Source organism: Dipodomys spectabilis, unplaced genomic scaffold (assembly GCF_019054845.1).
Source record: "Dipodomys spectabilis isolate Male_0828 unplaced genomic scaffold, ASM1905484v1 ptg000262l, whole genome shotgun sequence".
Taxonomy (NCBI): Eukaryota; Metazoa; Chordata; class Mammalia; order Rodentia; family Heteromyidae; genus Dipodomys; species Dipodomys spectabilis.
Window position 1 is genome coordinate 4526722 of NW_024870939.1, and position 71566 is coordinate 4598287.

General features: G+C 39.2%; 2 protein-coding genes and 1 long non-coding RNA gene across 5 annotated transcripts; 2 read left to right on the forward strand and 1 right to left on the reverse strand.

Annotated features, from left to right (window-relative positions):
• Window positions 1–14315: 14315 nt before the first annotated feature.
• Mrpl19 (mitochondrial ribosomal protein L19) lies at window positions 14316–20170 on the forward strand. The gene is made up of 6 exons (XM_042699737.1): window positions 14316–14427; window positions 14536–14653; window positions 15479–15597; window positions 15785–15919; window positions 18689–18870; window positions 19623–20170. The coding sequence occupies exons 1-6, from the start codon at window positions 14325–14327 to the stop codon at window positions 19842–19844; spliced, it is 879 nt and encodes a 292-aa protein (XP_042555671.1). The 5' UTR covers window positions 14316–14324; the 3' UTR covers window positions 19845–20170.
• Window positions 20171–21744: 1574 nt separating this feature from the next.
• Window positions 21745–58823, reverse strand: Gcfc2 (GC-rich sequence DNA-binding factor 2). Of its 3 annotated transcripts, XM_042699734.1 has the most exons (17): window positions 58504–58820; window positions 56825–56950; window positions 53444–53668; window positions 51759–51856; window positions 47486–47595; window positions 47010–47196; window positions 44389–44512; window positions 43413–43494; window positions 42750–42862; window positions 41695–41894; window positions 39987–40137; window positions 37603–37724; window positions 35338–35414; window positions 33949–34015; window positions 32507–32653; window positions 24087–24211; window positions 21745–22094 (listed from the first exon to the last, which is right to left on the reverse strand). In XM_042699734.1, exons 1-17 carry the CDS (start codon window positions 58778–58780, stop codon window positions 21977–21979), a joined length of 2349 nt encoding a protein of 782 aa, XP_042555668.1. In that variant the 5' UTR covers window positions 58781–58820; the 3' UTR covers window positions 21745–21976. The 3 variants fall into 3 exon arrangements, with proteins under 3 accessions (XP_042555668.1, XP_042555669.1, XP_042555670.1); XM_042699735.1 differs by lacking the exon at window positions 24087–24211 and having other exon boundaries at window positions 22001–22094; window positions 58504–58822; XM_042699736.1 differs by lacking the exons at window positions 21745–22094; window positions 24087–24211; window positions 32507–32653; window positions 33949–34015 and having other exon boundaries at window positions 37603–37683; window positions 58504–58823.
• Window positions 22043–31074, forward strand: LOC122125168. The gene is made up of 3 exons (XR_006150731.1): window positions 22043–22127; window positions 26528–26532; window positions 31064–31074. It is a non-coding gene; the product is annotated as an uncharacterized LOC122125168 (long non-coding RNA).
• Window positions 58824–71566: the final 12743 nt, after the last annotated feature.

Sequence of the window (71566 nt, forward strand, 5' to 3'; positions counted from 1 at the left end):
TTGGTCTTACTTTCTCTCACTGTAGTATATGAATACCAATACAGCTTTTTAGTCATTTTGTGAAGAAAATTGTGTAAAGAAACGAGGAACTGGCATAGTCCTGAGTTCATGTGTGGAAAAGTGAATGGATTTTTCAGAAAATGTAGATGGAAGGATAGAAAGCAGATTCCCTGAGCTCACCCTCAATCTGTGCCTCATCAGTTATTCATAGTAGCTGCAGGGAGATCTCAGCAATACCTTGGCACACCAGCAAGATCAGCTGCAGGGCAGGAAGTACTTTCAATGTAAGCATTCAGAAGGGAGGGAAGGTTGAAGCTCCCCTAATGCTCAGAACATATTACCCTGTTTTGAGATTATAAACCTCGCAGCAGCCTTTTGAGTCAGCTTCTACCCCATTCACCTGCTTAGGGCTCCCCAGCTTAAAAAACGAAAGAAAGAAAGAAAAAGGAAACCCAAATGCTGCGTTCTAAGTCTTTTTCCATTATGCTCCAAAATCAGAATGGATCAACTTGTATTCCAGGGTTCCATGGGCCCTGAGATCACAGGGTGATATGTGTAAGGTTCAGCTGAAAGGAGGTGGCCACTTGGTTCAGGCAGAAAAGAGTTCATTGGGGAAATAGCATACTGTCAGCCTTCACAGGGGATGCAGGGGGTGCAAGGGATGCAGGGGAAGGGAAAGAGCAAGGAAGGGGGAAAGGAGCAAGGAGCAGAACTAATGATGGAGAATGACTATATAGGCAGAGGGCAGGAAGGGTGTATGGCCACAGCCATAACCCCCCCCCCCACCTTCCTCCCTTCACACACACTGTATGCCAGTTACCTGGGTGGGAATGGGGACTTCTAGAAGAGGGGCCATGCATCCCCGTAAAGGAGAACAAAGGAAGGGACCATTTTTCTCGAGGGACCTAACAATATGCACACACAAAGCCTAGGAGCTTGGCCTGTCAGTCCTAAGATCTCTAAATCAGTAGTTTGTTTAAGCAATTAGAGCCAATTCTTCGGGCTTGTGGATGGGATACTGTGGTCCTGGGTAAAAACAATGCGGTTCTGCCCTGGACAAGCTTACAGCACTTAGGAGAAAGAGAATTAGAAAATAATCACCATATTGTGACACGGTTCTCCAAAGCCATGTGTGGGATGCTGTGGGAATGTGCATGAGGGAGGGCTTAGAGTCAGGGTGCAGTAGAGGCCCCACACATAAAAGTTCACAGCTGATCGGACACGTGGGAGTGTAGCAGAAGAGAGAAGGGGCATTGCAGACAGGAAAATCTAAAGACTATCACAGCCTTGCAAGCCTGTATGGGAAGAGTGAGATGAGACAGGTGTGAAAGGAGAGATGAGCAGGGGAGGAGACCCAGAATCCTGGTCTCCAGAGCCTGACAGTAAGGTGTTAGGTTTTTGTTTTTGTTTTTTCTTTTCTCCCCTTTCTTCAAGTAGCCAGGAAAATGACAGAAGGGAATACCCAAGCAACTTCCCTCTGATTTCCATTATCCTGCAGCAGAGTGTTTTCTCCTTTCTGTCTGTGCTTATTGGTAGCTAAGGCTTTAATGTTCTAAAGAAAATCAATAAGGTGCTGACCTTGCCTTCAGTGAGTGCTCAGGGAAAAGGACTAGATAGCAAATCCTAACACAATTGAAATCCTTAAATGACTTAACATAAATATATACACCATGTCCTTTGAAAGCAGAGTGACTTAGTGAGATTGAATGATGGGAGCTGGTTTTTGGAAGAAAGGCTGAATAAATTGGATTCATGAAATCACGCACGTTGAGTGAAGAGTTCGGAAGCAAAAAAAGTCAACATAGCTTTTTAATTTTTTTTTTATTTTTACATATTCCCATCGACAGTCAAATTCAGCATGTGTATGCTTGGCACACATAGGAGGGGCAGAGAAGTGAAATATACTACTATAAGAGTCTATTGCGTTGCTTGGTTAGTTGTGCCCTATGTCTTCTTGTTTTACATATAAGTTCTTGGATCTGCCTTTGTCATTTTCTCTTTTCTACTTTGTGTTTACCTTTAGTGCTGGGGATCAAACCCAGGGCCCGTACAAGTTAAATTAAAACTCTACCATTGAGCATCACACTATATCCTTCTATTGTCATTGTCTTAACTGTCCTAGCCTTCAGCATTCCCATTCATAGTACCCTGAACACACTGGATTCCAGGATTTCTAAGATCTCAGCAACGGCTCCCAGTAGTACAGCCAATAGGACCTAACTTATGCTTTAAGAAACAATTCCACATATTTCTGTAAGCAGATCTCTATCTGTGTGCTTGATAACTGTAGTTCTCTGAGATGTACAAGACATTATGTCGAAAAATGAACTTTACAACTTTGGCGCGGGGAAGGGGGTGTGGAAGGAGGGGTGGAGATGGGAAGGGATGGAAAGGGAAAACAAAGGAGCAGACAACAATGCATACCCATTACCTTGCTCATGTAATTATAACCCCTCTGTATGGTATTTTCACAATTAAAAAAAAGAAAATTGTAGTTCTCTTCTCCCAGATATCTTCATGACCTGTGCCCTCACTTCATTCAGTTATCTGCTTACATTTCTCATACTATTCTCTTACCTCTCACTGGATTACTGCTGCCCAACACCATTGTACATACCTTATCTGTGTCCTCCACAACAGCTCAAGTTCAAAGAGTACAGTTGTCCGTGTGTAGTGCAAATACCAGTTTGTGAAACATAGGAGGCCCTCAATAATTATCAAATGAGCTGTCATTAACCTTAGGTTGACTTTATGAATTAAAAACAATGTGAGATTCAAGCCTTTCTACCAAATGTATGTGGTGTGTGTGTGTGTGTGTGTGTGTGTGTGTGTGTGAAGGAAATTATGAAGTAAGGTTGCTATAATGTTTGAGGACATTTTACTGAGACAGTTACGAGCACATTCAACATTTTATTGGAAAACTTATTAAGAAGATAAGAAATTCGGGGCTGGGAAGGTGGCTCAGTGGTAGAGCGCTTGCCTTGCATGCATGAGGCCCTGGGTGCGATTCCTCAGCACCATATAAGCAAAAAGAAAAAAGCCGGAAGTGGCGCTGTGGCTCAAGTGGTAGAACGCTAGCCTTGAGCTGAAGAGCTGAGGGACAGCGCCCAGGCCCAGAGTTCAGGCTCCACGACCGGGGGGAAAAAAAAAAACAAGAAGATAAGAAATTTAACTGTTTCCATATATATGTAATTGGTAACCAGTCAGCTCACATTTTCTCCTTATTTATTCCAAGGAAAGGGAAGAACTAAATGGTGGTGATTGCAGACTTAGACAATGAAACAGGCTTATTTCTACCTCTTTCTGGCTTTGTCCTTTTCATAATTCTGCATGTTATGTAAAACCTAGAGTAATACAAGCAATTATTGTCCACAGAAAGTGTTTCGTGGAATGGACCAATCATCTCATGGCAGGCATTGTCAGTTTATTTCAGCATTTTATCTGAATGTAAATGTAGTACAGTTTGAAATTATATAGGATTCTATTGATTATGTAATATTTAAATGTTCTACTCATTCACCAACGAACTGGATGGAACCATTGACATGGGCCTTTTATATTTGTATGAAAGCCATGATTTTACTTTTCAAACAATTATCACTTTACATTGGTATCATTCTAGAAAAATGTCAAAAACGTATTGTTACAGATTGCAATGTACCCCTTTAGCAGAGGAAACTCACTTTAATTTTCCTGATGAAGTTAATTTTTCATCCTCTCATTTATTGGAAGAAAAAGACTCTACAAAACAAACTCTTCAATTAGGCAGAGATCAGCAAGGTATTATTAATGTTGCTGGAAATTTATTCTTGCTTCCCAAAATTCAGGTATTTATGATTAACATGTTCCTGATCGACAGTCACAGAGTAGTCTCTTGTTGATCCTAATGTTTGGCAGAACATTGCAGCTCATAGCTGTGGTTGGGCATTAGAACAAGAATGAAGAGACATTGAATTTGTTGGTAAAGCAGAGACAGAAGATAACGTTTTCCTTATTTCTTTATTTTTAGGAAATATGTGTACATATTTAAAAGCTGAAGAAGTTTAAAAGAATATACAGTTAAAAAATACGATACCTTCCTGGGAAAAGCAAGAATGCATGTCATGAATGAAATCAGCTGGCCTTTGACTGAAACCTCTAACACTGCAAAAATAAATCTCCCCCCTTTACCCTGATTTTTCTGAGACATCTTGTCAGTGATGGAAACCTGACAAACATAACAAAACTTTATTTCTTAAAAAGTTAACTGTATGAGGGAATGGACATATTAACTAGCTCTAGTAATCATTTCACAATGTAGACATACATCAAATCACCACGTTCACTGTATACTTTGAACGTACATTTTTTCCCAGTCACCTCAGTGAGGCTGGAAACAAAGAATTTACTATGATTCAGGCATTTGCTAAAGAACTTTACTAATGCATTATCTCAATTTTACTTGGAAAATTCATTGGGTGCCAGATCTGATTTTGGAGGTAGAGGATGTGATAATGAGCAAAGCAGACAAAAATCCTGATGTCACAGTAACCTGACACAAGAGTTTTCCTGGAACACTTCATTCTCTTGGCTGAGCACCAGGGAATGATATCCATGCCGTCTTAACCACGAATGCAAAATAGGAAAGGAAATAATTAAAGCTTCATTTCAGTAATCAGCTCACAAAATGGTTGAGCTCTATGCTCTTGATTTTGTAATGTGAAATTGTTTGGCGGAATAATTAAAACTCTGAACGCATGCTTCCCACTAAATAAACATCTGAAGGAATATGGAGGAAAATGGTGATATAGGGTTTTTTTTTTTTTTTTTTTTTTTTTTTTTTTTTTTTTTTTTTTTTTTTTCCTGATCAAGCTGCTGCTTTTTATTTTTCACACAGCTGTATTTATTTTTTTTTTTTTTTTTTTTTTTTTTTTTTTTTTTTTTTTTTTTTTTTTAGCTTATCAGCTTATTTTATTTTTTTTTTTTTTTTTTTTTTTTTTTTTTTTTTATTGTAAAGCTACTATACAGAGGGTCACAGTTACATGAGTGAGGTTATGAGTACACTTCCTCTTGAACATTGTTACCCCCTCCATTGTTTTCCCCCTACCATCCCCTCCCTCCCTCCCTTCCCCGAGGTTCTTTTTTTTTTTTTTTTTTTTTGATTGTGATTAAATGATTACATAATTTCAAAGTCACAAGTTCATTCTAACTTCCCTGGAGCAAATTGTCTACCACAGTCTGTAATATATAACAGTGTTCACATGTTATATACCATATTTGTGATCAGCAGCATGAGGATATTTAGTAGTGGTTCAACCAGATGAGCGGGAGTTCTTTGTTTCTTAAGTCCTGTTAGTTTTGTCGTATCACTAACCTTTTGGATTTAGCATCCACTTATGAGGGAGACCATGTACCGTTTGTCTCTTCGTTCTTGGCTTACCTCGCTCAACATGATTCCTTCTAGCTCCATCCATTTCCCTGCAAATGCCATTATTTTGTCATTTCTAATGGCTGCATAATATTCCATTGTGTATAGATACCACAATTTTTGGATCCATTCATCTGTGGTGGGGCACCTAGGTTGTTTCCATATCCTAGCTATTGCGAACAGTGCTGCAATAAACATGGAGGTGCACGTGTCCTTGTATATTGGTTCCTGTTGTTCAGGGTAGATGCCTAGAAGTGGTATGACTGGGTCGTAAGGGAGGTCAATCTTTAGCTTTCTAAGGACCCTCCAGACTGCTTTCCAAAGTGGTTGTATAAGTGTACATTCCCACCAGCAGTGTAATAGGGTTCCTCTTTCTCCACATCCCCTCCAGCATTTGTCGTTGGCTGATTTGTGGATGTGGGACATTCTGACTGGGGTAAGGTGGTATCTCAGGGTTGTCTTTATTTGCATTTCCTTCACCACCAGGGATGATGAACATTTCCTCATGTGTTTCTTTGCCATTTTTATTTCTTCATTTGAGAAGTCCCTCTTTAGTTCCCTTGCCCATTTAGTAATTGGTTTGTTAGGTTTGGGAGGGATTAGTTTCTTGAGTTCCCTGTATATACAGGATGTTAACCCCTTGTCTGATATATTGCTGGTAAATATTTTTTCCCAATTAGTTGGTTGTCTTTCTAGCTTAGTTGCGATAGATTTAGCTGTGCAGAAGCTTTTTATTTTAAGGTAGTCCCATTTGTCGAGTCTCTCTCCAACTTGTTGTGACCCTGGGACTCTGTTCAGGAAGTTCCTTCCTGTGCCTATTAGTTCAAGTGTCTCTCCTACTCTGTCCTGCAGTAGTTTCAGAGATTCAGGTTTAATGTTAAGGTCTTTAATCCATTTTGAGTTGATGTTGGTGCATGGTGATAGGCTGGGGTCCACTTTTAGTTTTCTGCATGTGGCTGCCCAGTTTTCCCAGCACCAGCGGTTGAAGAGGCTGTGTTTCTTCCATTGTATGTCTTTGGCTCCTTTGTCGAATATCAGCTGGCTGTAGGCCTGTGGATTTATATCTGGATCTTCTATTCTGTTCCATTGGTCTTCGGGTCTGTTTTTGTGCCAGTACCATGCTGTCTTTGTGATTATAGCTCTGTAGTAGAGTTTGAAGTTCGGCATGGATAGCCCTCCCATATTGTCTTTATCCCCTAGAATTGTTTTGGCTATTCTAGGTCTTTTGTTGTTCCATATAAATTTTTGGACTGTTTTCTGTATTTCAGTGATGTACGTCATTGGGATTTTAATAGGAATTGCATTGAATTTGTATATTAATTTTGGAAGTATCACCATCTTTACTATATTAAGTCGGCCTATCCAGGAGCATGGGAGGTTTTTCCATTTCCTAGTGTCTTCTGCAATTTCTTTCTTTAACTTTTTATAGTTCTCATTAAATAGTTCTTTTACATCTTTGGTTAGGTTAATTCCTAAATATTTTATTTTTTGGGAGGTTATTGTGAATGGGGTTGCTCCCTTTATTTCCCTCTCTTCCTGTGCGTTATCAGTGTATAGGAAGGCAACTGATTTTTGTGGGTTTATTTTGTATCCTGCTATTTTGCCGAAGTGACTTATGATTTCTAAAAGTTTGGGGATGGAGTTTTTGGGATCGTGGAGGTATAGTATCATGTCGTCTGCAAAAAGGGATAGTTTCACTTCTTCTTTCCCTATGCGGATCCCTTTAATGTCTTTTTCTTGCCTTATTGCCCTGGCTAAGGGTTCTAGGACTATGTTGAAGAGGAGTGGAGACAGTGGACATCCTTGCCTTGTTCCTGTTTTTAGGAGGATTGGTTGTAGCTTTTCCCCATTAAGTATAATATTGGCTATTGGTCTGTCATAAATGGCTTTTTTTGTTTTTAGAAATGTTCCTTCTATTCCTATTTTCTCCAGAGCTTTTAGCATGAATGAATGTTGAATTTTATCAAAGGCCTTTTCTGCATCTGTGGCGATAATCATGTGATTCTTGACCTTGGCTCTGTTGATATGCTGGATTACATTTATTGACTTACGTATGTTAAACCATCCCTGTGTCTCTGGGATGAAGCCTACCTGATCATAGTGTATTATTTTTTTTATGTGTTTCTGGATTCTGTTAGCTAGAATCTTGTTAAGGATCTTTGCATCTGTGTTCATCAAGGAGATTGGCCTGTAATTCTCCTTTTTGGTTGGGTCTTTGCCTGGTTTGGGGATGAGTGTGATATTGGCTTCGTAGAATGAGTTTGGGATAGCTCCCTCCTTCTCTGTTTCTCTGAAGAGCTTGAGGAGTATGGGTATTAGTTCTTCTTTAAAGGTCTTATAGAATTCTGCTGTGAATCCATCTGGTCCTGGGCTTTTTTTTGTTGGAAGACTTTTGATAGCTTCCTGTATCTCATTATAGGATATTGGCTTATTTAATTGGTTAACTTCTTCTTTGCTCAGTTTGGGTAACTTGTATTTCTCTAAAAATGCATCCATTTCCGCCAGATTTTCTTCCTTTAGAGAGTATAGCTTTTGAAAGTAGTCTGTTAGAATTGTTTGGATATCTTGGGTACGTGTTGTGATGTTTCCCGTGGCATCCCTAATCCTATTAATATGGGTTTCCTCTCTTCTTTTTTTAATTAATCTTGCCAACGGGCCATCAATTTTGTTTATTTTTTCAAAGAACCAGCTTTTTGTTTGGTTTATTTTGGTTATGGTTTTCTGATTTTCTAATTGGTTAATCTCTGCTCTCAATTTGGTTATCTGGCTTCGTCTAGTAGCTTTAGGTCCCATTTTTTCTTGTTTTTCTAGCTGTTTTAGTTGCAACATGAGATTATTTACTTGGTCTGTCTCCATTCTCTTGATGTGGGCACTGAGGGCAATAAATTTGCCCCTCAGGACTGCTTTTGCTGTGTCCCACAAGTTTCTTTGTGAGGTGTTTTCATTTTCATTGAGTTCTAGGAAATGCTTTATTTCTTCTCTGATCTCTTCTGTTACCCAGGCCTTGTTAAGGAGTGTGCTGTTCAATTTCCATGTATTAGAGAAATTTCTGCGGTATGCTTTGTTATTGAGAGCTAGCTTGATTCCACTGTGGTCAGATAGGATACAGGGGATTATGTCGATCCCTTTGTATTTGCTTAAGTTCCTTGAATGAACTATGATATGGTCTATTTTGGAGAAAGTTCCATGAGCTGCTGAGAAGAATGTGTACTGTGTTGTTTTAGGGTGAAATACTCGGTAGATGTCAGTTAATTCCGCTTGAAGTATGGCCTCACTTAATTCGGTAGCTTCTTTGCCAATCCTCTGGTTGGTAGACCTGTCCTTTGGTGAGAGTGGCGTGTTAAAGTCTCCTAGTATTATCGTATTGGGGTCTATTTTATTCTGTAAGTTTGAGAGCATTTGTTTAACATATCTGGGTGCACCGATATTTGGGGCATATAAGTTGATGATGGTTATATCCTCCTCTTGGATTGTTCCCTTTATTAATATGTAATGTCCGTCCTTGTCTTTCTGTACTGATTTTAATGAAAAGTTTATTTTGTCAGATATCAGGATAGCTACACCTGCTTTCTTATTGGGGGAATTTGATTGGTAGATCCTTTTCCACCCCTTCACTCTGAGTTTGTTTGTATGTTTGGCTGAGAGGTGGGTCTCCTGAAGGCAACAGATGGATGGGTCTTGTTTTCTGATCCAGTCCTCAGTTCGTTTTCTTTTAATTGGCGAATTCAGCCCATTTATATTAAGAGAAAGTATAGAGAGATGCATTGTTGTCCCTGCCATTCCGTTTTCCTAAGTTTTTCTTCTTTCCTTTCCTCCTGTGCTTGCTCAGTTAGACTTTGAGTAATGCCTGTTTGGGGCAGGTCCCAGTTCCTGGTTGCTTTCTTCAGGTTGTGTCCCCCCTCTTAGAATTCTTTGTAATGCTGGCTTAATGTTTATGTATTCATTTAGTTTTTCTTTGCTATTAAAAGTTTTCAGTTCTCCATCGAATGTGAATGCTAGCTTTGCCGGGTATATCAGTCTGGGTTGGCAGTTATTGGCTCTCAGGGCTCGTATGGTGCTTTCCCAGGCTTTTCTTGCATTCATTGTTTGTGTGGAGAGATCTGCAGTGATTCTAATTTTTTTCCCGTTGTAGTATAGCTCCTTCTTCATTTTTGCTGCATGCAGGATTGTTTCCTTATTATTCAGATCCATCATTGTTACTATTATGTGCCTAGAAGTGTTTCTCCTGGGATCTTGCTTGTTGGGTGTTCGATAAGCTTTTGTGATGTAGTTAAGATGGTCGTTTTTGAGGTGGGGAAAATTTTCATTGACTATCTTGTTAAATAGGTGTTGCATTCCCTTGCTCTGGAATTCCTCACCTTCGTCCACTCCGATTATGCGAAGGTTAAATTTTTTAGCATTATCTGCTTGCTCTTGAATTTCCCTTTGGTTTAATTTGAGTGATTTTTCCATATCTGTCACTTTTTGGTCCAGTTGGTGTATTCTGTCTTCTGTATCTGACACTCTACCTTCCATTTCATTCACTCTGTTGACCGTGGCTTCTATTGTGGTTTGCATGGTGGAAATGGATCCCTTTATGGATTCAATGTTGGTTCTCAGAGTACTGATCTCACCTCTCAATGAGGTGATATCAGTATGCATTACCTCTAATTTGGCGTTTATCTCACTTCTTACTGAGGTTTGTGCAGCTTCTATTTTTGCATCCAATTTTTGTTTGATATCCTGTATATCTTTTGATAGTTCATCCTTGTGCTCTTTCAATTTCTGATCCATTTCTCGCTTTATTTCTTGAGTCATTGCCTCCAGCAACCCTTGGATGTAGTTTTTGTCTTCCATTCCTGCTTTGCTCCCACTGGGGCTCTCCCCTGCGTGGCTGCTGGCTTTTGAGGTGAGCTTGCTGTCCTGGGTAGTGGTAAACCTTGTGATTTTTCTCTGTGATTTTCGCATGGGGGTTCAGGAGACTGCTCTTCAATCTTGTTTTGGTGTGTCTGTCTTTGCTTGGTTGCTGATTCTCTATTGGTAGAGAGAGTCTGTGTCTGATCTGGATTCTGTTGGGAGCCTATTTCCAGCTGCTATTCACTTAGGATTCTCAGCTCTCTGCTGTAGCAATTCCCGCCTTTGGAAGGGTTGAGCAGCCTAGACTGCTTGTGTTTGCTCCTGCGGGTGCTCTTGGGAAGATCAGATGCTCTGGATGCACTCTCCCAAATACTGGAGTCTGCTATGGGCTCCTGATGTGTTTTTGTTTGTTTTGGGCTGGTTGTGGGCTTGAACTCTAGGTTTGGGTGCTGTCCCTCAGCTCTTCAGCTCAGGGCTGGCACCCTACCATTTGAGCCACAGCCCCACTTCTGACCCTTTTTGCTTTGTTCAGGCGCCGGTCCCCTGGCCTGGTTCCGGCCCCAGCCTGGAGCGCGCTCGTTAGGCCTGTGCTAATGTGTATACCACCTTGGTTATGCAGCCTGGAGGACACAGTTCAAATTTCTTCTACTGTTGGTAGTCTTGACCCAGGGGCACTGTTCCTGGCTTGAGCATTTAAGCTCCCTTCCCGGGGCGCTCTTGCTCTGGCCTGGCCAGCAGAGTGTGCTCCACCGGCTGGTGGGGCTCTCGAACAGTTCCCAGTTTTAGTGGGTCCTGTGGTCCGGGTGTTGGGGTAGGGAGTCTAGGTCAGGGTCTGGGGATTCCCTCCAGCTCTGGTCTCCCTTGATGGATTCCCTGTCCCCTGATGGGTACTCACCCTGTAGGTCGTCAGTTGTTGTTGCAGTCCGTCAGTTGTTGTTGCAGTCCGAGTTCAGTTGGGGTGGTTGCGGGCTGGGTTGGGCGGCCCCCCGCCGGGTCGTTGCGATCGCGACAGGTCCCTTTGTGGCGCTGCTGGTGCCGGGCGGCTTTGGCGGGATGGAGCCTCTCCGCTCCGGTGGAGAGTGATGGGTGGGGTGGGATCCTCCTGGAGACTCCCGGCTGGTAGGTTTCTCTGTTCCTGGCGATCCGCTGTTCTGCAATCCGGTACCTGGTGATCTGCAAGCAGCCCCCTGTGTCCGTGATATAGGGTTTTTCAGGTGCATCCTGTTAGTTTTGTAAACCCGTCCCTTTGTCCTTTTAAGGGTGGGGCCCTGGTTTGGAAATGTTCAGAAAATTCTGTCCTCCTGTGAAGGTCTGATATTTCTCAGCCTTATCTAGAGGGTCCATTCTATCAAGAGCAAAGGCAGAGTTGTTTTGAGTATAATTAATATTCATCACTACCAATGGCAATTGTCCGCCCTTTTTCTCTTCCTTCAGAGTTTGGCATGTCTTTCTGACTGAGCAAAATAGCTAATGTTTTGCTAATTTTTAACTCCAGTTGCCTGATTCTTTGTTATTTACTGTATGGAAATTTATTTATTGTTCTAATCAGTAAAGCTGGAATTAAAACTACAAGCTCTGACTCCTTTTAGTATATGAGCTCTACCCTCAAAACTGTCCTCTTTTTCAGGCTGATGTAAAAGCTTGCTTATATTCAGGATGGAGGGTGAGAGGATGTGGAACAGGATGCAGAGGGTTTTTTTTTTTTAATAATTTTGTTTTTATCCATGGTCAACAGAAAACACAGAAGGAGGGGCTATGTACTTCAAGCCGTCTTTGAGGGTTGCTGTGTGAATTGGAGGCAACTGGAGGTGGGATGGTCAATAAGAAATGCAATGATACTGGAAGAAAGGAAGATAACCTACAGTAGAACTATGGATTGAAGATGAGGAAGTACAAGGGTTCTTGAGGTCTTTGGTGGTCTAAGGCATAATTACAAATTTTTTACCCAGGAAAAGAGCAGAATCTACAACAGCAGTGAGATTTTTGGAAGAGCAGAAAGAATCTAGAATAGTAGTGAGATTGTTTTTGTTTTTATTTTTTATTTTTTTTGGCAAGAGTAGATTTTGAAATCATTCCTTGAAATAGTTAATACTTGGGAGGAGGCCCGAATATGATACCTTGTAAGGCTTCCCTCTGCCCTCCAGCGACCTGTCAATACCTTCAGTACAGACTTTTTACTTTTGGTCGGTGGTGGGGCTTGAACTCTTGGCTTGGGCACTGTCCCTGAGCTCTTCAGCTCAAGGCAAGCTCTCTACCACGTGAGCCACAGCGCCATTTCCGGCTTCCTTGGTGGTTAAAGTCTCACGGACTTTAAGCTTACAGCTGTGAACCGCTATTCTCACATGTCAGCCTCTTGAGTACTTAGGATTACAGGCGGGAGCCACCAGCGCCTGGCCAGGTTATTTTTTAAAGGTAGCTTTGGGACATTAATTCTATTGGAACCACAAATAATCACACTATTTCAAGTGCTAAATCCTTCCAATAGCTTACAATTCCTGAGTATGAAGTCCAGTGTGTGTGTGTGTGTGTATGTGTGTGTGTGTGTGTGTGCAAATGGAACCCGTGGCCCCAGTAAGACTACAGTTTGCCCTTTTCAGTTGAGTATCTCCCAGCTACCCAGCCCACACTCAATTTCAGGTCCTCTTTGGGGTATTCCTAAATTCGGGGATACTGCAAGCTGTTGGTCAGCAACTATTTTGTTCTTTCTGATCATTCAAGGAAGAGTTAGTGGGGGCAGGTAGTAGGACAGAACGTAAGCAAAAGACGTCTCCTATTCTCTTGTGGAACTTGTTAGGTTTTTAAAAAGAGGTAGCCGAGTAAAAACTGCACCAGCACGCACGTGGTATTCAGGTAAGGGGTAGGTTTATTCAGTAGACCTGCTGGGACCAGGCAAGGTTGGCACTCCACGTGGCTAGGAAAGGCCTGGAAAGGAGAGAGAGCTGAGAAAGAGAGGAAAGAGCTAGAAAAGAGCAGAAAGAGGGGTAAGAACAGTAGCACTCATGTGGTATTCAGGTAAGGGGTAGGTTTATTCAGTAGACCTGCTGGGACCAGGCAAGGTTGGCACTCCACGTGGCTGAGAAAGGCCTGGCAATGAGAGAGAGCTGGGAAAGAGAGGAAAGAGCTAGAAAAGAGCAGAGAGAGGGGTAAGAACAGTAGCACTCACGTGGTATTCAGGTAAGGGGTAGGTTTATTCAGTAGACCTGCTGGGACCAGGCAAGGTTGGCACTCCACGTGGCTGGGAAAGGCCTGGGAAGGAGAGAGCTGGGAAAGAGAGGAAAGAGCTAGAAAAGAGCTGAGAGAGGGGTAAGAACAGTAGCACTCACGTGGTATTCAGGTAAGGGGTAGGTTTATTCAGTAGACCTGCTGGGACCAGGCAAGGTTGGCACTCCACGTGGCTGGGAAAGAGAGAGGAAAGAGCTAGAGCAGAGAGAGAGCTAGAAAAGAAGAGCAAGAGCAAGAGCTAGAAAAGAACAGAGTGAGAAAAAGAGAGAGTCTGGGCCTGGGCTAGGCCTTATCTAGGGTATGGGCGGAGAAAGGTGTGGCCACATCAAATTCAGATGTGACCTCAGCGGATGCAGATGTGACCTCTTCCAGGTGTCCCAGTTGCCTAGGTAACGCAGGTACTGGGTGGAGACTTTGCTGCGAGGAGGGTGGAGTCTGCTTGCCATCCAGGAGCGAACCTTACAGAACTTATAGTACAATACAAGATTTAAATACTAACCTAGTAATTGCACAAAAAAAGAAAACCTGAAGTTGAGATCAGAGTGGCTAATAGAAGACACTAGCAAGGAATGAGAGCCTCTATTGGGCTTTTGATGTGAGAAACTGAAGATAAGAGCTAGTGCAAAGAGAAGGGGCATCGTTTCCTGGCTGGGAGAAAACCTTTTTGCAGGGTTGTAGCTTAGTTCATTATGGTGAAATAGGGAAGTAATGAAGCAGGCACCCAGATAACTAATTAAAGTAGCACTAAACTTGGAGATTTGCCCCTTTTGTCCGCTACCGGCCACCATCTGAATGCGACGGCTAACAACGTCGCCACACTGACTTCTGGGAGTTGTAGTCCCAACCTGACCCTGCAGACATGGCGGCCTGCATGGCAGGTGGCTGCAGGCGCCCAATGGGGCTGACCCAAAGCTTCAGAGCAGCGAGGGCGCTACTCCGCGCGCCAGCTTCCGTCGTCTGTCGTAAGTGGAGCTGGGCTGGTCGGCCCGGGTGCGGTCAGGGTCAGAGGCGGCGGGGTTTCGCGGGTCTCAGGGCGGGCCACGGTGTCTGACCTCCCTCCACGTTTGCAGGGCTGCGCGCGGAGCCGGGCCGGCTGCAGAGCTCGGGGCCTTTAGAGCCCGGCGCCTTCCGGCCGCCGCAGAAACCCGTCATCGTGGACAAGCGGCAGCCCCCAGGCGAGGAGAGGAGGTGAGGGCTGAGCGGCGCGGGGACGTCGGGGAATCGGGGTAGGGGTTGGCGGGATCCGGGAGCTTTGCGCGGGATGCGCATGCGCCATAGGCCTGACTCGGAGTGGTGGGAATAGAGTGGTTAAGTTTTCCCTCCCCCTAGCCTTAAGTTTGGGGTAGAAATCAACTAGTCAAAACTCACCGTGATTCAGGCGGGAATTCCTGGCAATTTAGTAAAGCCGAACTAATTTGCTCACCCAAACTGTGCATAGAAACCTGGTTCACTCCTAAGTGGATTTAAAGGCGAAGATGTGTAGAAAGTGCCCCCCTCTGTCGAGCTGGGTGAAAAGCCATCCAGGCGACTACACTTAAATCCTGACTTGACCGACTCATACCTTCAGCCTCTTCATCTGTAAAATGAGAAGACACTGGTAATCATCTAGTTGCTGAAGGAACTAAGCTATGCTTCTGGGTTGGCTTTCTGTCATTGTGACTGACTTCCTAACATAATCAACTTAAAGGAGGAAAGGTTTGTTCCACTACCTCCAAGTGGCTGGCCACCAAGCCCTTAGCTTATATGGCATTTGGGGGAGGAAGATACTTAAGATTCATACCATATTAACGCCGTAGGTGTTTTAAAAGCTTTTGACAAAATGCTGAAGAATTGTTAGCTATCTTCAGGGGCTTTCACAATAACTTTAGAACTGAAGTTTCAGAGATAACAGTGACTTTTTACTAAAGAGAACAAAGAATAGATAAACACCATATTCCCCCATGTAAAGTGACATTTTTTCCCCCATAGTAGCTTGAGTTTTTCATTTTTTAAAAAAATTCCTATTTTTCACAGGTTCTTGAGTCCTGAATTCATTCCTCCAAGGGGAAGAACAAGTCCTCTGAAATATTACCTGGAAAGAAAAGACATGTTAGAAAGGAGAAAAGTACTTCACATCCCAGAGTTCTATGTTGGTCAGTACCAGTTGGATGCTTTTATTAGTTGGAGGGTTAGTTTTCTTTTTATAAACATCATTCCTTACATATCTGAGTTTTGTCTGTAGGAGGAACTTTTTGCTAATATTAGACTATTCGGAAGGTAAGTGGTCTGGACATGTTATCATTTTTCTTCATTCCATAAACGCTGGCTTCTCCTTTGTAGGAAGCATACTGCGTGTCACCACAGCAGACCCTTATGCCAATGGGAAAACCAGCCAGTTCCTGGGGATCTGCATCCAGAGGTCAGGGGCAGGACTTGGCGCTACTTTTATCCTTAGGAATACTATTGAAGGACAAGGTAAGTGGCATTACATTATTTCATTTGTCTAGGAAATGTTATCTCAGGACTTTTTTTTGTTTCTTCATTCCTTGGATAAACCATTGAAGCTTGATTGAGGGGGTATCTATCTAGGGAAGATAACATGAAGCCTCTGGCCTTTGATTGAATTAACAACTATGGCTATTGCTTAAGTGCCTTCTCTTGAAGGTTTCTTTTATTCTGTTTCTTACTAATGACCACAGTCATTCGAAGTAGTCTTCCCCAACCATGGCAGCACAGAAGTCTGCATAGCATTGCAGGGATAATCCTTGAAGGAGCAGATAACCCTGGGAACATTAGACAGGTATGATATCCTTGTGAGTTACTTGCCCCTAAAATGGAATCATAGCCTACTTAAACTAGAAATCAGGTGCTGTTTTCATTTCCTTTCACACATTCAGCCAATACATGTTCTAGATTTAGACTCCCGAAAGAAAGATTCTAATTTTATATTTTTCCTCCCTCCCCATTGTCTCTTCCCTGACATCATTTTCGCCCCCCTTCCCCACACTGGTACATCTCCATTTTCTCTTCCTGCTCTCTTATCCCATAGCTGCTGCTGTCACCAAGTGCCCAAGTTGTCATTTGTAAAGAACATTTATTTCTCACAGATCTGGAGGCTGAAGAGTACACGATCAGGACACTGGCAGAATCTGTGTCTGGTGGGGCCCATCCCTGCCTCCTGAGTGGCATCTAGTTGCCATGTCCTCAGAGGAGACAAGTACTAAGTCCTCAGCTCCTATAGAGGATGAAGGCAAAAGATCTAAGCTGGTTCCTTCCAGCCCTTTCATAAGATACCATTCTACTCATGAGGGCAGACAACTCCTGAGTTCCTTGCTTACCCAGAGGTCTCACTTCTCAGTAGAACCAGGCTTTTCACCATGTGTCATGGAGGGGACACATCCATGCTCCCCTTGCTTGGTGTATTTCTGTGTTTCTACCAAGTGATCCTTTCCCTGGTTTTCTCAGCATGTCTCGTTTTTCATACCCCACAGCCTTCATATTTGCTCTTCCCTTTCTCTTCCCTCCTGTTTTTCTTTTTTTTTTTGATCTACCTTTTTTTTTTAATTGGGAATGTTTTCCTCTTCTTTTCCTTTTCTTCTTTCCTTTCCTTGACAGTCTTGTGGGCTCAACTGATATTCCCGTATCAGCCTTTACAGTAGCTAAGACTACAAATATGTGTCACTATACTGGCTTGTTCTGTCTGGGGCTTCTTGGCCCTTTATGTGCCATTTCAGATATCTTATCAGTGAGACTTTCCCTGATGGTCTTTTTTAAGGTTGCTGTTATCTCCTAGGTAAACTTGATGGGAGGAGAATGATCTTGTTTTGCTTTGCTGTAGGCATAGTTCCTAGGTCAGTGTCTGAAATAGAATAAGTATACTGAATGGTAAATATTGGCTTTCATTTTGGTACCAAACACTAAAAGCTAATGTGGAGTATATATCATAGCATTTATATTTCTTTTGGAATAAACTTTAAATATACCTTTGCTCTTGAGTTTCACAACATATATAAAATGATGACTTACAGCATCTCATTATAGTTGCTGGTCTGTTTCACATAAAGGATTCTAGTGCTAATAAAAACTGTCATCAGTTAGAATTCAAATGTTTACTTCTTTTTGTTGGCCAGTATTGGGTCTTGAACTCAGATTCTGGGCACTGCTCCTTAGCTTTTTTTTTTATTTTTTATTGAAGGCTGGTGGTCTAACACTTGAGCCACAGCTCCTCTGGTGGTTAACTGGAGATAAAAGTTTCATGAACTTACCTACCCAGTCTTTTAACGATCCTCAGATCTCAGCTTCCTATATAGCTGACAGGCATGAACCACCAGCACAGCTTTTTATTAATTTTACATAATTAGTTTTGTTACTTTAATAGGGATGATTATTTTGAATCTGTCCATTGGGAAATCAAAAAGGACAACACATGGAGAAGACATCACATGCTCAGTCTTTCTCTAAACTTACACAAGAATTAAAGCACTCTCGGACAACATATTTGTAGAGGGCAAGTCTTCTTAAGACTTAAGTCATTGTCATTTAGGGTTCCTTACTTTTTGTTCTTTTTATCTTTTTGTAATTTAAATTTTATTGTAAAGGTGATAAACAGTGGGGGTATAGTTATAAGTATCTTCTTTTTGGGCAGTGTTACCCTCTCCCATTTTCTCCCAGTTTTTCCCCTCCAGACTTCCCTCCCCCCTAAATAGTATGTAGTTCATTTTTAACATAGTATCCAGTGAGTATCACTGCTGAATTGGTTCACCCTTTGTCCCCCATTTTTGTTTTCCCTTCCACTCCCCAAATCAGATACTTATATACAAAAGTTACAGAAATCAAAAGGTGACAAAAGGGAATAAACCGTACAATAAGAAAACACTTGTTTCCATTTCTTGGAATTCATTTCAGCATCACTTTATATGGTCCTATGCACATAGCTATTGAGCCCTTGTGATCCTCTCCTAGGCAATGTAGGCATCTTTGATGGCAAACTCCTGTATTTACATACCTTCAAAGTATCCTTTGCTTAATACCATTTTTCCAAGTCTTTCCATTTCCATTCTTTGATGGAAGCATTAATCTCAATCTTTAATTTAGACAGATTTAGGTTTTTTTCAGTAAGTTTCATCTTAAAAATTGTAAATTTCTTGTTTTCTTCTTGTAGTATCTTTATGTTAGTTGCTTTATGTATTTGAGGCATTTTCAAGGTGACTTGGATTGTAAGACTGTGGTTTTTTTTTTTTTTAGGTGTTGAGATTTGCTTTGAACTGTATAATCCTCGAATCCATGAGATCCAAGTAGTCAAATTAGAGAAACGGCTGGATGATAACTTGATGTACTTACGTGATGCCCTTCCTGAGTATAGCACTTTTGATATGAATATGAAACCAGTAATATCAGAGTCGAACCAGGAAGTTCCTATTAATGAGGTATAAGTTGTATATTTTGAGTTAGAAATATAAGTATAAAATACTAAAGAATCATCTCAGGGGTGTAGCCCTCTTGTCTCACATGCATGAAATCCTGTGTTCCATCTTAATGAAAGCTTCAGAAATTTATTTTATTATGAAAATACTGTATAGAGGGGTTACAATTACATGGGCAAGATAATTAGTACATTTCTTATCAAGCATTGTTGCCTCCTCCTTTGTTTCCCCTTCCCATCCCTTCCCATCCTTTCCCATCCCTTTCCATCTCCCTCCCACCCCCCAAAGTTGTAAAGTTAGTTTTTCGACATAAAGACTTGTACATCTCATTGTTGCAAGGGTCCACCTGTATCCCTATTTAAATTATTTGTTTTTGCCCTTCCCCTCCACAAATTATACCAACCTCAAATAAAGTGAAAGCAAGGGTTAGACCGTGGGGGAGGGACATACAAAGCAACAAAGAAATCCTCTTATAAAAAGTGGCTCAGTGGTAGAGTGCTTGCCTTACATGCATGAGGCCCTGGGTTCAATTCCTCAGCACCACAGAAGCAGAAAAAGCTGGAAGTGGCACAGTGGCTCAAGTGGTAGAGCACTAGACTTGAGCTTAAGAGCTCCTCAGCACCCAGGCACAGAGTTCGGGCCCCATGACCGGCCAAAAAAAAAAGATGGAAAAAAGAATTCCATTTCTTAAAAAAAATAATTTTTTAAAAATATTTGTATCAGGCTAATACTTAGTTGTTTACTATCTTCCTTAGCTGAAAGTAAAAATGAAACCTAAACCCTGGTCTAAGCGCTGGGAACGTCCACAATTCAATATTAAAGGAATCAGATTTGATCTTGCTTTAACTGAAGAACAAATGAAGGAAGCTCAGAAGTGGAGTAAGCCTTGGCTGGAGTTTGATATGATGAGGGAATATGATACTTCAAAGCTTGAAGCTGCAATATGGGATGAAATCCAAGCCTCAAAAACATCCTGACTTTGAGAACACAATTGGTAGCAGTAGAAGATGTGTTGGCTCTCAGAGGACTTATTGGAAAACTTATGAGAACACAATTATTCAGTAAACTAAGTCATTATTTTCTTAGTATTTTTTAAATAAATGAAATTTGTTCATGTTTATTATGCCACGAAAGAGAATCATATCATCCCAGAATTGTGTGATCATTCTTTCATTGTAGGCAAAGCCACAGTTGGACCAATGCATCATTACCAGAAGGCTCTTCCTGAGCATGGAATCTGAACAAGGGGACTGAGGGAACTGTGTCTATAAACTGTGAAATAAATCACAAATATGGAATATTATATGACTTGATCTGTAATGAACATTGAAACGTCTACCATCATGTTTCAAAATAGAGCCTTTAATAGTATCTAAATATATGGTGCATGCCTGTAATCCCAGGACTCCGGAGGCCATAGAAAAAAATCCTAGGTTAAGAATAGAACATTTACTAATTAAAAATTCAAGTCAGAAGATAGTATTTTAATAGTAAAAGAGTTTACAAGTTTCAGGCTGGGAAGGTGGCTCAGTGGTAGAGCACTTGCCTTGCATGCCTGAGGCCCTGGGTTCGATTCCTCAGCACCACATAAGCAAAAAAGAAAAAAGCCAGAAGTGGTGCTGTGGCTCAAGTGGTAGAGTGCTAGCCTTGGGCTGAAGAGCTGAGGGACAGTGCCCAGGCCCAGAGTTCAGGCCCCACGACCAGACCAAAAAAAAAAAAACGTTTACAAGTTTCATATACAACAGAGTATCTGCCATTTATTCTGCCTGGCATCTCTGCCATTAAAAAAAAAAAAAAAAACTACAAAACTGAACACATACATTTTTGCAAATAATGAAAACATCAAAAAAGATAAACTCAGAATGAAGACAGCAGTTGTAGCTGGGTTTGTAGTTGTGTAGGGGTGCAACATGCTTTCTAGCAAACAGCAATGGTTTGAATTTCTTACATGTGATTTTATAATTTGTGTGACTAATAGAAAGTTTTAAAAAATCCTTAAATGAACTACAGGTCTTCAATGCAGTAGAGATAACATAACAAGACAAGTTTCATGTAACTAGAAAAGTAGGCCACACATTCAGATCCTATAATGTTAGTTTTTTTTTCCAGTTACCTTTTGGAAGCCAATTTGTAAAGTATCCATTTGGGGTTTCCGTTGAATAATTTTATAAAAACTCAATTTAAATTTTTTTCTTAATTTTTATATCTTACCTCAGACTTATAAAAATACTTTATCAGAAACCAAGTGACATGTTTTCAGTGTTTAAAATACTGGTTCCCTCTTTAACACACACACACACAGAAGTAATAACTCCCTAATAGTAATGACTTAGGGCACCAGAAAACATCTTACGTAGTATGAAAAGTGGCAATTCTTTAACACACACACACACACACACACACACACACACACACAGAGAGAGAGAGAGAGAGAGAGAGAGAAAAGTAATAACTCCCTAATAGTAATGACTTAGGGCACCAGAAAACATCTTACGTAGTATGAAAAGTGGCAATTAAGGAAAATTGCCAAGTAGAGAAAAACAGTATTTTGAAAATATAAAGGTGTCATAAGTCTGTAAGAAAAAAGTAACAGTCATTTCAAGAAGAATTACAAATGGACACAACACATGCTCATTCTCAACAGCCCCAACAAATACCTAAGATTCTTTTTAATCATCTGCAATAAGTAATTTTTTTAAAAAAATTACCTGTTAAAATTGTTGAGGCTTGTGATTATATAACAAATTTGTAGAAAGATTCCTGAAGAACAGTTGGACTATCACTTGTAAAATGTTTTAAAATGACTTAAGTCATTTAACACTTTACAAATAATTCTAATTAACATTTCTATATTTGCAAATAACTACAATAAAAAGCACAACTTAAGAGAGTTTTATGCTTAGCTAAGCCAAAATAGAGCTACATGCCACATTTCTCCAATTTCCCTCTTAAACTGGGAAAGAAGAATCAGAGAGGACACTCTTCAGGACATGGGAAGGTAGTGTGGAGAATGGGAGGGAGTTCTACCCTTTTACAAATCCTATGGAGTACAGATGTGCCAGCTTTGTTGGCAAAGGATGTAACTTCAGTACTTTCTTAGAAAGTTTAATCAAACTTCTTTAATTAGAGGTGTAAGATGGTCTAGGTGATACTCTTCTATGATAGATTCTGCTTGATTCACAGCTTTTATTTTCACCAGAGTGAGAATTACGTCTTTCACTTCATTCCTGGAAAACAAACAAAACTTTTTAAAAATGAAAGTAATCAGGGCTGGGGTGTAAGCTCAGTGGCAGAGTGTATGTTTAGCATCCCAAACCCTACAAAAATGGTATGGGAAATAAGGCACAGTAATCAACTCTGAATAATTCTTAATAATCTAGCAGAAGTTTTACCTTAAACTGATAATCTAAAATAGCATAAAATGAAGAGATACTTCCTTCACATACAGTAATGGAATGTGTAGTGATACTTTAGTTAATAGGCAACTGCTGAAGTGTTTCTATCGCCTAGTGACATGCCGGTCATATGATATACAGCACTTAGTCATGTGTTTGTGGTGTGCTGGTATAAAGAAACCTGCTGGAGGTAATAAATAATAAAATAATGAAAAGCACAGTAATACAGTTATGTATAGTAGTACTAATATTTGATAAATGACTAGGTTACTGGCTCATGTATTTACTACACTATACTTCTACTCATTATTTTAGAGTGTGCTTGGTCATTTACAAAAGAGTAAAGCTGCCAACTGCAGCCTCATATGTCTTGTGGGTGCTGCATCTCTTGAATGCCTCCTTTTCCCTTATATTTGATTTATTCTTGTATGCTTTATTTAACAAGTCCCTAGGAACAACAGAGTACAACACACACACACACATGCCTAGGAGTACAGTAGGTTATACTATCTAGATTTGTGTGTAATTACATCATTTGTCCAATAACAGAACTGCCTAGTGATACATTTCTTAGAATGTATTCTAGTCATTAAGTAATGTGACTATAATCACAAAGTTCAAACACAGACTATTAATAAGTGCATTCTGGTGAATGCCTGTGAAAAGCAGGAAAACAAAGAAGTTTCAGTAGTGCTGAGTTGCTATAAGGTTGTTGGCTAGGCCAAAATGGGAGGCCTAGCCATTATGGGAAAATGACTGGAGTATTTATACTCGGTATAAAGAAATACTACAAATCTCAGCCACTTTCTTTTTTTTTTTGTCGGTCGTGGGGCTTGAACTCTGGGCCTGGGCGCTGTCCCTCAGCTCTTCAGCTCAAGGCGAGCACTCTACCACTTGAGCTACAGCACCACTTCCGGTTTTCTGGTGGTTTTTATTGGAGATAGGAGTCTCACGGTCTTTCCTGCCCGGGCTGGCTTTGAACCGCGATCCTCAGATCTCAGCCTCCTGAGTAGCTAGGATTATAGGCATGAGCCACCAGCGCCCGGCTTCAGCCACTTTCATTTTAGTTTTTGGACAGGTGGTTTATCAGAGCAGCAACAGGGACATTCAGAGCAGAGACTGGCTACCACTGGGTAAAACACCAGGCTGTAGAACCACATCAATAACTGTTGAGTCTTTACAAATGAAATTAAATGAAATTGAAAAACAAAACAAAAACACATTTTAACATATTTTGTCTTTTAATAGTGCTTGCAATCAAACCCAGTGCCTTGGGCATGCTAGACAAACACTAGGCCACATTTTAAAATGTCTAACAAAGCCGGGTGCTGGAGGCTCACACCTATAATCCTAGCTACTCAGGAGGCTGAGATCTGAGGATCATGGTTCAAAGCCAGCCTGGGCAGGAAAGTCTGTGAGACTCTTATCTCCAATAAAAACCACTCAAAAAACCAGAAGTGGTGCTGTGGCTCAAGTGGTAGTGTACTAGCCTTGAGCTGAAGAGCTGAGGGACAGCACCCAGACCCAGAGTTCAAGCCCCACGACTGACAAAATAAAATTTAAAAAAAGTCTAACAAGAGATTTTCAATTTAAAGTTTAAACTCCACAAATTTTCCTGTGCTGTGTAAGTGCTAAGTGCTTAGTTTGGAAGAGAGTTAACAGAATAAATATGCCCAGGGTATTATTATAAAATAGATATTCCAAGTGTAACAGCATTACAAAATCTCGACAGATTTTTGGCTATAGTAAAAGTACAAATCTTTCTAAAACCTGCAAAAAAGAAATTCTTGTACTGTGCTTATGAAAGTAAAAATAAAATATTACCTGAATTCACTGTTAGATAACTTGTGTGCAGATAGCGATAAAAACTGGCTGAAATTTTCTAGTTGGGGAATAGGTGTCCCCGTAGCAGAATGCTCCAACCACTGTTCTGGTATGCAGGCTGCTACCTGTTAATCCAAACAATGACATTCTTGACCCTTGTTACCTGTCATCTCACAGTGACTGTGCAAGATGAGTATTCATCTCCCCATTTTATATTTAGGCTTTAGTATAATTTTTGAAAAATATTCCTTTGTCAAAGGTAACAATATTTTCCTAAGCAAAAACATGGTTCTTAACACAACTGGCAAAAAAAATATGTGTGTACTACTCTGCATTTCTCTGATTCACAGTACTGCTCATCTTTCCCACATATCGCAGACTATGTTTATATATCCTGTTGTGGTCACTGTATATTTCTGAGATTTGTAAAGAGCTTTAAAAAAAATTAAGGTGGATCTTAATTCTCATGTATTGCAGCTTCTTTCCTAGTTTTGCAAATCATATCCTTTATAAAAGTGTTTTATTATAGAAAATTTCAGACTGGCAACAGGAGAAACAGTAGTATAGTGAGCCTACTCAACACTCCAGTTAACAACCATTAGTATCCACAGCTTTTTGGCTTATGTGTTTGATCCACTAAGGTTTTAAATTTCTATCAAATCGATCGCTTTCTTTACACCATTTCATTTACTCCTTACTCCCAGATGATCATTTATCTTTTTAGTGTATTTTATAATTTCATTTTTTACATTTTTACACCTAAAATGTAATTATTGCTTGACTAATTGCTATGCTTGGGATAGAAATCAGTGCCTCTGCATGCTAGGCACATGCTCTACCACTAAAATATATCCAGCCATCAACAACCATGTGCTAGTATGTGGGCTAGCACACATATGTGCTAGTACTGAGGCTTGAACTCAAGGCCTCAGTGCTGTCCCTTAGCTTTTTCACTCAAAGCTGGTGCTCTACCATTTGAACCACTGTGCTACTATTGTCTTTTTTTTTTTTTATTTATTTATTTATTTTTTTATTGTAAAGCTACTATACAGAGGGTCACAGTTACATGAGTGAGGTTATGAGTACACTTCCTCTTGAACATTGTTACCCCCTCCATTGTTTTCCCCCTACCATCCCCTCCCTCCCTCCCTTCCCCGAGGTTCTTTTTTTTTTTTTTTTTTTTGATTGTGATTAAATGATTACATAATTTCAAAGTCACAAGTTCATTCTAACTTCCCTGGAGCAAATTGTCTACCACAGTCTGTAATATATAACAGTGTTCACATGTTATATACCATATTTGTGATCAGCAGCATGAGGATATTTAGTAGTGGTTCAACCAGATGAGCGGGAGTTCTTTGTTTCTTAAGTCCTGTTAGTTTTGTCGTATCACTAACCTTTTGGATTTAGCATCCACTTATGAGGGAGACCATGTACCGTTTGTCTCTTCGTTCTTGGCTTACCTCGCTCAACATGATTCCTTCTAGCTCCATCCATTTCCCTGCAAATGCCATTATTTTGTCATTTCTAATGGCTGCATAATATTCCATTGTGTATAGATACCACAATTTTTGGATCCATTCATCTGTGGTGGGGCACCTAGGTTGTTTCCATATCCTAGCTATTGCGAACAGTGCTGCAATAAACATGGAGGTGCACGTGTCCTTGTATATTGGTTCCTGTTGTTCAGGGTAGATGCCTAGAAGTGGTATGACTGGGTCGTAAGGGAGGTCAATCTTTAGCTTTCTAAGGACCCTCCAGACTGCTTTCCAAAGTGGTTGTATAAGTGTACATTCCCACCAGCAGTGTAATAGGGTTCCTCTTTCTCCACATCCCCTCCAGCATTTGTCGTTGGCTGATTTGTGGATGTGGGACATTCTGACTGGGGTAAGGTGGTATCTCAGGGTTGTCTTTATTTGCATTTCCTTCACCACCAGGGATGATGAACATTTCCTCATGTGTTTCTTTGCCATTTTTATTTCTTCATTTGAGAAGTCCCTCTTTAGTTCCCTTGCCCATTTAGTAATTGGTTTGTTAGGTTTGGGAGGGATTAGTTTCTTGAGTTCCCTGTATATACAGGATGTTAACCCCTTGTCTGATATATTGCTGGTAAATATTTTTTCCCAATTAGTTGGTTGTCTTTCTAGCTTAGTTGCGATAGATTTAGCTGTGCAGAAGCTTTTTATTTTAAGGTAGTCCCATTTGTCGAGTCTCTCTCCAACTTGTTGTGACCCTGGGACTCTGTTCAGGAAGTTCCTTCCTGTGCCTATTAGTTCAAGTGTCTCTCCTACTCTGTCCTGCAGTAGTTTCAGAGATTCAGGTTTAATGTTAAGGTCTTTAATCCATTTTGAGTTGATGTTGGTGCATGGTGATAGGCTGGGGTCCACTTTTAGTTTTCTGCATGTGGCTGCCCAGTTTTCCCAGCACCAGCGGTTGAAGAGGCTGTGTTTCTTCCATTGTATGTCTTTGGCTCCTTTGTCGAATATCAGCTGGCTGTAGGCCTGTGGATTTATATCTGGATCTTCTATTCTGTTCCATTGGTCTTCGGGTCTGTTTTTGTGCCAGTACCATGCTGTCTTTGTGATTATAGCTCTGTAGTAGAGTTTGAAGTTCGGCATGGATAGCCCTCCCATATTGTCTTTATCCCCTAGAATTGTTTTGGCTATTCTAGGTCTTTTGTTGTTCCATATAAATTTTTGGACTGTTTTCTGTATTTCAGTGATGTACGTCATTGGGATTTTAATAGGAATTGCATTGAATTTGTATATTAATTTTGGAAGTATCACCATCTTTACTATATTAAGTCGGCCTATCCAGGAGCATGGGAGGTCTTTCCATTTCCTAGTGTCTTCTGCAATTTCTTTCTTTAACTTTTTATAGTTCTCATTAAATAGTTCTTTTACATCTTTGGTTAGGTTAATTCCTAAATATTTTATTTTTTGGGAGGTTATTGTGAATGGGGTTGCTCCCTTTATTTCCCTCTCTTCCTGTGCGTTATCAGTGTATAGGAAGGCAACTGATTTTTGTGGGTTTATTTTGTATCCTGCTATTTTGCCGAAGTGACTTATGATTTCTAAAAGTTTGGGGATGGAGTTTTTGGGATCGTGGAGGTATAGTATCATGTCGTCTGCAAAAAGGGATAGTTTCACTTCTTCTTTCCCTATGCGGATCCCTTTAATGTCTTTTTCTTGCCTTATTGCCCTGGCTAAGGGTTCTAGGACTATGTTGAAGAGGAGTGGAGACAGTGGACATCCTTGCCTTGTTCCTGTTTTTAGGAGGATTGGTTGTAGCTTTTCCCCATTAAGTATAATATTGGCTATTGGTCTGTCATAAATGGCTTTTATTGTTTTTAGAAATGTTCCTTCTATTCCTATTTTCTCCAGAGCTTTTAGCATGAATGAATGTTGAATTTTATCAAAGGCCTTTTCTGCATCTGTGGCGATAATCATGTGATTCTTGACCTTGGCTCTGTTGATATGCTGGATTACATTTATTGACTTACGTATGTTAAACCATCCCTGTGTCTCTGGGATGAAGCCTACCTGATCATGGTGTATTATTTTTTTTATGTGTTTCTGGATTCTGTTAGCTAGAATCTTGTTAAGGATCTTTGCATCTGTGTTCATCAAGGAGATTGGCCTGTAATTCTCCTTTTTGGTTGGGTCTTTGCCTGGTTTGGGGATGAGTGTGATATTGGCTTCGTAGAATGAGTTTGGGATAGCTCCCTCCTTCTCTGTTTCTCTGAAGAGCTTGAGGAGTATGGGTATTAGTTCTTCTTTAAAGGTCTTATAGAATTCTGCTGTGAATCCGTCTGGTCCTGGGCTTTTTTTTGTTGGAAGACTTTTGATAGCTTCCTGTATCTCATTGTAGGATATTGGCTTATTTAATTGGTTAACTTCTTCTTTGCTCAGTTTGGGTAACTTGTATTTCTCTAAAAATGCATCCATTTCCGCCAGATTTTCTTCCTTTAGAGAGTATAGCTTTTGAAAGTAGTCTGTTAGAATTGTTTGGATATCTTGGGTACGTGTTGTGATGTTTCCCGTGGCATCCCTAATCCTATTAATATGGGTTTCCTCTCTTCTTTTTTTAATTAATCTTGCCAACGGGCCATCAATTTTGTTTATTTTTTCAAAGAACCAGCTTTTTGTTTGGTTTATTTTGGTTATGGTTTTCTGATTTTCTAATTGGTTAATCTCTGCTCTCAATTTGGTTATCTGGCTTCGTCTAGTAGCTTTAGGTCCCATTTTTTCTTGTTTTTCTAGCTGTTTTAGTTGCAACATGAGATTATTTACTTGGTCTGTCTCCATTCTCTTGATGTGGGCACTGAGGGCAATAAATTTGCCCCTCAGGACTGCTTTTGCTGTGTCCCACAAGTTTCTTTGTGAGGTGTTTTCATTTTCATTGAGTTCTAGGAAATGCTTTATTTCTTCTCTGATCTCTTCTGTTACCCAGGCCTTGTTAAGGAGTGTGCTGTTCAATTTCCATGTATTAGAGAAATTTCTGCGGTATGCTTTGTTATTGAGAGCTAGCTTGATTCCACTGTGGTCAGATAGGATACAGGGGATTATGTCGATCCCTTTGTATTTGCTTAAGTTCCTTGAATGAACTATGATATGGTCTATTTTGGAGAAAGTTCCATGAGCTGCTGAGAAGAATGTGTACTGTGTTGTTTTAGGGTGAAATACTCGGTAGATGTCAGTTAATTCCGCTTGAAGTATGGCCTCACTTAATTCGGTAGCTTCTTTGCCAATCCTCTGGTTGGTAGACCTGTCCTTTGGTGAGAGTGGCGTGTTAAAGTCTCCTAGTATTATCGTATTGGGATCTATTTTATTCTGTAAGTTTGAGAGCATTTGTTTAACATATCTGGGTGCACCGATATTTGGGGCATATAAGTTGATGATGGTTATATCCTCCTCTTGGATTGTTCCCTTTATTAATATGTAATGTCCGTCCTTGTCTTTCTGTACTGATTTTAATGAAAAGTTTATTTTGTCAGATATCAGGATAGCTACACCTGCTTTCTTATTGGGGGAATTTGATTGGTAGATCCTTTTCCACCCCTTCACTCTGAGTTTGTTTGTATGTTTGGCTGAGAGGTGGGTCTCCTGAAGGCAACAGATGGATGGGTCTTGTTTTCTGATCCAGTCCTCAGTTTGTTTTCTTTTAATTGGCGAATTCAGCCCATTTATATTAAGAGAAAGTATAGAGAGATGCATTGTTGTCCCTGCCATTCCGTTTTCCTAAGTTTTTCTTCTTTCCTTTCCTCCTGTGCTTGCTCAGTTAGACTTTGAGTAATGCCTGTTTGGGGCAGGTCCCAGTTCCTGGTTGCTTTCTTCAGGTTGTGTCCCCCCTCTTAGAATTCTTTGTAATGCTGGCTTAATGTTTATGTATTCATTTAGTTTTTCTTTGCTATTAAAAGTTTTCAGTTCTCCATCGAATGTGAATGCTAGCTTTGCCGGGTATATCAGTCTGGGTTGGCAGTTATTGGCTCTCAGGGCTCGTATGGTGCTTTCCCAGGCTTTTCTTGCATTCATTGTTTGTGTGGAGAGATCTGCAGTGATTCTAATTTTTTTCCCGTTGTAGTATAGCTCCTTCTTCATTTTTGCTGCATGCAGGATTGTTTCCTTATTATTCAGATCCATCATTGTTACTATTATGTGCCTAGAAGTGTTTCTCCTGGGATCTTGCTTGTTGGGTGTTCGATAAGCTTTTGTGATGTAGTTAAGATGGTCGTTTTTGAGGTGGGGAAAATTTTCATTGACTATCTTGTTAAATAGGTGTTGCATTCCCTTGCTCTGGAATTCCTCACCTTCGTCCACTCCGATTATGCGAAGGTTAAATTTTTTAGCATTATCTGCTTGCTCTTGAATTTCCCTTTGGTTTAATTTGAGTGATTTTTCCATATCTGTCACTTTTTGGTCCAGTTGGTGTATTCTGTCTTCTGTATCTGACACTCTACCTTCCATTTCATTCACTCTGTTGACCGTGGCTTCTATTGTGGTTTGCATGATGGAAATGGATCCCTTTATGGATTCAATGTTGGTTCTCAGAGTACTGATCTCACCTCTCAATGAGGTGATATCAGTATGCATTACCTCTAATTTGGCGTTTATCTCACTTCTTACTGAGGTTTGTGCAGCTTCTATTTTTGCATCCAATTTTTGTTTGATATCCTGTATATCTTTTGATAGTTCATCCTTGTGCTCTTTCAATTTCTGATCCATTTCTCGCTTTATTTCTTGAGTCATTGCCTCCAGCAACCCTTGGATGTAGCTTTTGTCTTCCATTCCTGCTTTGCTCCCACTGGGGCTCTCCCCTGCGTGGCTGCTGGCTTTTGAGGTGAGCTTGCTGTCCTGGGTAGTGGTAAACCTTGTGATTTTTCTCTGTGATTTTCGCATGGGGGTTCAGGAGACTGCTCTTCAATCTTGTTTTGGTGTGTCTGTCTTTGCTTGGTTGCTGATTCTCTATTGGTAGAGAGAGTCTGTGTCTGATCTGGATTCTGTTGGGAGCCTATTTCCAGCTGCTATTCACTTAGGATTCTCAGCTCTCTGCTGTAGCAATTCCCGCCTTTGGAAGGGTTGAGCAGCCTAGACTGCTTGTGTTTGCTCCTGCGGGTGCTCTTGGGAAGATCAGATGCTCTGGATGCACTCTCCCAAATACTGGAGTCTGCTATGGGCTCCTGATGTGTTTTTGTTTGTTTTGGGCTGGTTGTGGGCTTGAACTCTAGGTTTGGGTGCTGTCCCTCAGCTCTTCAGCTCAGGGCTGGCACCCTACCATTTGAGCCACAGCCCCACTTCTGACCCTTTTTGCTTTGTTCAGGCACCGGTCCCCTGGCCTGGTTCCGGCCCCAGCCTGGAGCGCGCTCGTTAGGCCTGTGCTAATGTGTATACCACCTTGGTTATGCAGCCTGGAGGACACAGTTCAAATTTCTTCTACTGTTGGTAGTCTTGACCCAGGGGCACTGTTCCTGGCTTGAGCATTTAAGCTCCCTTCCCGGGGCGCTCTTGCTCTGGCCTGGCCAGCAGAGTGTGCTCCACCGGCTGGTGGGGCTCTCGAACAGTTCCCAGTTTTAGTGGGTCCTGTGGTCCGGGTGTTGGGGTAGGGAGTCTAGGTCAGGGTCTGGGGATTCCCTCCAGCTCTGGTCTCCCTTGATGGATTCCCTGTCCCCTGATGGGTACTCACCCTGTAGGTCGTCAGTTGTTGTTGCAGTCCGTCAGTTGTTGTTGCAGTCCGAGTTCAGTTGGGGTGGTTGCGGGCTGGGTTGGGCGGCCCCCCGCCGGGTCGTTGCGATCGCGACAGGTCCCTTTGTGGCGCTGCTGGTGCCGGGCGGCTTTGGCGGGATGGAGCCTCTCCGCTCCGGTGGAGAGTGATGGGTGGGGTGGGATCCTCCTGGAGACTCCCGGCTGGTAGGTTTCTCTGTTCCTGGCGATCCGCTGTTCTGCAATCCGGTACCTGGTGATCTGCAAGCAGCCCCCTGTGTCTCTGTGGCTCCGGCAGCCCCTGCCGGGCCGGCTGGCCGGCGGCTTGGCGCACTGCCGCGCGGCCAGTAAAGGTTGGGGGAGGGGTCTTCGCTCTTCTCTGTTCTGAAATTCTTCTTTTCCTCTCTTTCTTTTTTTGTTATTTTCCACCTCTGGTTTTTCTCTGAGTGTTCGTCTTTTTGTTGTTGTCGGTCTCTTGGGGAGATTAAAGGTTGGAACTCGAACTCTCTTTTTGGTTGGAGAGAGCTGTGGCGTTTCCCTACTGCCCCGTCGCCATCTTCTTACTATTGTCTTTTTGATGGTGAGTTGTAGACAAGAGTCTCTTGAACTTTTCTGTCCAGTCTGGCTTTTGAGTAGCTAGGATTACAGGTGTGAGACACTTGTACCTGGATCTTTTGATGTTTGAGGTATGCTTTCACTATATACCCCAAGTTGGTCTCAAAGTTGCTGTGTAGTTTTAGTTGGCCGCAGATTGACATCCCTACCTCGGCCTCTTGCATGCTGGGATTATAGGCATGTGCCATCATGGCTGGCTTTCAAAACTACAGGAATTCTTCAATATGGAAGAGTATCTTCTGGGTTTCTACTCTTACATAAGCATCACAGTTTTGTTTTGTTTCAAGATACATTTCAATAGTTAATTTGTTCCCAGTTTTTTGAGTCAAGGTCTTGCCATACCGAGCTTAAGCTGACCTGGAACTTGTGATCCTCCTGCCTTAACCTTGGAATTCTGGGATTTGGAGTCAATACTGCCTACCTAACAGCTAATTTTTTTTTTCACTTTATTTTAATCCGTTACCATCTCATTCTAATTAGAAGAAAAAGGCTATCAATTTATCCAAGCCACAAAAGTAGCAGCTAGCTGGTTCAGAAAATATAATCTTTCAGAAAGTTAAATTTTTAAAAACAGATAAAACTAGAATCATTTCCTCTGCAGCTTACCTGGCTGCACTTCTTTACAACATCTGGCCCAGGAATAGCATTAAGAAGAGCAATCATAAGGTATCGGTTAAGTAGCTTCTCTAGTCCCAGCTCTCGCAAGGTGTCGTCAGGGAGGAGTCCATTCCAAAGAAGAACATTGCGGAAGAGCTAACATAAAATGTCACGAGATTAATACACAGGCTCTCCATTAAGACTTTTTTTGTTTTGGTTTGGTTTTTTTGCAGGTTGTAGAGCCTGAACTCTGGGCCTGGGCGCTGTCCCTCTGCATTTCAGCTCAAGGCTAGTGCTTTACCACTTGAGCCACAGCACCACTTTCATGACTTCTTAATAGTCTCTAACAAACAGTTGGTCAAACTCTTCAAGTCTCCCTACAATTAGCTCTATTGAACTGGCATTAATTCTCGCTCTTGGAAACTCTCTGCCTATTTCAACTCTGACCAACATCCATTCACTCCATTAACACTGCCTTCCAATTGTCATACCAATGGCTATTTTCGGTGTGTCTCCTAATTCTTTTGGTGGCTATTTAACAACTTCACCTTTATTCTTAGCAATCACTATAAAAGTTCTTTGAGGCCATTCTCCATGGCCTTTCTAAGGTTTCTCTGAAGACTCCATTTGCCCCACCCTGCCTTCTGTCCTCTCTTGTTTGGCCTCCTCCTCAGAACCTGTTATTCACGGTCAAAGCTCCAATACTAACCACATGCAGTTAACTCTAAAATGCCCAGCTCAGATCTGCATGGCTCCTGAAATTGGGACTCATACATAGCTGCTTCCTAAACCTTGGTATTTCCATTTTTGGTCCATCTTCACAGTTCTATTCAATTTACTATGTCTAAAAGAGATTTCCATTACAGGACTTTTCTTCTTCCGATATCTTCTACAGTGTCCCCAAAGAAGACCGTAAGCTGCCAGTCAGGAACTAAGCTATGATCCCATGTTGCTCATGTATAACTAATTAGTTGTGGAGTATGGAAAATGCTTCATCTGAAACATCTTTTAAATCTGTCATTTCTTCCTTACCATTCCTTCTGCCACTGAATTAGCAATAAATTTATTGTTTAGATCAAGGGCTAGCCAGTTATTGCTAGGAGTTAATTTTAGCCTGCTGCCTATTTCCGTAGGGCCTATAAGACAAGAATGGTCCATTTCTTACATGGCATTTCTAAAAATGAGAATATTTTTAACATTGTTTTAACTGTGTGATATACAAATTTCCGAATCCATGAGCAAAGTTTTCCTGAAACATAGCCCTTCATTTGTTAACACAGTCTGCTTTTTTTGTTTTAAATCAGTGGTAGAGTAGAATGATTTGATAGACACTGTACGGTCTGCAAAGCTTAAAACATCTCCCATATATAAATATGGGCGATGCCTACTGTCTCCCAGGAAATTTTTAAAAGAAATTTTAGTGTTTATTTTTGCAGGTTTTTTTTTCTCACCTTTAGAGCTGACCAGAACTGTCTGTCTTGGAACTTTGAATGTGGTGACATTTTGTTTTCTACAGCACTAATTTAAAGGAAAGAAAAAAAGACAAAATATAAAGGACATTTCAAAGCTAATTTCAAAAACATACTTTAAAAAAAAGCAAAGTAAATCTATGGAATACAAACTGGGGTACTCTGGTAACACCTCAATTAAAGATTACAAATATATCAACACTGTCTCAACAACCCCATTTCTGAGAATGCATCCTACTGAGATGCTTATGTGTACATACAGTATGTCAGTCAGATGGTTTACAGCATCACTGTACAGCTGCCCATCAGGCATAGGATAACCACATGAAAAGCTAAAGAATGAACGAAGGAAACTATGATGATATGAAATGATCTAAAAAATGAACTACATGAAAAAAAGGTATAAAGTTCTATTGTTTACAATAGCCTTTTTTGTACAAAGGAGGGAGTTACAGTACACATTTACTATTAGTATCAAGGAAGTATGGAAAGATTATGAAAATTATTTACAGTTGATTATTTTTACATGTATATATATTTACATATATATAAAATCTGAGTGGACAGAGATCAGGGTAGAAATGAATAAAATTTTCTATTTTACATATAAATTAACAAAAAATGCATATATGAGAACGTACTGCTTAATTAAAACATTCTAAAACAAACCTTACAGGGTATAATTCTTATCTGCAGACATACCTTCTTGGCTCAAAATAAACTAAAAAGCACTGAGATTCCTTTTCCCACCATCACTGGATAGCTGACTGGTAATGCTCACAAATCATTACTATGACTGAAGCTTTCTTGGCAAGGGTCTATGCATGTATCAAATCCCACTTGTTTCAGTGGAAGAAGGGAAAATTCAGTTGCAGTTGCTGGCCTACCGGTGTTCTAGGCTTATGTTATGTTTCCTGTAAAGGCACTACTGTGTTCTGAGCACCCTCTTCATCTTTCTAAAGTACTGTGCATTAGCCATCAACTTTACCCCCTTTCAGATAAGGATATCAGTACATGGAAAGAGCCAAGGCCAAAGACTAGTAATGGTAGATCCTGGTTCTACAACCTGTGTCTTCACTACTTTATGCCACCTCTCACATTCGTAGGCTATATATAAAAAACAAACAAACCAAAAAAAAAAAAAAAAAAAAAAAAAACTAACAAAAAACCCAAACCAAAATCATACAATGTCCAAGTGCCAACCGTGGGATATAGCAGACAACTGAAAAATATTTATTGATATATTAAGTTGCACATTAGTAGAGTATGTGCACCATATTTTGAAAATAGTATAGTTTTACATTGCATTCTCAACAAATCTGTCTTATATGGTAAGCTATTTCAAGATATCTATAAATGAACAACTCTTACCTCTTTGGATATAAAGGAATAAAAACATCATCTTCTATTGTCTTCTTCATTCTTGAAATAATGGATTTAAGTAAGTCCTATTTAAGAACGTGATAACAGCAAGAATATGGTTGGAAATATATTTACCAAAATCTACAATTTTTTTTTATTGTGAAAATACTGTACAGAGGGGTTACAATTACATGGGCAAGATAACGAGTACATTTCTTACCAAGCATTGTTGCCTCCTCCTTTGTTTCCCCTTCCCATTCTTTCCCATACTCTCCCTCCCTCGACCAAAGTTGTAAAGTTCGTTTTTCGACATAACGACTTGTACATCTCATTGTTAGCCATTGAAATAATTATCAATTGGGTATAACAAAAGCATTCATCCCGGTTGTTGTAGATGTTTGTAGTTGCATTATTTTCACTTTCTATTACAATTTGTTGCATGAATACTTCTAATGGGACACATCGATTTCAGTTATGAGTCTATTATAGGTAATGATGTGTAAAAATTCTTACATAAGTCTTTCAGTAAACATAGTAATATATTTCCAATGGGTATATACATAAGAATGAAATTGATGAATATAGCTTATAACCATATGTTCTACTTTGTACAAAAATAGCATACTGCTTTCCAAAATAGTGGTATCCTATTTGTATTTTCACTAAGAAACCCTGTCACCCCTACTTTCTTTTTTTTTTTTTTTGCCAGTCGTGGGGCCTGAACTCTGGGCCTGGGAGCTGTCCTTCAGCTCTTCAGCTCAAGGCTAGCACTCTACCACTTGAGCCACAGTGTCACTTCTGGCTTTTTCTGCTTATGTGGTGCTGAGGAATTGAACCCAGGGCCTCATGCATGCAAGGCAAGCACTCTACCACCAAGCCACTTTCCCAGCCCCTCCCCTACTTTCTTATTAAAACTTGTATTTTTGTTTTTAACTTTTGTTATTCTGTGGCTATAAAGTCAGATTCTCATTGTTTTTTATTTCTTAATTCCCTGTTCTCATATTTGGCTCTTTTGTAAAGAATGTTAAGCTGTTTCTGTATGTTTATGGGTTGTGTTTTGTGTGTGTTAGCTTTTGCCTTTTCCTTATTGATTTGTAGAAGCCTACAATTAAGCCTACAATTATGAGCAACAAATTGCTCATAAATGTAAAATCCAAACAAATTTATTTTCTCATCTCCTCTTGGTACAGGCAGGTGCAGTTTGTTTCACCATATCCTTTTACCCAGAGTGGTTAATTCATTTTGTTTATATGTAAAAAATTAGACCACAATATTCAATCAGGGAATTTAAAGCACTTATACTATATACATTCATGAAATTTAAATATTAGCTCAAGTTTTTGAAGTCTGCAGTGACATGAATGTAAATATATAATGATATGATTGTAATTGGAAAACTCAGGACTTACACATGCTCATTAGGATTCTAACTTTGTAAAAGAAGGCTGGATGAAAATCTCCTACAAAGGAACTGGTTCCTAACACCCTTACCGGGGGAAAACACAATGACTGTTTAAATATTTGTCCTGTATGAGAAATATTTCTACTATAAGATACTGTGCCTATTCTTAAAAAAAAATCCATATTTGAAAAAGAAAAATGGCACATTTTATGCAATTACTTAAGTTGCTGAGAGTATATGTAGCACAAACTTAAGCTGTCACCTTATCCCAACCAAACTATTCATAAATGTACAATGCAAACCAGCACATTGAACTGAATGAAGTCTTATGTCTCTTATTAATCTCTTACTCAAGACATAATCATATTCAAGTGGCCGTCTACCAATAATTATAGCATCAAAAGCCAAGCAATTTTTTTTTTTTTTGGGGGGGGGGGGGGGTCAGGGCTTGAACTCAGCGTGGGCACTGTCCCTGGGATTTTTTGCTCAAGGCTGTGCTCTACCACAGCGCGACTTCCAGTTTTCTGGTGGGTTAATTGGAGATAAAGAGTCTCACAAACTTTCTTGCCTGGGCTGTCTTCAAATAGCAATCCTCAGGTTTCACCCTCCTGAGAAGCTAGGATTACAGGCGTGAGCCATTGGTCCCTACAGCAAAATTCAATTTCATCTTAGTCCATTTCTCAGGCATCCTGAATGTTTTAAGAACAACAGTGTTCTAGGATGATGTTCTAGAAAATATCTCCACAAAATAGCAATGCTTATATAAAAATTATTTTATTCATTTACTGTTTTTTGCAGTGCTAAGGACTGACCCCAGAGCCTTGATTGAACCCTACCACTGAGCTATACCCCAAGTCCCCAGATATCATTACCTGTTTGCTTTTATTAACTTCATTTTCATAGGCAGAATGTTCTTCAATAATCTCTCTGCAGTGTGTTATTAAGCTTCTTGTCTGCGAAGTTGACAAGGGATCCCAAATGAATTCTACAAAGTCTGAAACCAACATTTCAGTGATACACAACTTATTTACTCCATTGTTTTGCATCTCATGTACAAATAACAGAGATCTTCAGCACAGACTATTTTTTTCCTTATGAAATTAAAATTAATGGTGAATTATTCCAATTAAATATTTGTACACTTTGTTCTCCAGCTTTGTTGGACTTCTCTGGTTAAGCTACAACTTTAGCTTAAAGCCACCTGAGACTGTGCCTATAACTATGCAGCTAAAATTTGAATTTTAAAATATCATGTCACCATAAAACTGAAATGAGCCCTTAATGATGGTCAGAAATCATATTCTCCTTCCTTGGTCTATTCACTTATTCTTTCATCTAGAGGATTATTTTTGACCTTCTCAGTTGGTGGACTATTTACTCTTCTAAATGACTGTTTTGTTTTTTTGTAAACTTTTGTCTCCTCCTTCTTCTCTTGTATCTACTTAATTTGGTGGGGGGGGGAGGGGAGGAGAATAGAAGGAAGCAGAAGAAAAGTTCCTACCCTAGCATATATAGCACTAATTCATCTGAACCTGCATGTACTCTCATGTCTTCTATTTCTACGGAGGAAGAACTGACATGCCAGTCAAGGCCACCTTTGACAGGTGAGCTCTCTATCCTGCTTATTTGCACATTGCTCCAGGAATTTGGTCCTTTCACTTTGGCATTGTCACATATTTTCTATCTTTTGCATCACTGTGAAACACTATTCTTCTTGCACTAAAAACAACTCCTTAATCCTATTACCTTTCCAATACTGCTTCAGTCAATTTTCTTTAAAACAAGTTCATCAAAATATTAATTTTAATTTGCCATTTGTTTCTGGATTCTTAGAGATTAGGTCTTATCATCTTCCACTGTATTGAAACTGCTTTATCAAATCACAAGGTATTCATATCACAATACCCACAGCAGTGGTAGACTGTAATCTTCACCTGGCTTATTATCAGCAATGACAACAGCATATCATTCTTTTTTGCTGGAAAGTCTTTTTCTTCTGGGATGCCACTCCCCTGGTTTCCTACCTACCTCTCTGGTTTATGTTGGCTGTTTATTAGCTCTTCTCCTAAACATGAAGAGAACTTCCTTTTTCTTCTCCATTTACATTCATTTCCTTAGTACTTAAAGTCATTTTACCCCCTTAAATGTCATCAACTTGCTCATAAATTCCAAACATTTACCTCCTGCTGGAACCACTCCTTTAAGATTCACATATTCAACAATCTACTTGACATTTTTGTTTATATGTCAGGCATATCAAACTCAACATGACCTATTTTAAGTTCCCAATACGCCCCCCCCACACCATAAACATTCATTTTAATAATTCTGGCTTTAAGAAATGCAAATTCTTATCTTTCTAGTTGCTTAAGGAAAAAAAATAAAAAAGGACCCATTCTTCATTTCTATTTCTCTGTTGCCCTATAACCTATAATTCACTAGCAAATTCTGTTAGTGCAACTTTTGAATTATGAGCAAAATTCAACCACTATAGAAACCTGTAACTATTAATTTCTTATAAAGCTATCTATCCTTGGGATTGTTTAATCCTAAGAATGTAGATTTCTCAGAGTAGTATTTAAAAACAGCTTTAAAGTTTTATCATGTTACTGAGAACCAATGTGAACCTGGCTGTTTCATCTTTTATATGAAAGTTCATTCTGTGTGACCTGGTAAAACAGATGCTGATCAAGTACAAGAGTTGTAGGTATAACAAGAGCCTTCAGATGTTGAAGATTGAAACATTAACATTAAAGTACTTAGAGATGATGGCATGAAAATGTAATAATGTTTACAGAAAGGAGAATACAAAGAGAGGAAATCTAATAGTATAGAAGAAAGACAAAGAGAAACTAAAAAAAGCATTAAAAAAATAGTATGGATGAAAGCATGTCGCTGACAAATGACAAACATCACAAATAAAACAATCATATCACAAATACTAAAGACGTAGGGAATTTCATACCCAGATATTTGAATAAATATTCTTTTAATTTTTTGTTTTTGTTTTGCTGGGGCTTAATCTTAAGACCTCATTCTTACTAAGCATGCACTCTGCCCTTGAGCCACAGCTCTCTAACCTCCAAACATCTTTTAATCAGCTTGAACAGAACAAGTGTGTGTTGATATTATTAAACATAGCCCTTCCTTTTCTTCTATTTCACAGTATCTAAATATGTATTTGTAATTACCACAGACATTAACGATCTTACACTCTGTCAAAGAACAATTTAATAGTAGCAAAATTATAAGGTACCTGTAAGTCGAGGAATAATGGTTTTGTTGATGACAGCAGATAAAATTTTTTGATCAGAACTATCGGCCTTCTTTGTGTCTTCCATACTGTTCTCCATGAATTCTTCTACAGATATGAACCATGGCATTTGTCTTAAACCTGTAGAATCCAACTTACAAATGAAATTAAAAAGGTTATAAATCAATAATTAAATTTATCATAAAGTAAAAAAGGCAAATAAAAAATTCTTTCTTAAGAATTTCCCTAAGGACAAAGGATAATAATTATATATTATAAAAGTATGTATGGAACATTAGTCATCTAGGCTAGGCAGGATGACATGATTTAGGGATTCTAGGCAGTAACAAAATTGTACTTGCTACATTCATTGTAAAGCCAATATTCTGCACAGACATTTGTTAGGTACTTGAAACAGATGTAACATTTACTTCTGTTCCTTAAGTATAAAATGTGTAATGTATGTATTTATTAGCAAATAGCAGATGGTCAATTAATACTTTGTCAGTGGCTAAATGGAATACTGCTAGCTAAGAACAGTACCCAATTCAACTTGAATGCGTACCAACTAAGTGGATACCCAACCAATTACCTAGCACTTTCTTAGAAATAGGGGTGGTTGCTACACTATGAATGCTGTGTGGTACTGACACTAACCTGGAACTAACAGATATACATGACTAAGTCAGGGAAGAGTAGAATGTGTTTAACAAAACAGAAAGAGAAGGTCATAGTTCCATTGTTTGCTTAGTGAAATGTTTATCTTTTGCTTTGCTCTCGTCCTTGAACCTCATTTTCCCATCCCTGTTTAGCAGGCATCTCTACATGGATGTAAAACTTCCTTCAAATCTCTCTCTGAAAAGTCCACACTCCCATTAATGTGTGGAAAAAGCTGTAGTTTAGAATACAAATCTTAGGATGATGTTTGAAGGTGAAGGCATAAAACCCAATGTTATTCTCTACATTTTACCAATTCTTTCTGACAACTGCTGTAAAATCCATTTCTTTGTCACTATTATCTACATGATGAATCTGTCCCCTTGAACCTGGATACATCAAAAGCTTTTCATGTCTTATTTTCTTCCCTGAAACATTATTTCCAAGGTGTCACTTCCATACTTTCAAAATAAGTTCTTGCCTCTCTGTTTAGAGTTAGTACATTAGTGTGATCTCTGGATTCTGAACTAGTATATGTGCCTTTATACCTTTATTAAATCACCTTTCCCTCTCCTCTTCTGATATATTATACATCTTTCAAAGCTTTAAATTCCTGCTCTTATTCTTCAATGTGCTTTGATTTTTTTCCCCTCCCTCCCTTCTCCTTTTCTCCCTATATTAAAGTCTGAATTTTGTACTTGCTGGGAAGGCAGTGATACCATCTATACTCCTAAGTTCCTTTCTGTGTTTTTCTAACTGACTATTTATATTGTGTTACCTCCAACTTCAAAACTCTTGAAACAAAGCTTTTATGTCTAATTTCCCAAACCAATATTATTTTATGATTTGGGTGGGAGACTTTCAAACAACACAGAAAAAGCTTCAAAATACGTTTATTGATGTTTAGTGCTGCTCAGTATTAAAAGTCAAATAGGTGTAAAGAATATTAAAAAATGTAATCAGCTCAAATTTTTAAGGGTATTGTGTTTCATAGCTAACCTGATAGTAGACTAACATATGTGACCATAATTAGCACATGTTAAGCACAAAATACCTTAAGAGGGTTCCAATCAAGCAACTGGACACGTATCAGAGGATTTAAAAGCTTTGGTATGCATAAACCAATGAAAGCGTCAGAGTAGGAATCAGGAAACTTTTCTCGCCATTGCTGAAATTTCAGTAAGATATTCTGAATATTACAAAAATCATCATGTACGTCTTCAAAAACTCTCTTACAGTCCTGTAAAAGGTCACCTGTAAACAAAGTAAGTCTCTTTATACTATGCATTTGAAGTTTGCTTCCTTATAAATACACTTATATATCACTGTGTAGCCAACTGAGCCAAAATCTTTCCTTTGATATTAACATATAAATTTATTTTACTAAAAAAATCACTTTAGGAACAAAAGTGATAATATAAGCAGTAATAATGTTTGTCATTTTTTTTTTGGGTCCGGTCGTGGGGCCTGAACGCTGTTCCTCAGCTCTTCAGCTCAAGACAAGCGCTCTACCACTTGAGCCACAGCACCACTTCCGGCTTTTTTCTTATGTGGTGCTGAGGAATCGAACCCAGGGCCTCATGCATGCAAGGCAAGCGCTCTTCCCAGCCCCAGTGTTTGTCATTTATTGAGCCTCTGGCTGTAGGCTAAAAAAAAAAAAAAAAAAAAAAAAAAAAAATCAACCTTTTAGCTCAATTCTTCATTGTTACTACTTCCCTTCAAGGCTAGTATACCCAGTTACTTACAGACAACAAACAAACTGAATTTAGGACTCTTGCTTGCCCCTTCAACTTCAAGTCTATTTAATTGCAAAACTCAGAATCCTTCAACTGTACCTACCATACTTTGCATAGCACTCAAAACAATTCCATTAAATTCACTTGTTTTAAATAAAAATGATAATACAGAAAGAATGAAGTTAAAAAAATGAGAAGGTTGTAATAAAAGATTAAAGGATAAAGGAAAAAAACTATACAAAGGTAGCTTAAAGGGACAGAAAACATTTTCTAGGAATTATCCCAATGGTTTCATATAACATATATTTAATGCGATCATAGAAAGCATTTCTCATTACTTCAATAATTCAAGTCAAATCTACTAGAAACTGACCTCGGCTCTTCTCAAAGTCAGTTATCTCTGTGGAAGACAATTCCTCATCACTTGATGTCCCTTCCTCATGGTTACACTTCCCAGAAAGTAACCTTGCTTGTCTTCTTTGTGCCCTATATTTTGGAATAAATTGAAAATAAGTAAAAAGTAAACAGCTCTTGCTGGAAATAAATGCTTTCACAGAAAGCAGAAGTGTATTATCCATCTTAAATGGTCACATCATCATCATATTAGCACACAATTTCATGCTACTATTTTTGACACTTTTCATTAGAGTTGATAGTTCCCCTTTTTCCTTTTTCTTTCCTTTTCTTTTTTTCTGGTGGCAGGGGTATCTTATAAGACATTCCCACTGAGCACAATACTGTGGGCTAGCAAGTTTCTGAAGAGGAAGCAACAATGTAATTAAACTAGTTTCCAGTTTCCAGTTAGAAGCAATTCCCAGCCTGATCAGTGCCACTTTGTCCATTTCTTTCAACTGAAGAAAATACAACAGTAGGTAAAAAGTGGCTAAGGATTGTTGAACTGAACTTCAGCTTCACATTATACTCACAAACTAACACATCAGATTAGGGCTATATATGCCATAGAGTTAAGTATATTTAAATACTGAAAAGTACTTGTGCAATGATGCTTTAAGTCTTCCCTTTACATAATAGGTACCTTCGAGATTCAATCTGTTCCAAAATCCTTTGAGTTTTCTCATCTATAGCCAAGCTTCCATTTGTTAATGCCTCAGTTTTACCTGTTAATGAAAAAATTGAGTTTGTATTGTGAATTCAAAAGAAAAAGTGAAACTTGGAAAATGAAAATGGTATCGTGGATGAACATATGCAATATACTTAGACACACATTTACTTTAATTGTATATTTCAATATGAATTAAATACAAATATTAACTCTCTATTATAATATTAACAGGCATCAAGTTTGCTAGAATAAAATATGTACCTCTGCTCTTGAATGTAACCTAGCACCTGAGAATAGCAACAAAATTCTACCACAAAGTAGTTGTACTGTCAGCTATTAGAAATACTTTTATTACCAATAGTTTATCTGAATTGTTACCATTTACATTTTAGCATTTACCATTCTTTGTGACTATAGACAGCATTTTGAAAGTCACTATGCTAGTTTTTCTCAGATACTTAGTTATGTCTTATACCTTTTACTATCCAATAGCACTTGGTTAAAAGAAGGCATTACTGAAATCACAAAACCTGTGCTAGAACTTGAAGGAAGCATACAAATCTTATAAAATGAGATCTAACATATGTGTTTCTATTGAAAGCCACCAGAACCAATCTGTGGAAGAACCTCTGAAACACCACATTACGTTTCTGACCAAGTCTGTAGATTTATGAATACTCATATCCAAAATAATAGCCACAAAATATTTTGTCTCAAATACTTAGTGATTAGGAGTTACAATATTTAATTTTTAGCCTTGGACTTGACTGAAGGTATTTTGAAAGGTCTACCTTTAAAGGTTTGGGGTTTGGAAGAGGGGCTAGATGAAAGGTTAGTGTGAACATACACAAAAATCATTTTTATATATAGGAATAAAAATATTTTTATTCTCCAGATGATAATTTAGCTAAATGAATAGTAAGTTGTATTGAACAAAAAAATCACTAACGTGATAACTGTTGTAAATACGTTGATTCATGTTTTAATTCATCTTGCCTGCGTTTCATTAAGGTCATGGCTTGTTTTAAAAGAAGTGCATGCATGGATGATTCTATTTCCTGGATGCTGATAATCTGAAATACACATATAAGTCACACTTTGAAGATCATGGATAATATTAAATAGTATAAAAAGGAATTATTTATAAACAAATTATATCTTCAATAACCATTTCCAATACTACACATTTCAATTACAAAATACTTGTGAGCAACACATTTGTATTTTCAAAATTAAACAACAGAATATCAACTGTGATAAATATAACTATCAGATGATGACACCAAATGTGATGGAGCCAGAAACATGAACATGAGTGACAGGTAAGAGCAAGTCTTAAGACATAGGACAAGAGGAAGAAATGAGAGGGCAGGCATTCCACACAGGCCAAGGGGGCAGAGAGCAGGAGGGACACAAGAAGAGGTCAAGTCTGATAAACTGACAAAAGGTTTAAGGGAGGAAGCTCAGTGTTAGTGTGCTTGAGCAAGCACCAGGATTCAATTCTTAGCACTAGATGAGGGGTGATGTAGAATGGGAGAGACGGAACCAATGACAACACAAACAGTAAGTAAGTGAAATGAAACAACTACATCTTGGGCAACAATTGCTCCCACTTCAATGATGGGGGATGATGAGGGGCATCAACAGCCACTATTATGGATAGATACATCATTATCCAAACATGATCTTATGTTATCTAAGAAGATTCTAACTAGAATTCTTCAAGGGTGAATGAAGAAAAAGTTACAATGTAACTGTAACACTGTCTTAGAGAGGAAGTACCAAATGTTATTAGGATGCAGCCTATTCCAAATAAGATAAATCATATAAACTATAAAAAAAAATTAGTCTTCATCAAGAAAGCAAAGAAAAAAAGAAAAATCCCTCCTGAGAATCTAAGTGATAACAAGGCAAAGGTGGCAAGTAATTCATAGGAAGAAAAACTACATAAAGGTAATAAAGGGTTTGTTTGAGATCAGCCATTTTTTAAAAATTAATAGATTGTCATAATTTTTGTAGGGTACAATTTGGAAGTATATTTTGTGAGCCCTAAAATATTTATAAATAATTCATTTTATTGGATTTCATTTTCTTTGAATTTTTCTTAACATGAAATTTTGACACAAAAAGTTATAAATAAAAAAAAGTGGGTTGGGGAATAATACTGGTATTTGAACTTAGGGTCTCATGCTTTCCATTTAAGCAACATCTTTAGACCTTTATGCTCTGCTTTTTTTTTTTTGCCAGTCCTGGGGCTTGAACTCAGGGCCTGGGCACTAACTCTGACCTTATTTTGCTCAAGGCTAGCACTCTACCACCTGAGCCACAGTGCTACTTCTGGCTTTTTCTGTTTATGTGGTGCTGAGGAATCAAACCCAGGCCTTCATGCATGCTAGGCAAGCGCTTTACCACTGAGCCACATTCCCAGCCCCATGCTCTGCTTATTTTTGAGATAGAGCCTTGCTCTTTATTTTTTTTTTTTTTTTTGCCAGGCCAGCTTCAACAGCAATCCTATTTTATGCTTCCTGTCAAAACTGAGGTGATAGGTACATGCCACTGTACCCAGCTACTTTTGAGATGTGAGTCTCATGACTTTTTCGTAGGCTGGCCTTAACTATGATCCTTGTAAATTCAGCCTCACAGATAGGATTACAGGCATGAGGCACCAGCACCTGGCTTAAAAACAAAATTTTATACACTGTTAAGTATGGCAGCATAATAATTACAAAAAGTTATGCCCAACATTAAGGGAATGCTTGATCTCATATGTTAAAAATGTATAGAGCTGGATGCTGGTGTGTTGTGCCTATAATCCTTACTATTCAGAAACCTGAGACCTGAGGATCATGGTCCAAAGCCAGCCTATGCAGCAAACCCAATAGATTCTTATCTCCAATTAATCAGCAAAAAGCCAGAAGTAGAGATGTGGCTCAAGTGGTAAAGAACCAGCCATGAGTGAAAAAGCCAAATGAGAGCTTGAAGCCCTGAGTTTAGTGCAAGAATGTGCATGCGTGACCCTTCCCCCCCAAAAAATAGACAAAAAAAACCCCAAAAACACAGAAACAAGAAAAAAAATACAATCTTTTTAGCTGGGCGCCAGTGGCTCTCATGTATAATCCTAGCTATCCAGAAGGCTGAAATCTGGAGGATCTTGGTTTGAAGTCAGGTAGAAAAGTCTGTGAAATTCTGTCTCTAGCAAAAAGTCAATCTTGAGGCATGGTGCATATGGCAGAACACCAGTCATGAACAAGTAAGAAAGCTGAACAAGGAGAGTGAGAAGAGTGAGAGGCCCTGAGTTCAAGCCCCAGTACTAGGACAACAACAAAATAGAAAACAGGCTGAGGCTAGATGTGGTGATACAAACCTATAATCTCATCACTTGGGAGGTGGAGAGGGGAACTGTGAGCTACAAGTCAAACTGGACTACATAGTGAGATCCCCTCTCCACCCAGAAAAGTATGTGGACAAATACTACAGAAAGATTAATGAAAGATTTACTCCTTTCTTTTTTGAACTGGGTAGTAAAGGAGTGTCTTTCCAAAAAGAAAACAGTATAAATATTTAATCTACCTTTTCATTAAGACAGTCAATCACATTTTCCACATAAACTTTCATGCTTTTGTAGAACTTGTAGTTTTGAGACTGATTTGAGGAGTTCTCTAGGTTCAGGATGGTACTTTTTGAGCTCTTGACACCTTCTACATATTTTTCATATTCTCTCTGGTGTGAGCGATGAGTATCCTGCAGTAATGTCAATCTAGATAAATAAAATAAACATTGCCCATTTTTTATAATTTTTCTTTAAAAGCAGAATTTTATGATGACTGCTTTTTAACTATGTTTTGTGTGTGTGTGTGTGTGTGTGTGTGTGTGTGTGTGTAGGTGTGTAGTAAAGCTTAAAAACACAGAAATTATTTAGGTTGGCATGGTAATGTAAGAAATGCTATTTTTCTATAAATCTGCTTAATATTAATACTAGTTAAAAGGAACACAGCACTTTTTGATATTAAATGTTGAGGACAAATTTCAAAGTCTGCAGGACTCACCTAGTATTCAGCTGCTTCTTTATCATTTCTAAGGTCACAGATGGAAATGACAGAGAGGTATCAAACTTCTTTAGCATTCGAGATTCTCTTTTATCGGAAAGGTCTCTTCCCTAAAACCAACAGTAAAATTATTTTCTCATAAAAACAGATTTTTCCAAATTTTAATTTAAACTTTTGTAGTTTTTAAATTTAATTTTAAGAAAATTACCAAATATTTTTATTAAAACTTAAAATTATTATTTTTAATAATTTGTCAAAAAAGAGCTAGCTCAAAAATTAGATGCTTTTGTAATTCTGATGATCAAAATAAAATGTTTAAAAAATATTCAGTTTCAAATTTTAGAAAGTAAGAGGCAAATTTTAAGAATGTGACTTCTCAAACCAGTGCCAGTGGTTTTTATACCTATAAGTCTAGTGACTTGGGAGCCTGAGATTGGGAGGATCATAGTTGGAGACCAGCCTCACTCAGAAGAGCTTGCTCAATGGAGACCTGGGCATAATAGCTGACACGTACTTGTTGATTTATCTGATGTGAAGACAAAGAAATGTAGATTGTACCCAGAAAAACAACAGGACTAGAGGTATCCGCAGAGGTAAAAATCCTGCCTAGCAATTGTAAGGCCTTGAGTTCAAGTCCCATTACCATCAAAACTAACTAAATTTATTTGATTGTTTTTCTTTAATCATTTTTTAATTTAAGAATGTGATTCTTCACAAAGTATAGTTCCTAAAGTTTCCACAGCTCATTTTGTTTCTAAAGCACTCTCAGAATATCATGGCATTTTTGAAGGCACACCAGTGAATAAAGGCACTGTTATTTGGGTTTTTGGGTACTTTCAGAGGAATGTATTCCTGAGTAACACATGGCATAGTTCACTTAGTAGGCTGAGTCCTCTGGCTAGACAAGCTCATACACATGGACCATGTACTGAACCAACTCATTAATTTCACTATCTTTTATGTTCCAAAATTACTATCACAGGCTGACCTTTGTCTTTTAGTTTAAATAACATGAAGATCTTACAACATGTTTTTTTGCTTAAAAGAACAGGTAATATCTCAGAACATCCTTATCAAAAGATTCAATTTTAAAAAACCTTATATTTGCATAATTTTATGCTGCTTGTATTTTGAAAGATATCATTGTAAGTTTGAGCCTTCAGTCATTAACAGTCAGGTATTTATATTATTATCTTTCCCATTTTATTGACGAGAAAACTGAGGCTTAGAACAATCAAATCTTTTAATATTGACTAAAAGCTCCCAACAAGACTGGGCACCATTAGATATAAAAATGGATAAAGTTTTGAATCAGCTTGAGTAATTTGGGAGTGGAGTATATGGGATTCTTTAAATACAAGATCATGTCATCTGCAAAGAGGGAGAGTTTTATTTCTTCTTTCCCTATTTGGATCCCCTTTATGTCTGCATCTTGTCTTATTGCTGTAGCTAGGCATTCTAATACTAGATTGAAGAGAAGTGGAGAGAGTGGGCATCCTTGTCTTGTTCCTGAGTTAAAAAGCTAGATCCTTATATATCACCCTGCACCAGAATCAACTCCAAATGGATCAAAGACCTTGAACTCAAAGCAGACACTCTGAAAACATTACAGGATGGAATAGGAGAAACCCTAGGTCTCCTTGGCTCAGGCCGAAATTTTTTGAATAGAGACCTGGAAACACAACAAATCAAAGAAAGGTTGGACAAATGGGATTGCATAGTGCAGAGCTTCTGCAGGGCAAATGACATAGCTAGCAAGATCAATAGAAAGCCCACGGATTGGGAGAAGATCTTTACTAGCCATACAACGGACAAGGGTCTCATATCTAAAATATACTTGGAACTCAAAAAATTAAACCCCCCAACAACAAATCCTCAAAGAAACAACTGCCCAATAAATAAGTGGGCGAAAGACTTAAAGAGAAACTTCTCTGAAGAAGAAAGGATGGCCAATAGACACATGAAGAAATGTTCAACATCCCTAGCCATAAAAGAAATGCAAATCAAAACAACATTGAGATATCACCTCACCCCAGTTAGAACGGCAAAAATCAAGAACTCTAACAACAACAGATGCTGGAGAGGATGTGGACAGAAAGGAACCTTACTTCATTGTTGGTGGGAATGTAAACTTGTTCAACCACTTTGGAAAGCAGTATGGAGGTTCCTCAAAAGACTTCACATAGAACTCCCCTATGACCCAGCAATCCTACTTTTGGGCATTTACCCAAATGTTTACAAACAAGACCACACTAAAGCTACCAGCACAACAATGTTTATTGCAGGATTATTTACCATAGCTAAGATATGGAACCAACCCAGATGCCCCTCAGTAGATGAATGGATCAAGAAGATGTGGTATATATACACAATGGAATTCTATGCCTCCATCAGAAAGAATGACATTGCCCCATTTGTTAGGAAATGGAAAAACTTGGAAAAAATTATATTAAGTGAAGTAAGCCAGGCCCAAAGAAACATAGGTCCCATGATTTCCCTTATTTGCAATATCTAGTATGAGTCAAGCGGAAAAGGTCAGATAATGTGATGTCAGGAAAATGAACCCTTAGATATGTATTTTAATGTTTTTTTCTTTCATGCATGTGTTTCTAACGCATTTATAAGATTATCTCTTTGTTGCGTTTTATGTCCCTCCCTCACTGTATAACCCCTGCTTTCACTATATTTGATGTCAGTATAACTTGTGGAGGAGATGGGGAAAAACCAGTTGTTTAAGGATACAGGTGGACCTGTTGCAACAATGAGAAGTACAAGTTGTCATGTCCAAAACGAGCTTTACAACATTGGTGGGGGGGGGGGGGGGGGGGGATGGAGAAAGATTGGGATTGGGGGGAGGGGGGAGGCTGGGAAGGGATGTGAAGGGTAAACCAAAGGAGGAGGCTGCAATGCTTGGTAAGAAATGTACGCATTATCCTGCCCATGTAATTGTAACCCCTCTGTACAGTATGTTCACAAATAAAACAAAATTAAATTAAAAAAAATGGATAGTTATTCATTTTTGACTTAATGGAGCTTAAAATCCTAGAATGAAAAGTCCATGACTTTTATCTCCAATAGTGATTATGTATATATATATATATATATATATACATATACACATATACACACACACACACACACACATATGTATATAATCCCTCACCTATATATGTATGTGTGTGTGTGTGTGTGTGTGTATATATATATATATATATATATATATATATATATATATATTTATTTATTTATTTATTTATTTATTTTTTTTGGTGAGGGGGTAGGGTTGTGGAATGAACCAAAGCTTTGCATATTGCTATGGAAATATTCTACCAATGAACTACATTCCTGATCCATTTTTGTATGCGCGCGCGCGTGTGTGTGTGTGTGTGTGTGTGTGTGTGTGTGTATATGTTTTATGTGTAATAGATCTTTCCTCTAAAGATACCACTTACATTTTCCATTTCCATTTGTTGATAGTTTTAGTTTAAACCTCACTATTTATTAAACATTACTTTTAAGTATCTGTTCCAGATAGCATAAACTTTAAAGATTTTAAAAAATAGGTTCCTTGAATTGGAAGGAATGTACAAAAGAATAGGAAAAAACAAAACAAAACAACTCTGAAGACAAAATCCATCTATAGGGGATTGGATGGTGGTCCTCCAAGAACTATATGTTCCTATGTCTTAACCCCTGGAATGGAAGACTGTGACTTTATTTGGAAAGAGGTCTTTGTGGTTGTATCTAAGGGAAGGATTTTGAGATGAGACCATCTTGGACACTCTGGATGAGCTCAGTAAATATCCTTACAAGAAACACAAAGCAGTGGCTGGGAAGGTGGCTCAGTGGTAGAGTGCTTCCCTTGCATGCATGAGGCGCTGGGTTCGATTCCTCAGCACCACATAAGCAGAAAGAAAAAAGCAAGAAGTAGCGCTGTGGCTCAAGTGGTAGAGCGCTAGCCTTAAGTTGAAGAGCTGAGGGACAGCGCCCAGGCTCAGAGTTCAGGCCCTACAACCGATCACAAAAAGGCATGTGAAGACAGAAGCAGGAAAAGGAGACACACTATCACAACTCAAGTAACACCTGGAGTAAGCAGAAGTGTAAAAGGTAAGGGACGGTTCTCCCACAGGGCCTTCAGAGGATGCACAGCCCTGCTGATACCCAGATGTGATTTCTGGCCTCCACACTCTGAGAAGATAACTATCTGCTGTTTGAGGTCACTATGTTTGTGTTAATTAGTTACTATCATTTGTGTTAGAATAAAAATGATTACCTCTATGATTTTAACTGCTTTCTTCATTTGTTGTTGTTCCCAAATATCTTCTGTTTCATCTTCCTGACTCCCTTCACTTATTTCTTCATTTCTGCTGGCTTTAAATAGAAAAGAAAAAATTCTCACATAAATATTTTTCCATTCCAATTGCAGAAACCAGCATTTTGGGGATTCATTTATTTAATAGAAGTTTAGGAGCAGTTTAGAAATCATTCATTCTTCATATGTTATTTATTCTTCTCTAAGGAGAAGATACCATTATTAACCTCATTTTAAAAATGAGGATACTCACATGCTAGAAAGTTAAATACTTAACTAAGGACTGTATTAAAGCTAGATGCAAGGCAGTGATCTGACTTTGGAACCTGTCACCAATCCAGCCCACCTGAAATACTTCAGTCTACACACAGAAAAAAAAGAAATGTCCGGTGATTTTCCTTACCAAAGGTATCTAATTCCAACTGAGAATTCAAATATCTAAAAATAATTTCTGATTTATAAGGAGCCAAAGTTTCATTCTGAAAAAAAAAATCATTTGAAGTAAAAAAATCTTGGGAGAACAGACATGTCATAAATGAGAAATGTGGACAGCCCTTTGAGCTTTAGCAAATTACTGATGGAGAAAACTTTTTATTATAGTATGGAAGATTTTAATATATGACACCTATAAATCCCTGGAGAGTCTTCTATATTAAAAAGATAGTTTATAAAAGTTGACAGTAATAATTTCCAATGTTTTGAAAATAAGACATCGTAAGCCAGGTGCTGGTGGCTCACGCCTGTAATCCTAGCTACTCAGGAGGTGGCTCACGCCTGTAATCCTAGCTACTCAGGAGGCTGAGATCTGAGGATCACTGTTCAAAGCCAGTCCGGGCAGGAGAGACCGTGAGACTCCCATATCCAATAAACCACCAGAAAACCGGAAGTGGTGCTGTAGCTCAAGTGGTAGAGCACTCGCCTTGAGCTGAAGAGCTGAGGGACAGCGCCCAGGCCCAGAGTTCAAGCCCCACGACCGACAAAAAAAAAAAAAAAAAGACATCATATAAATTTTTTAACCTGTCAAAATCAAGGAGTCAAGGAGGGGATGGCATGGTGACACACACCTGTAATCCCAGTACTCTAGAGATGGAGGCAAGGGGATTGTCATTTCAAGGCCAGCCAGAGCTACAAAGCAAGACCCTGTCTCAAAAATGAATAAATAAAAATGAGGTGAGGGGATAGGTATTATTAAATATTATTACATTTCCTTTGATAATATTTTGATACAAATGTATCTTTTAGAGGCCACAAAATAATGAACCAAATTGAGAGTAAACAAAAACAAATTTCAACACTCAACACAGTTAGGAAATTTTGTCTTAATACACTAATTAAAAAAAAGCCTAAATCGCTGGGTGCTGGTGGCTCACGCCTATAAATCCTAGCTTCTCAGGTGGCTGAGATCTGAGGATAGTGGTCCAAAGCAGCCCAGGCAGGAAAGTCCATGAGACTCTTATCTCCAATAAACCACTAGAAAACTGGAAGTGGCCCTGTGGCTCAAGTGGTACAGCGCTTGTCTTGAGCTGAAGAGCTGAGGGACAGTGCCCAGGCCCAGTGTTCAAGCTCCACGACTGACCAGAAAAAAAAAAAAGAAAAAAAAGCCTAAACCTTCTCATATATTGTTAAATAAAGTAAATGTGTAGTACCTGTTTCTTCAGCCATCCTTTGCCTAAGAGTCTGAGGCTTGGGGGCAAATGGTATTGTCTTCTGGTAGTCATCAGGCTCACTCTCAGAATCCTCTCCACTGTTTCTCTTCACATTACATGCGGTGGAGCCATTGTTTACAGTCAAAGAAATATAGTCATTCTGGGCCCTGGCCAGCTCACGTTTTCTGCGGGCTGCCTGAATAAAAGTTGCATCAGGCATCTTAACTGAAAGAATCAAACAGGAGGACAATGAAAAGCAAGCATCAAAAGAATATATATTTCTCACATTTAAGCAAAGGAATAAAGCACCATGTTCTAGATTGTTTGCTATTTTCATGTATGTACACAGCTGTAATAAATAGCTCAAATGCTGTATCAGTAAAGGAAGAAAACTAATTTGTTAACTCTGAACTTGACAGGTGTGGCTCTTTGCTGAGGGATACTTCTCAGGTGCAGAAGCTCTGAGTGTCAGGGAGCACAGGTGGAGGGGCCTTGGTATGGAGTTCCTTAGCCAGTGAGAACCCCAGAAGACAAGTCTGGCTTACAAAGTAAGAGACCAAACTATTTCACAGTCCTCTGAGTGGGAACCCACACACACAGGGAGAAAGAGACTATAATCAGCACAAATACAAGCCAGATGCAAAGTCATGTGTTAAGTCCCATGAATAAATATAAGAAGTTAAAACGTGTAAAGGAAATAAATTTCCTTTATGTTTAACCAGTAACTAATTGGCAACAAAGTTTAATAAAGCCTTAGTTTTTAATTTATATAGTGTAATCCTTTTTCCAGTTAAAATAAGTTCATGCATGACCCAAGCTAAAATTTATCTTTACACTCAAGAAAAAAAAAAGTTTTTCCAAGAAAAATACCATCTCCAGGCATGGTATTACAGGACTGTAATCCTAGCACTTGGGAGCCTGCAACAGGAGGATGAGATTTTGAGGCCAGCCTGGGCTACACAGTAAGACACTGTCTCAAAAATAAAATAAGCAAAACACTACCATACCTATACGAAAGAAAGACAAAAACTAAACCCAACAACCAACCAAACAAGAAAAATCCCAATAGTAAGCACAACAGCAAGAGAAATTCTTATTCTCTCAAATGCAGCAGACTATATTAGCAATTTTTAAACTCTTATACATTAATACCCAAGCTCCAGTCCTAGAGATACAGATTTAATTGATTTGAGGTAGAGCTAAGTTTGTTTTTATAGCCTCCTGGGAGACTAATGTTTAACATAATACCTGGAGGTTCAAATAGGCCAATGTATAAATATGGAAACAGAAACACATGATTGGAAGTGACTAACATAAAATGACTTAGTCGTGCTTATACAATAAGTCAACAGCAATGACTACATTCTCTCATGAGCTTCTAGTGCTACAAAAAGCCAATCCTCTTAAGCTACAATAAAGTTGTAAAAGTGGGGTTGGAGACATGGCTCAGATGGCAGAGCACTTAGCCAATGTGCAAAAACATCACATACCAAGTTTGAATTCTGGTCTCAGATCAAAAAGAGAAAAGAAAAATGAAATAGAAGTTCAAGGAGGAGAATACTTTTTTGGTTCTGCTTTTCTACATCCAACATCTAGGTGGTTCCTACAGAGCAGATGCTAGGCATCAGATGAATGAATAAAGCCAACATCAGGTTTTTATAAATAACTCATAAATAACTTCCATGTACATCATTCTGACACAAAATCTTCTAAGATTCAGAGGTCTACTAACATCTCCCTTTGGTAACAAGTAGAATTTGCCACATTTCAAGGCAGATATTCCATTTACTTGTTCATTCTCCTCACAGTTCTAGCATCTCATCTGCATACAAAATTAATTCATTCGGGCTGGGAAAGTGGCTCAATGGTAGAGCGCTTGCCTTGCATGCAGGAGACCTTGGGTTCGATTCCTTAGCACCACATAAACAAAAAGAAAACAGCCAGAAGTGGCGGTGTAGCTCAAGTGGTAGAGCGCTAACCTTGAGCTGAAGAGCTGAGGGACAGCGCCCAGGCCCAGAGTTCAGGCCCCACGACCGGACCCCCCCCCCCCAAAAAAAATAATTCATTCCTTCCATAAGCTCTTCAAGTTATCACATTCCTCTACTATTCTGGTTTTGAGACAAGGTCTCATTATGGAGCCCAGGCTGGCCTTGAACACATGATATTCCCGTCTCTGCTTTCCAAGTGCTTGGACCATAGTTTTCCTCATCATACCAGCTCCCTCCAACATTTCTTCTATAGACAAGTACATCAGTGTTTCTCAACAGGGAATTGGTGAGATGGACAATTCTTCATTATGTTAAATTGTCTACACTGTAGAACATTTATTTGCCCTTGTCTCTGGGATACTATATGCCCTCATTCTAAGCATTAAAAACTAGTTTATACATTTCCAAATACTGCCCTCTCCTTGGTAGACAGTGCAGCTGATAATTTATAAGAATTTCCTTATATTGGTTAATCCACCATAATCTATAGTGGTATGGTTTGATAGTCATGTGATTATATAAATTTAACTAAGTTAAAAATACAATTTCTTAGTTGGTCAACAGCTCCTTGTGGCTAGTAGCAACTGTACTGGATTGTGAAGATGTAGTATGTTTCCTTTATAACAGAAAGCTTTACTGTTCAGTACCGTGTCTGAATCACAGAGGCTTTGCTGGTTCACCAGACTCAGTGATAGTGTAGTCTTCAACACTTTCTACTTCTATGCCTTGTAAACTCGGATAAGAAAAACCAAGGTTACAAGGCTACAGGGCTACTAGCTATTTAATAGACTAATAAATAGGTTAATAATTGGTTACTATATTACAAATTCTTTAAAATGTATTTAAGAATTTCTTTTCCTTTATTTATACATTTTTTCTTTTATAAAAGAAAAATCTTATTTCCTTTATAAAGCTATGCATTCTACTCTACTGATCTTCTTAAAGGGGTCTTTTGTTGGATAGAATGAAAAAGGAATCTATAACATAGAGCATGTTATAAACACTGGGGTTGGAGGAAAGGTGAGTCAGACCTTCTCAACTCTGCCACCGTAGCAGAAAATCAGTCTTAGATAATAAGTAAGCAGAAAAACTTTATTTGCAAAAACAGGTAGGGGGTCTGATCTAATTTCTAATCAAGTGGATGACACTGATCCTTCTAAAAAAACACAAATGTCCTTTATTTGCTTTGTCTGATTTAATGCCCATATATTTGACAAATTCTTAACCACTCTTCAGGCATCAGAGTGAATCAGCCAGTACAGGGCTGTGGTTAAGAACAGGCTTTGGAGCAGGATGTCTGGGTTTGAATCTTACTGGTACAGAAAATTTTGCTATGGATTTAACAGTGTTAGAACATATGTATTATACACAAAGACTTCAGTAAAATACCAACCTATTGAACATTCTTTTTCTTCCAGAGAGCTAGAACTGTCAGAAGAAGAACTCTGAGCCTCCTCTTCATCTGAGGAATGATGTACTTCATCCTCTTCATCTGTTGGAAGATCAACCATTCCGGATTCTAACAGGACATTTTGGAAGTACAAGAAGAAAGTATCAAAGACTGGCATCAACAATAACACCTGAGAAACAAATGATATATATTACGGTTTTAGTAGGCTCATAGACGTCTAATTTTTAGTCTTATTGAGACAACTAGATGGCACAATAAATGTACAAAGACTTTCCCTATTTGTATAATCTACCTATCTATTAGGATAGCTCTCAATCAGAAGAGGAACACTGAAGTAGTATCTTAAAAAATAGACATGATTAAGTAGAAGAAAAAAATTGAAGTGTATGAAAAATTGTATGATGTGCTAGGCACAACAAAACAGAATTTTTGAATACTCATAGTTCTATACATTTAGTTCTATTACTAAGAACTGGGAAGATAACTTAAAGGAAATGCAGCAATGGGACTTTCATCCTAATTCCTTCCACCTCTACAATTAAAGTTTTCTAATAGGCCAAATTACAATGGCTAGTGGCAAGAAGTGTACAATGAACACTGTGGTTAAATTTAAGGCAGAAGTCTCTTTTCAGTGTGTGATTTTGGAAGGCCATTTGGTCTGCTAAGCTCAGTAAAGCTACATAACAATATAAAGAAAGAAAATCCACGAAATTTTGGAGGAATAAATTTAATTGACCGATTGTCCAAAAACTATAGTTAATAACAATGCACGGTATAATTGAAGCTGCTGTTAAATGGACTCACTACAAAAACAGATAAGGCACCTTAATTTAGCAATTCCACAATGTGTAGCTATTTCAGATTGTGTTCTACTAACTGTAGGTTTTTATTTATAAGTAAGTACAGAGGAAATCACGAAGAATGTTTTCATGGAACTTAAAACAGGAGAGACAGGGTGTTGGTGGACCACGGCGAGTATTAATATATTAATACTAGCTACTGAAAAGGCTGAGATCAAAGCCAGTCTGGACAGAAAAGTCCCTGAGACTCCTATTATCTCCAATTAACCACCAGAAGGCTGGAAGTGGACCCGTGCGTGGGTCAGGTGATACTGTGCCAATCGTGGGCGAAAAAGAGCCTCGTTTCGGTTAAAACCCAGAGCTGATGAGAAAGAAAAAAGAATTGAAAAGTCTGGACTTCCAAGACGAAGGAAAAAAAAAAAAAAAAAAACTGTCCCTTAGTTAAAATGCTAGCTTGGAGCAGAGACATTTGCTGGAAACTCGTATGCAAGAACCCCAGGTCCTCCACAAGGCTTGGTGCAGAAGCGCAGGTCGGTCCCACGGTTACCGCCTCTGGGGGAGGGGGGGGGTGACACGGTGACATAGTACCGCCTATGTCACCTCGGAGGTCCCTCCTCGGGGACCGCCTGGCGCTCCTCCTTCCACCCGTGTTTACAGGACCGCCGATGACCGTCGCGGAGCCACCGGGAGCCAGGGCGCTTTCCACGGCCCCCCGCACCGCTGCGCCCCGCGGCCTGGCGCGGCCGGCGGGCCTGTCCCGCTCCCGGTCCCCGGCGACCCCGGGAGGCTGAGGGCGGGCGGGCGACGGCCACACGAGCCCGCAGACAAGACCCCGGACCCCGCCCCGGCCGCCCACGTCACCTCGGGCGCCCGCGCCGCCTTCCGCCGGCCGAGCCGCTCCGGGGCCGGCGCGCCGGGAACTCGCCCACACCCGACCGCGGCCCCGAGCACCCCGGGCCCGGCGGGGCCGCGCCGCCGCTTCCGCTCGGCCGGCGGCAGCACCGTCCTCCATCCGGCCCGGGGTCGCCGCCTGACCCTTCGGCACGGCGGCGGGCTCAGTAGACTGGTCGTCGGCTCCCTCGCTGTCGCTGGAGTCGGCTTGGCGCCGTCGGAAGGTGCGAGGCGGCCGGTGAGCCATGGTAGAGGCTGCACGGCAGCCAGCGCGCTTCCCGGCCCTGGGAAGCCAGGCGGCCACGGCGCGCGCGTGCGCGCCTCTCCTCGTGGCCGCGCGCATGCGCGCGCCCCTGCCTCGCGCGCTTGGAACTTCCGTTTTGCCCGACGCGACGCTTGCGTGGTGTGCTTTCCCAGCCTGGTTGGCTGTTGCCTCTGCTTCAGGGAATCGGTCCATGCAAGTTCTTTGCCAGGTTGTGCTTAGGAGTTGAGGCCGCTTCTGAACTCTCTTAGACCTGAGGCAATCTGCAGAGCAGCCTTTCTCATTTTACACTGACCGTATGTCTCATTTTGTTCAAGCCCTATGTCGGAATCAGACATGCTCTGTGCTCTGGGCAGGAACTGTCCTGTGTGGTCTTCTTTCTGGAGCTCCCTCTCTCTGGTCAAGAATGTAAAAGCAGGACTGTGAGCATTGGACATGCGGGAAACATAAACAGGGAATATAGATTTCAGTGATTAGCCCACCCTGGCCACAAGACTTAAAAAGAACCTGGGTAAATGCTTTGGCCCAATAGAGCAAGTAGATTGCTTAGAAAGACAGAGCTAGAACCCTAGCCCCTGGCTTAGGAAAAACTAATTTTCAGGGAAAATGAATTTCCCAGTTAACGATAACTGATGCCCACACCTAAACCTATTTTATACAAGTTTCTTGTTGTTTCACCTTTTTTTTTTTTTTAAATGAGAATTGTTATATTGCTATGGGCGATGTGGATGGAGATAGACTGAGAATTTTGTGTTCCCTAGTTTTGGCCAAAATTACTTTTTCTATGTTAATATATATTATGTGATTTTCTCTTAATGCCAATGAATGTTAGGAGCTAGAGAAACCATCTGTATGGATGGATGGGGGGGGGTAGGGGGTAGAATGGATGGATGGATAGATAATAGGTAGATAGATAGATATACATTTGTTGACAAGGAAAGCACACTGGTTCACACCTGTAATCTTGAACTTGGGTAGGAAAGAAAAGAGAATCACTCAGGCCAGCCTGAGCTACATAGATCCTGTCTTAAAACAGATAGATAGATAGATAGATAGATAGATAGATAGATAGATAGATAGATAGATAGATAGATTGATTTGTGGACAGAAAAAGAAGGTTCTAGGTTCTACCATGAATTTGCAGTGATTGGTTCCCTTGGCAAACCCTACTGTTATTTGGGTTAGAGGTTAGATGACCACCTGCATCTGAAGCACACAGACTTTCAGTCTATTCAATTCCTCTTGCTGGGATTGGTCCTTCCCCTGGGCTTCATGGAAGGCACTTTCTCTCTCTCTCTCTTTCTTTCTTTCCTTTAACTGGTCTGGCTGAAAACCTTTGGTTCTTTCTCATTCTAGTTCTCCTCCAAATAGTCATCCTTTCTTCCTGCCCATGTCCTCACAAAATTCTCTTTCAAAAAAAAAAATCTCCTCCTCATTGACCTTTTGTTGTCAGGATAAGAAAATAAATAGCCCAGTGTTGTTTAATCATCTTTTAAGTCAGATGATTTCTATGTCTTACTTGAAATTAGAGAACCAAACACAGCTGTTGGTAATACTAAAGAAGGGCTCGTAGAAACCAATACCAAGGCTGGAGATGTTATTCGAAAACAAAACAACAAAAAACCCTTGATTGCTTGGCCAATTGGCAAGGAAAGCAGGAGATCCATCTCCATATGGTGTTGGGCAGTGGGTAGGGATTTATAGAAAGAAAAAGGGAGAAGCTATTTGTTATTTTGTGATGAGAAGTGGGAGTCCGGGGATTCATTTGTACATGCCAGATCGCCTATAGGTTTATTTACAGTTATCATGTTTCTTTTAGGCAGAGTTGTTCCCTGATGGGATTTTGAGCAGTGTGTGGTATCAAAAAGCCATTGGCTTCATGAGCTGTCTGTTGCTTCTGCTCTGTTCTGAAAAAACCCAGCTTCAACCACCCTTCAATGGATTCAAGAGGTTTTTTTTTGAAAGACAGCTTGGACACTTCTTATGTAAGGAACTCATTATTTTGCTGAGCATTCAAAATAAATCTTGATAGTGGATCACTGTTACTTTTGCATGGAGTTCAGCAGTGATGTTGAATTGACTGGCAAGTAACACATGGTTTCTTTTACATGTAGGATGTTTTCTCAGAACATCCACAGTATAAGATTTAAATGTAAAAGTGCAATTGACAACAGAAAAACCCATTTTAGCACTGTATCCTTGAGTTCTAAGCTAGTGAATCCTAGAGGTTCCAACACTCAGATACACCCATATTGCAATGACCCAATACATTGATAAGAAGAGATGAGCCCTGGAGAGGATGAAGCTGGAGAAAGGAGGTGTGATGTGCAGCAAAGGCACATAGAGGAATTGCCACAAGCTGGCAACCAAACTTTTAACACAGGACTTGGGGGAGATATTTGAAATCCAAGCCAATGCAGGGACTGGGGTGCAAACCCTTTCCAATCACCAGGGAATTATGTGAATGTATATATAGTGAGATGAGGAGTTTTATGGTGGGACCTGAAACTCTTTATTTCTAACAAGCTTTTAGTGAGGATAGGGCTGTTGCTGTGATGACCATGCTTTAAATAGCAATATCTTAGTGCAGATGCTGTGAAAGCTTAATCACCTTTAAAAGATATAAAAAAAAATTGTGAGTAACTTGACCATTGATAAATGACCTATAGAATTGTAGTAGTGAATAAATGGTATTACATAATTAAAAATTAGAAACTAAGTCGTCCTTAAAAAAAGAAAATCTTGTAAGAATATATATAGAATATAAATATATTATATATAGAGAGAATATAAATATATATAATGTAAATATACACACATACATACAGAGATTGAAAATATCTAAGTGTGGAAATTATTCACCTCATCTGTCAACATCTTTTCATTGATTCTCTGCCAGTCTCCAAAATTGCTTTAGGCGTTTGTTTCAGTTTGAAAGGTTTATTGGCAGGACAGAATTCACTCCCAGTTTTGTTTAAAAGGAGCCGTTCATTTAGGGATAAAGTAAGTGTGTTGATGTCCCAGGAGATTGCCATATTTCTTCCTTGTCTTATCCCATACTTATTTACCATACTAGCTTATTGATTGGCTGTGCATTATTTGTCTCATGTAATTTAAGATCTCGGGAGTTAATAATCGAACAAAATTGATGTATAAGACTTCCCAATGTCTGCAAATTGATGTCTTATTTCTCCAGACTTCTTCCTAAGCGAAGTGACATATTAGTTAGCTACTCCTGCTGGTGGGTGTTGAGCTCCCTCTAGTGAAAATTGTCTCAAACAACCTCCTGGAAATAGTCTCATAAAAAAAGAGAACTATGTTTTTTTTTGTCATTCATTTATGAGTGATGGATATATACTTTTTTTTTGGTCGGTCGTGGGGCCTGAACTCTGAGCCGGGGCGCTGTCCCTCAGCTCTTCAGCTCAAGGCTAGCACTCTACCACTTGAGAGTCAGCCCCACTTCCGGCTTTTTCTGCTTATGTGGCGTTGAGGAATCGAACCCAGGGCCTCAAGCATGCAAGGCAAGCACTCTACCACTGAGCCACCTTCCCAGCCCCATATATATATACATTTTAAAGCAAACCTATTTCAATTTTTCTCTGAGATAAAATGTTGGAAGTCTTAACATTGCTTTCCTTTGGGAACTGTGCTGGGATCTGAAAATCATAAAACACATGGGGTCCTGCTTTGAAAGAACAGATGTCAGTAGCTTATCCCTAAGAGATGGATCGTTGGAAGTACTTTATGATATGTTGGAATCTGAAAATATTGAGACTTTTCTCAATTATAGATTTTGACTTGCAGAATAAGTAGATATCTTCAAGCTGTCATTCTAATGTGCCTGGACTAATCTATTGATTAACTGTCAAGTACCCCAAGGACTATCAGAAAAACTATTGATTGGGCAAAGTGAAGTTAACAAGATTAACTGTGGTAGGGAGAAAGCCATCTGGACACAGACTTTTAAATGTCTGAAAATGAAAAATAAGACAGGACATTAACAGGGTTTTAGGGTAAGGGTTGGGTGACTTATAATTTTTTATTTCATTACGTTAAGATCTCTTGTAACCACATTTCAAGTGCATAGTACAATATTGTCAATTATAGGGATAATTATATAGCAGATTTCTAGAACTTATACATCTTGCAAAAATGAGATTTTTAAGCCCATTAATTAAATTAGCAGCTAACCTCCTATTTTCCTCTGTCTAGTTAACTCTCAGCCTTATCTTCCAGAAGCAGGAACTTGTGAGAAGAAGTACCTTTGTTGAATCTCCATGGTATAAATAAAACAGGAAGTTATGCTACTTGCCAAAATTGTTTAGTATAGTACAAGAGTGTTTACTTCGCTATGGTAAATAATGCTGCAATAAACATAGTTGTGTTGGTAGCTTTAATATGTTTTTGTTTGTGATCATTCGGGTAAATGCCCAAAAGTGGGATTGCTGGGTCATAGGGGAGCTCTATGTGGAGTCTTTGGAGGAACCTCCATACTACTTTCCAAAGTGGTTGAACAAGTTTACACTCCCACCAACAATGCAGTAGGGTTCCCTTCTGTCCACATCCCCTCCAGCATCTGTTGTTGTTAGAATTCTTGATTATAACCATTATAACTGGGGTGAGGTGGTATCTCAGTGTTGTTTCGATTTTCATTTCTTTTATGGCTAGAGAAGTTGAGCATTTCTTCATGTATCTATTGGCCATCCTTCTTTCCTCTTCAGAGAAGTTTCTCTGTAAGTGTTTAGCCCACTTATTTATTGTACAGTTGTTTCTTTGAGGATTTGTTGTTGGGGGACACTAAAGCTACCAGCACAACTATGTTTATTGCAGCATTATTTACCATAGCTAAGATATGGAACCAACCCAGATGCCTCTCAGTAGATAAATGGATCAAGAAAATGAGGTATATATACACATGGAATTCTATGCCTCCATCAGAAAGAATGACATTGCCCCATTTGTTAGGAAATGGAAAGAGTTGGAAAAAATTACATTAAGTAAAGTAAGCCAGGCCCAAAGAAACATAGGTCCCATGGTTTCCCTTATTTGCAATAACTAGTATATGTTTGAGACAAGCAGAAAAGTTCAGATAAGTTGATGTTAGGCGAAATGAACCCCAAGATAAGGACTCAAATGGTTTTTCTTGCTTACTATTGTTTCTAACATATTTATAAGGTGATTTTTTTTGTTGCTTTGTATGTCTCTCCCCCGTGGTATAACCCCTGTTTTCACTGTATTTGATGTTGGTATAATTTGTGGAGGGGAAGGGAAAAAACAAATTGTTTCAATAGGGATACAGGTGGACCCATTGGAACAATGAAATGTACAAGATGTTATGTTGAAAAATGAACTTTACAACTTTGGCGGAGGTCAGGGGGTACAGTTGTGGAGAGGGACATGGACAATGAAATAAAGGGGAAAAGGAAAAAGAGAGCGATCACAAGTTTTTAAAAGTTTAATAACATGTATCTGTTATATTTCCACATTATTTTGTGTAACTTTAATCTGTTTTTATTTATATGATAGTCTGTTGTCTTAATGTTTGTCTTAGTGTTATTGACACTTATTTTTAGTTTTATAACTTACAAATAATGCTAAGGTGAACATGTGTACACATGTTAGGCATACATTTAGGAAAGAAAATTGTTGAATCATGAAGTGTAGCATCCAAAGTAATAGTCACCTAAAGTCACACTCCCATTAGCAACATATTACATTTCCATGGCTTCTTATTTTTGCCAACACTTGTTATCAGTTCCACTAGTTTTAGCCATCTTTGAATATATTCTTATACTCTGAACTAGAATTTCCTTGATTACAAATGCAGATGATTATATATATGAACAAGTTATGTACATTTAGATATAATTACACATATATGTATATGTATATGTATGGAGAGAGGAGAGAGGCTGTCAATTCATACTACTTGCCCATTTTTCCAATGAGTTTACAATTCTTTTCATAAATAAGTATTTCTCATTTATTGTTTATCTGTGGGTCAGCTTACAGTCTTTTGAAGTGATCATTTTTAGTATCTTTTTATTTCCAGCAAGGATTACCAAACTATAATGCTGGAAGTAGCTTCCTTCCTATTTTTCTTTAATGATACAGTGACTCTACATTCTAAGAATGAGACCTTTGACTAATACATGGATTGCTAATGTTTTCTCCCACTTTGTGGTTTGCCTTTTCATTCTCTTAATGGATTTTACTTTGTTGAAGAGAAATTCTTAATCTTTAATGTTAATGTAATATAATTCATTCAACCTTTTCATTATCGTTTATACTTTATTTGAAGCATCTTTTCCTACCCCAAGGTCAAGAGGATACTCTCTGCCATTATGTTGTAGATACAGATCTGTACTTCACTTGTAATGCAATTTTTATGGAACGCAGCAATGTTATACTTTGAATTTTAAATGTGCTTTCAAGGCCCCTGTGTTAAAGGTTGACCCTCAGCTTGATTCTCTTGGCAGGTGTTGAAAACTTTTAAGAAGTGGAGCCCAGTTGGATGTTTTAGGTTAGTGATGGTATGCCCTAACCAGGGATTGTGGGGTACCAGTCAATCTCTTCCTCCTTCTCTTATCCTTTCCATAAGATGAATGGGCTTCTTCCCCCACGTGCACCTGCCAGGATACAGTGTCCCACTACAGGCCCAAAGCAACAAGGCCAAGCGACTAGGAGACCTCAAAAACATAAATTTAGCTCAAGGTGGGTTGTTACCCTTCTTTAGCTGGCAAGGATATAGAGAGAAAGACACAGAAAGAGAGGAAAGAAGAGGAGAAAGAGAAAGAAAAAGAGAGAAAGGACTTGGAAGGAGGGTGGGAGGGAAAGATGGAAGAGAGAGAGAGAGAGAGAGAGAGAGAGAGAGAGAGCTCAGATCTAGTAGTGTTTGAGGTAGCAAGTAATAAAACACAGATTGAAACAGATCACCAGGCTGGGTGGAGTGGTGTGCCAGCTACACAAAGAAGTAGGAACCTGAGTTCCTATCTGAAAAATAGCTAAACTAAAGGAGCAAAACCTATTTCTTACTTGAGTGGTAAGCTCTTGCTTGGCTCTGTTTTAAGGTTGATTTATATTAGGTATTGTTACCGTGTGGAAAGTTGATGGACACAGGTGAATTGTCAGTCAAATTTACTTTTATTCATATGGTTATTCAGTTAAACCAGTGTGATTAAAATTATACCTTTTTTCTCTCACTTGTAATAATTACTATATGTCGATCACAATAGCTCAATAGCTATGTACATATGACCAGATAAAATGATGCTAATTGGGGGGCGGGGAGAGGAAGTAGGAGAAAATGAGAAGAAGGCAATACTGTTCAACAAGAAATATACTCATTACCTTCCTTAGGTAACTGTAACCCCTCTGATATCACCCTTATGATAAAATAAAATACATTTAAAATGGTTATGAATTTATAATAAAAACTGTATTTATATAGGTTACTGTTGGGGATCCCTATTTGTAGAACTAAATCACAGCCAAGTTTCAAAAAAACAATTATACCATGGAGAGGGGAAGAGGGAAGGGAGAATGAGAGAGCAGGTGAAACTGATTGGAATGCACTGTATACATGAGTGGCTATGTCACAATGAAACCCCACGCCTGGCATAACTGATATATTGTATCATAGAAAACACATATAACACAGGCAAGTGGACTCTCATCACTCAGCTTTGATAATTCGCATCTCACAGACAATGTGATTAGTCTTAGCTCCCACCCACTTCTCTCTTCACACATTACTTTGAGATAAATCATAGATATTATATTTAATACATGGCTTACACTTAACAGATCTTATACTTAATATATAAACCACAGATATTACATGTAATTCATAAATCACAGGTAGTATATTTAATATGTAAGTCGCAGATACTCTAACTCATGCATACATAGAGATCATATTTATAATTAATAAGGCACAGGGCTACTTAAAATAATAAAACATGATCATATGATTATTATCACACACAAAATAACAATCTTTAAATCAGAAAATATCAAATTAGTGTTTACATTTATCATTTTCCCATAATCATATGTTTTTTAGTGTGTTTGAATCAGGATATAAATGAGGTTGATAGATTTTTTAAGCTTTTTTTAATCCATAATAATCTCTTTGTTTCTGCAATGTCTATCTCTCTCCGTTTCTCTTGCTTTTTCCCTCTTGCATTCTTGCAATATATTAAAAACCCAAGATATTTCCCACAGTGTGATTTTCACTGGTTGTAGTCACACGATGTCATTTTAAATGTGCTTCCTCATCTCTAAGTAAAGGCTTCCTTAGATTCAAGCCCAGCTTTTATAGCAGAACTGCTTCATGCCAAATTACCATATTCATTCAGGAAAATTGTTAGAGAGTTCCCAATATTTAAAAGTAACAGCACACCACATTTCCTTGAAAAGAATTCCCAGTGCATTCCACAAAGAGGCAAGAACTTGAGAAAACGCCCTGTAAACAAAAATTAATTTTCTCTTTATGCATTCTAAATGATTCACACAGTAAACAAAAGAGCCAGAAATGTCTAAAATGTCTAAAAACTTGTACTTGAAGACCTAGAGGACCTTACCAATTATATAAATGAATCTCTGGAATCTGGTTTAAACTGAAACTGAATAACAGGAACTGTCATGACTAGTCATACAGCTTTTGAAATTCTGGACAAGCCAAGGAAAAACGGATGCTGTCATAATCCCTTCTTGATATGATTATATACTAGAGGGCAGGTAGAAGAATCCATGAGTAAGCTAAAATGAAAATCTACCTGACTGTCTAAAATAGACTGACGTGGATTTGGAGATGTATTATCATTATCTGGGTTTTTATCTTTTAGGCTCCTGGCTTTGACACTTATTGCAAAGGGGAAGGAATAATCTTTTTTTTTTTTTTTTTTTTTTTTAGCTTATTGCCTTTTTTGCGTCCTCTCTAAAGTTCTCAATATTTCAGAACAGCCCTTGCCATGGCAGATAATTGACCAACTCATCCCAGGGCAGAGTCTATCCAAGTATAGACTGTCCTCTGGATATTCTTCTCAAAGATAAGAAGATCATCAAACTTTCAATAAATCTGAAAGTCTAGATATCATCTGCCATTGAAACAGAAGGGGACTGAGGAAAAAAAAGTGATGTTTGATTGGCAGCTGGCTTGATATCAAGTCATCTACTGTCAGACATGGGCTACACAGTCAGACTGTGTGTTCTTCTGATGAACATAAGCAGATTCACAGAACACCAGAGCAAACAAGGCCATCCAGTGGCCACCATGGATCAAGACACAACCCAAGACCGCTGAATTATCACATCTATGAGCATTGTCTAAATCACAAAGACAATCATCTTTCATTTATCCTGGCTGATTGGGATGACTGTTGCTGCTTTGTCAATTACAATGTTAACTTGAAACTCTTAAGTCTTCATACCCTTATCTGCCAGGTGAGATGTATGAAGATACCCAGGGACAGAATTTTGACTGCATCCGATTCTGAGCAAAAGTCTGCTTCCTTAACTTCCTTCATCAATCATCTTAAGACAAATTCAAACACAACAATGTTTGCTAACATCTTCCCACTGAGGCATCCCGCAGTTCCCAGTGCTGTGTGTTCTTTCTCATTGCAATGAGCAATAAACCCAACCTCCACAACAGTGGGTGTGTTCCTGGCCGAGAGTCTGTGGCTGGAGGGTATTGACAGATTGGTTGATTTGAAGTTGCCATTTGTATAAGCCAAAATTGGTTACATGTTAGCCATTTCATAGACGAGTCAACTCAATATAACACACACCAGCTGTCTATCTTAGTTCGGTGGCAATTCTAAGAAATGAAGTCCTGTGACTACTTCTCTTCCTCCAGGCTATATTAATCATTAAGCATTAATAGGAAAATGGGGCAGAAACCCATATAGTAGCTTTTAAATCTGATAGAGGGGGGAGAACAGATTTCACATAGGCTTGAGAATGTTTATATGACAAGACAGAGATGAAAGAGAAGAGTCTAGCATACAGCACAGAGACAATACTTATTGAAATCCTAGAAGCATGGAAAAGTAACCCAGGAAATGCTCATTGCGAACAGTAACAAACATGTTTTAAAAGTATTGCTAGTTAAAATTTGAAAACACCATGCTAAGTGAAAGAAGCCAATCACTGAAGGACACAGAGTGTATATCCCATTTATATGAAGTGTTGAGGCAAATCTAAGATAACAGAAAATTGTTTAGATGTTACCAGGAGCCGTGGGGAGAGAGGAGGGGAAATGGAATGTGACTGCCAATGGATGCGAAGTTCCTCTTGGTGGGCCAGGTGAAAAATTATAAAACTTTGTCCATACACAAAGGAGGAGGCAACAATGCTTGATAAGAAATGCAGTCATTACCTTGCCCATGTAATTGTAACCTCTCTGTACGGTATTTTCACAATAAAAAAACAAAAAAAGTCATTTATGTATATGTATTGTATGTGGATTACATCTCAATAAAGATACTTTTATTCTACTTTATTGTTTTAGAGGTGACATACAGCGGGATTCCCTTTACGTATGTCAGGTAATGAGTACATTCATTTCCTTTTGCATAATGTCATCTGTTACCTCATTGTCTCCCATTCCCTCCCTCCCCTCTCCATGCACGAGTTGCAGAGTTCAATTTCATCAGTGTCCAGGGTGTTCCACTGCTGCACCCTTTCACCTTTTTCCTCTGATTCTATGCCCTCCCCCTAACCTCCCACAGATGTGTGTACGAGTATACCATATATAAGGTAAAGAATATAGCGTCATCAGAAAAATAAAAAAAAAATGAAGAAAAAAGTCCTTTGTTTCCATATCTTTGGAGTTTGTTTCAGTATGTATAATATTTTATATACATATGAGGAGGCGCTGGGGTATTGCACCTTTGTGATTCTCTCCTAAAATTAACCTCTTTTGGTCTCACTGTGTGTGAGTATCTAGAATCCTGTGTATTTTGTCATATCCCTGTGTGTTGAGAGCTAACTTCCACATATCAGGCCGAAGATGTGCCATTTGTCTCTCTGCTCTTGGCTTACCTCATTTAACGTGATTTGTTCTAGTTCCATCTCTTTCCCTGCAAGTGACATTATTTTATTCTTTCTAATGTCTGTGTAAAATTCCATTGCATATAGGTACCACATTTTCTGGATCCAGTCATCTATTGTGGGGTTGTTTCCATATCTTGGCTATAGTGGACAGTGTGCCAATGAACATATGTATCTTTAATTTATCACATAATTTCTTTACTACAGCTGCCATGAGATCAGTATTAGTACCCCTATTCTATGGATATAAAGGTTCAGTGAAAAAAAAGAAGAAAGGGAAAAGGGAAACTTTTTCACTGGAATAATAAGAAAAGATACATGATGATGTGGGTTTAAACTGTTATGCCAAGGTCGCAGGACCCCTGCAAGAAGACCACCGAGAGTCAGACTCTACAGCTGTTTTATTTAAACGGGCTGCAGCTCGGGCCTCCTACACTCCGACACAGCGGAGCCCAGGAGGAGAGCCCCGAGCTAAGGATTTACAGGTCTTATAAAGGCACACAACCAGGTGGTTTAGCATCACATGTTGCTCTGCTCTGAAACAAGCAACAAATGGTCACTGCCTCAAATACTCTAACCTTTCAAAACACTTCCTTTTGGTGCTGCCCTCCTAGAAGCCGAGAGAGAATTCCTCTGCCATGGCTTCTATTTTAGTTTTTCTTTCTGAAGGAAAAGGTGAGGTGACATGCAGAAGGTGTGTAGGGTATGGTGGTCGAGAATATCAACTTCGGGAAAATGAGAAAGTTTCCGAACAGCTAAACTGGCCAAGCACAGACTATGATTCCTAAGAAGTGCTGGAAAGACTGTAAGCTGAACACCACAGCCTGAAATGATGTCCACACCAGGGCCATGAGATTGTTTCTCCAGCACTGTAGGGAGGAAAATGTCATTGATGGGATGTGTTCGTGGTCGGGGAACCAGCAGCAGTGCAGTCTACCGTGACAGACTGGAGGCAGAAGGAAGTGAGGTCCTAAGAGGCTCCCAGACAGAGAACTCAGGTCCGGAGAAAGCAAGGAAGCACTGAGGCGAAGGGCAAACTTACTAGTAGTAAGAGGGAGAGTAGACAATCAGAGTCCGGCATGTGGGTGCACATTTCAATCTAGCTTCCAGGTGAAAGCCCTGATTTGTAGGGTGTGCAGTTTCCCGTGCTTACCTGCATGGCAGTGCTCTGCCAGGTGCCTGGAAAGTGTTACAGAGCTGCAGAGATACAGGGCAGATTCCAGTAGACTTTTAGGCCTCTCACATTCAACGTTGTTTCTCCTCCCACAGAAGCCTTCTCATCCACATTAGGGGTACCATGTGCAGGGGATTGAGCAAGAATCTGACTCAGTGCTCAGTGTATCCTCCAAATCATTGTTTCTACTAATCCCAGACAGAAAATCACTAGTGATTTTATAAAATGATGCTACTCGGTCCTTGATGATGTCTTAAGTTTTAGGACCTAGTGGAAATCAGCAGTCTCACAGGGAATATCAATAATTAAATATCCCCCCCCAAGCTATTTTTGTAAAAACAATCACCTGTATTTAATGGAGGGCAAGGAAAGTTGATTTTTTTTCTATTAAAAATAGAAAATAAGTTACTAGTTTGGCTGAACCCTAGACTGCTTCTTGACTTTTGAACTAGTAGGATACAGTTAAGCATTGTTCTTTGCACATAATGCCTCTTGTAGAATCTGGCACCAGAATCTTAGCCCTCTTGGTTGGTGAACGT

Bases quoted from the DNA above. Each gene is read 5' to 3' on its own strand.
- Mrpl19 (XM_042699737.1), top strand. From the start codon at position 14,325: ATGGCGGCCTGCATGGCAGGTGGCTGCAGGCGCCCAATGGGGCTGACC. The intron at 14,654-15,478 runs GTGAGGGCTGAG...TATTTTTCACAG, and splicing joins CCCCCAGGCGAGGAGAGGAG to GTTCTTGAGTCCTGAATTCA. The intron at 15,598-15,784 runs GTCAGTACCAGT...TCTCCTTTGTAG, and splicing joins CATCCCAGAGTTCTATGTTG to GAAGCATACTGCGTGTCACC.
- Gcfc2 (XM_042699734.1), bottom strand. From the start codon at position 58,780: ATGGCTCACCGGCCGCCTCGCACCTTCCGACGGCGCCAAGCCGACTCC. The intron at 53,669-56,824 runs GTTGGTATTTTA...TGATTCTTTCAG, and splicing joins AGAAAAAGAATGTTCAATAG to TTAAGATGCCTGATGCAACT. The intron at 37,725-39,986 runs GTACCTTATAAT...TGTTGGTTTCAG, and splicing joins CATTATTCCTCGACTTACAG to ACTTTGTAGAATTCATTTGG.